The sequence below is a fragment of the Pristiophorus japonicus genome, chromosome 7 (genome assembly GCF_044704955.1).
Source record: "Pristiophorus japonicus isolate sPriJap1 chromosome 7, sPriJap1.hap1, whole genome shotgun sequence".
NCBI classification, from domain to species: domain Eukaryota; kingdom Metazoa; phylum Chordata; class Chondrichthyes; family Pristiophoridae; genus Pristiophorus; species Pristiophorus japonicus.
The window spans coordinates 232,918,959-232,991,047 of NC_091983.1; the positions used below are offsets into that span (position 1 = coordinate 232,918,959).

The 72,089-nt window shown below is 49.6% G+C and overlaps 1 protein-coding gene across 1 annotated transcript; it reads right to left on the reverse strand.

Annotated features, from left to right (window-relative positions):
* Positions 1–6,788: 6,788 nt before the first annotated feature.
* Positions 6,789–37,765, reverse strand: LOC139266695 (netrin-G1-like). The gene is made up of 8 exons (XM_070884285.1): positions 37,523–37,765; positions 22,643–23,286; positions 19,587–19,759; positions 18,140–18,166; positions 15,406–15,471; positions 14,294–14,461; positions 9,318–9,450; positions 6,789–7,020 (listed from the first exon to the last, which is right to left on the reverse strand). The coding sequence occupies exons 1-8, from the start codon at positions 37,763–37,765 to the stop codon at positions 6,789–6,791; spliced, it is 1,686 nt and encodes a 561-aa protein (XP_070740386.1).
* Between the last annotated feature and the right edge of the window lie 34,324 nt (positions 37,766–72,089).

Consider the following 72,089-nt stretch of genomic DNA (forward strand, 5'->3'; position numbering starts at 1 on the left):
CCTGAGCTCTGCTCCCTGCAGTTACAGAAATCAATATGACCATTTTCTAATGACGGGAGATTGGTGGAAGGAGGTCACAAGCTGCAAAACTCAAGGAGTAAAGTAAGAAAGTGTGGGAGCCGCTGTGATGTGAGGTGGATATGGGGGAAAGGTCACTGGGTTTGAATGCTGGAGCTGTCTGATCTCAGGCACATCATTAGTTTAGTGAGGGGAGAAATCTTTCTTTGACAAATACCAGGAGAAATGAAACAGAAACCACATTGCAGCATCTGAGCCCAGACAGGAGACAGAAGGAGCAAAGATTGGGGCCTTCGAGACTGAACCTATTACTAAGATTTCATATTTGTGGAAAGAGGATCAGGTTTTTATAATGGTGATATCAGAAAGGATTAGATATTGGAGGGGGATTGGATCAGTCATTTTCATAAGGAATTAGGTTAATAAATATTTATCATTTCCTGCAAATTAAGAGTGAACAAGATTTAATTATTTCAGGATTAATATTCTCAGCCTATGTCCCTTGTATTGTACAGACAGACAGATTGCCCTTTCATAAATCCATGTTGACTCTGCCCAATCTTATTATTATTTTCTATGTGCCCTTAATAATAGATTCGAGAATTCTCTCTGCAACTGATGCCAGGCTAACTGGACTGTAGTTCCCAGTTTTCTCTCTCCCTCCTTTCTTAAATAGTGGGGTTACATTTGCTATCTTCCAATCCACAGGAACCATCCTATAATCTATAGAATTTTGGAAGATGACAACCAATGCATCCACTATTTCTATAGCCACCTCTTTCAAAACCCTAGGATGTAGGCCAACAGGTCCAGGGGATTTATAGGCTTTCAGTGCCATAAATTTCTCCAGTACCATTTTTTAACTAATATTAATTTCTTTCAGTTCCTCATTCTCTCCAAACACTTGGTTCTCCACTATTTCCACTAAGTTGGTTGCGTCTTCTTCGGTGAATACAGATGCAAAATATTTGTTTCATTTCTCTGCTATTTCGTTATTCCTCATTATAATTTCTCCTGTCTCAGCCTGAAAGGGACCCACATTTGCTTTCGCTAATCTTTTCCTTTTTTATATATCTATACCTTTTTACATACCTATAGAAGCTTTTAGTCTGTTTGTATGTCTCTCGCTAGTTTACTCTCATATGCTATTTTCCCTTTCTTTATCAATTTCTTGGTCCTCCTTTGCTGAATTCTAAAATCCTCCCAATCCCCTGGCTTGCTACTTATTATGGCAACATTATAAGCCTCTTCCTTTGATCTAATACTATTTTTAACTTCCCTTGTTAGCCATGGTTGAACCACTTTTCCTGTGGGGTTTTGGTACCTTAAAGGAATTTTTGTTATAAATTATGTATTCTTTAAATGCTATCCATTGCCTGTCCACCATCATATCTTTTAATGTAGTTTCCAGTCTACCTTAGCCAACTCACCCCACATACCTACATAGTTTGCTTTGTTTTGATTTAAGACCCGGATTTAACTAAATCACTTTCAAACTTATGTAAAATTCTATCATATTATGGTCACTCTTCCCTAAAGGCCCCTTTACTACAGCTTATTAATTAACCGTTCCTCATTGCACAATCATAGATCTAAAATAGTCTGTTCCCCAGTTGGTTCCTCAACATTTTGATCTAGAAAACTATCTTGCATACATTTCATGAATTCAACCTCTGCAGTATTACTGACAATTTGGTTTGCCCAGTCTATATGTAGATTAAAGTTCCCCATGATTATGCGTTTCCAAATTCTCATGATTTATACTCTGCCCTACATTACAACTTCTTTTCGGGGGCCTATAAACAACTTCCACCAAAGTTTTCAGCTCCTTGCTATTTCTTAGCTCCAACCAAACTGATTCTATTTCTGGATTTTCGGAGCTAAGGTCCTTTCTCTCTACTGTCTTTATCCCATCCTTTATTACCAGAGCTACCGCTCCTCCTTTTCCATGTTGCCTATCTCTTCTAAAAGGTAAGTATCCTGTAATATTTAGTTCCCAACCTTAGCCACTTTGCAACCACGTCTCCGTAATGGCTATTAAATCAAAACTATTAATTTCTATCAGCGCTATTAATTCATCTATTTTGTTGTGAATACTTTGTGCATTCAGATATAGTGCTTTTACCTGTGACTTATTTATCTTCTTCCCTGATGTCACCTTAGTCACTGATGCCTTATTAACTTTGTTACTTTCTCCATCTCTTCCTGACCCAATCTGCTTATTTTTACCCAAAACTTTACTCTGCTCCAGTGTCTTGACATTTCTCTTGCTGCTTTTAAATTTACTCTTTCCTGAAACCTCCCATCCACCCTCCATTAGTTTAAATCCCAGTTCAAAAAATAATGGAAGTTCGAGAAATATTCCTATATTCAAGGACTTTCTATCTCCTGAGCACCATTTATATCAAGGCAAGGTCTTTCTTTAAAGGATGTTGTTGTTTGAGTCTAAGGTCCTTCCCCAGATGTTGCAGCAGCTGTGTCAGAGGCTTGGGAGGGAGTTACAAGCCCACCCTCCCATTCAGTCAATGTTGGGCAGTGAGAGGGAGGGAAAGGGAAGATGGAATGGTTGTAACAACGAAGGAGGAAGAAGGGAGAAGTTTACAAATAAACATCGACACTGATAAAAACTCACTGGAAAGTGAACACACAGAAACCCAAATACTTTCCACAGACTCTCCCTGTCCCATGTATCCGGGCCTGAGATTTATATTTCAGCTGACTTCAGTCAGAAATAAGAAACACATCTTTGAATTATTGATCTTTCCGACCTGTTTATTTCAACTTCTTTTAACTCTCATTCGACATCCTGTCAACAGAGGCAATAAATATTTCATTGAGGAAGTCTGTTGGTATCATTGTTTGCTCAGATTTTGGTCTGATAGTCGATGACAAACAGGTTTGGAGAAATTTCAAAGAGTTTTTTTTAAAGGAAAGTTGATCTTTAGACATGAGCTGTGGTTCAGTGGGCAGCATTTTGGCTCTGAGTCAGAAGGTCATGGGTTCAAGTTGCCCCCTAGAGATTTGAGCCCATAATCCAGGCAGATACTCCCAGTGCAGTACCGAGAGAGTGATGTCAGCTCATCTATGCACTGTCAGAGGGGGCAGTATTGAGGGAGTGCTGCACGGTCAGAAAGGCAGTACTGAGGGAGTGCTGCAATGTCAGAGGGGCAGTAATGAGGGAGCGTTGCACTGTCAGATGGGGCAGTACTGAGGGAGTGATGTCATCTCATCTATGCACTGTCAGAGGGGCAGTACTGAGGGAGTGCTGCAATGTCAGAGGGGCAGTACTGAGGGAGTGCTGCAATGTCAGAGGGGCAGTACTGAGGGAGCGCTGCACAGTCAGAGGGGCAGTACTGAGGGAGCGCTGCACTGTCAGAGGGGCAGTACTGAAGGAGCGCTGCACTGTCAGAGGGGCAGTACTGAGGGAGCGCTGCACTGTCAGAGGGGCAGTACTGAGGGAGCGCTGCACTGTCAGAGGGGCAGTACTGAGGGAGCGCTGCACTATTAGAGTGGCAGTACGTCAGTTGTGACTTTGATGAGAGTTATTTCGATACTGTGGCAGGGAAGGAAACCTGGTGCTTCACAGGAGCGTAAATTATTTGACACCGATCCGTGTAAGGACATATTCGGACAGGTGAGGTTTTAAGGAGCATCTTCGAGGAGGGAGAGGCAGAGAGGTTTAGGGAGGGAATTCCAGAGTTTGGGGCCCAGTCGGCTGAATGCATGGCCGTCAATGTTGGGGTGATTAAAATCGGTGATGTACAAAAGTGCAGGGATCTCGGAGGGTGGTAGGGCTGGAGGAGGTTATAAAGATAGGGAGTGGTGTAGGGCTGGAGGAGGTTACAGAGATAGGGAGGGGTGCAGGGCTGGAGGAAGTTACAGGGATAGGGAGGGGGTGTATGGCTGTAGTGGGGTTACAGAGATAGGGAGGGGTGTAGGGCTGGAGGGGGGTTACAGAGATAGGGAGGGGGTGTATGGCTGGAGGAGGTTACAGAGATAGGGAGGGGTGCAGGGCTGGAGGAGGTTACAGAGATAGGGAGTGGTGTAGGGCTGGAGGAGGTTACAGAGATAGGGAGGGGTGCAGGGCTGGAGGAAGTTACAGAGATAGGGAGGGGTGTAGGGCTGGAGGAGGTTACAGAGATAGGGAGGGGTGCAGGGCTGGAGGAAGTTACAGAGATAGGGAGGGGTGTAGGGCTGGAGGAGGTTACAGAGATAGGGAGGGGTGTAGGGCTGGAGGCAGTTACAGAGATAGGGAGGGGGTGTATGGCTGGAGAGGGGTTACAGAGATAGGGAGGGGCGAGGCCATGGATGGATTTGAACACAAGGGTGAGAATTTAAAATCGAGGTGTGGCCGGACTGGGAACAATGCCGGTCAGTGAACGGCGGGGTGGTGGGTGAACGGGACTTGGTGCGAGTTAGGACACAAAGGGGCTGAAATTCCCCTCCGACCAAAACGGGACACACTCACCGTTTCCTTTGCTGATTTACCGCCCCAATCGTTGTGTCTGGATCGATTTTGGACCTTTGTTAAATGTTTCCCTGGCGGGACGGTGAAGCCGGGCTGCGGCGGGGCGGAAGTCGGTGGGGAGCGGGGCGGAAGGTGGGCGGATTCAGGGGCGTCGCTCTGACGTGTCACAACGTCCCTCCCCTTCAGTTAAAGGGGAGGGCCGCTGCCAGCTCTGCATCAACTTTAGTGGTGCCCACTGGGCCACCAGGGAGGGTTTCGGCCGGGCCAGCGACCGACAATTAAAATAAAATGGCCTTTAATGGCGGACGCCCCACCCAGCCACAAGCAGCTTCCTGCCGGGGAAAGCTGTCAGTGGCACCGACTGCCGGCCGATCTGCTCTTACGGGGTAATTTCCTATGGAGAAATTTCCCTCGCGGGGCGGAAAGGGGGTCAACGCCGGTCGGTAAGGGGTCGGCGTGCGCCCGATGGGGTGGGAACACAGGCGGGGTGGTAGCTTACACCGACACAAAAATGCACCAGGGCAATTTCTAAAATGGCGTCACCTCCGCCCCGACTGAGCGGTAGCTGCTTACCGACCGTTGGTAACTGCTCTTAAATAAAGGGTCAATTTCAGCCCCAAAACCATTTGATGCAAAGCCACACAACAGAGACAGCTCTTCAAAGCCATAAACTAAAGGGAAATAATTTGCCCAAACACTGGGCTCCAGTTCCAGTCCGTGTGCAATGGCTCGAATCTAAAGAGCAAATCATTGTTTGTCATCAGCAACAAGCAAATTTTAAATCTGCCGATAAATCTTCACACAACCTGTTGAGCAAGTGCGGAGCGTTAAACTGAGATGAAAGGGCCCAGTGGAGCCATTCTGACCCTGGCGATTGAATTTTCAACATTTAATATCTGAAACGTCAGATAAATGGGCTTTGACGATAATTCCTGAAAACCAGGAAATATTCTAAAGAGTTCCCGAGACAGGTCAGGAAAAGATTCTGTGGAACCAGAAGTAAATGATGATTAATGTCCTTGTCTAGAGCACCAGCGATTGAAATATTTTCTTGACACAATCTCTCGTCTATTTTATTGTAAAAGCTTTGAATTCTCTGTGTAAAATAAACTCAAAGCAAAGTGGACCATTTCTCAGCCGTGGTCAGTCAAGGTCTCAGGTCAGAGTTCATCTGCACTGTCGGAGGGGCAGTACTGAAGGAGTGCTGCACTGACGGAGGCACAATACTGAGGGAGCACTGCACTGTCGGTGGGGCAGTACTGAGGGAGTGCTGCACTGTCAAATGGAGTGAGAGAGGGAGGGAGAGAGGGAGGGAGTGGATGGACTCAGAGTGATGGAGTGTAACTGTTATATATGCAGACTATAGATATACTCTCTGTGTAGTCACTGTATAGTTACAGAAGATGGATACTTGTTACCTGCTGTACGATCAATAAGGTTTACACTGCATATATATTATGCTGGCACCACTAGAGGGTGCAACTGTTGGAGACCAGGGTTTCCTGCCCCTGTGGCAGAGGCTTTCAACCAGAGGGCACTGTGGTGGGAGACCTGAGGGTCACCTGCATAGGTGTGCAGGGCCCAGTATAAAAGGCTGCCCACCAAGCTTGTGCCTGACTCTGGAATTACGAATAAAGGACCAAGGTCACTACAGTTTGACTACAGCACATTGCCCCGTGGAGTCATTCATAAGTGCATTACAGACATAACAGTAACAAGTGTGAATGAATGAGTGCTGCACTATCGGAGGTACCATCTTTCAGATGCGACATTAAACCGAGTCTGCCCTCTCAGGTGGCTGTAAAAGATCCCATTTCACTATTTGGAAGAAGAGCGGGGGAGTTATCCCCAGTGTCCTGGCCAATATTTATCCCTTGACCAACATCACTAAAACAGGTTGTCTGGTCATTATCACATTGCTGTTTGTTGAGAAAGTCCTTCATTGTCTGTGAGGTGCTTTGGGCCATCCTGAGGGGCGAAAGGCGATGTAGAAATGCAAGTCCTTTCTTTCTTTCTTTGTCCCAAAGCTGGACATGGGCCGAGCGGCTGGCAATTACAGAATGAATATTAGCAGCTGCCTGGGCCCCGCGGGGAGTCCGAGAGTCCAGTCCCCACTGACTGCCCATTCCTTCCGGCCTCTCACATCCAGTCGGGCTGGGTGGGCTCCGGCCTCGGTTCCACTTTGCCTTTCCCAGGGGTGGGAGTGGGGGAGGGGAGCATGTTTTACCGGCGACGCAGTAAACGCTGGATCCTCCTGCGCTCTTCGCACCTTCCCGTGAGCGGCCATGGCGCTGGAAGCCGGTCAGAGCGGCGGGCGGCCGTTAGCGGTGGTTAGCAGCGCAGTCAGCGACAGCAGCACCCGGTGTAAGGTGGGGTCCCGCGGGGATTGGGAGACACACCCTCCCACTTCCTCCCCACACTGGCCTTTCTCACACAGGAGCCCGGTGTAGGGAGCGGGGCACACACACCTCCCATTGTCCTCACACACTCCTCCGTTCTCACACCACGTCAGAAAGTTATCGCACACGCCCGCTGCAAGAGGTCAGAGAAAAGAAAGGTCAGGTCATAGAAACTCTCCCACGTTACAGATTGTTCCAACTCACACTCACTTTTACAACAACTTGCATTTATATAGCGTCTTAATCGTAATAAAACGTCCCAAGGTGCTTCACAGGTTATCAGACAAAATTTAACACCGAGACACAAAAAGAGATATTAGGACAGGGGACCAAAAGCTTGGCCCAAGAAGTAGGGTTTAAGGATTGTCTTATAGGAGGAGCGAGAGGTGGAGAGGTTTATGGAGTGAACTCCAGAGCTTCGGGCCCAGGCAGCTGAAGGCACGGCCCCCAATGGTTGAGCGATTAGAGTCGGGGATATGCAAGAGGACAGAACTGGAGGAGCACAGAGATCGTGGAGGGTTATGCAGCTGGAGGGGTTACAGAGATAGGGAGGGGTGTAGGGCTGGAGGGGGTTACAGAGATAAGGAGGGGCGTAGGGCTGGAGGTGGTTACAGAGATAGGGAGGGATGTAGGGCTGGAGGGGGTTACAGAGATAGGGAGGGATGTAGGGCTGGAGGGGGTTACAGAGATAGGGAGGGGTATAGGGCTGGAGGGGATTACAGAGATAGGGAGGGGCGTAGGGCTGGAGGTGGTTACAGAGATAGGGAGGGGTGTAGGTCTGCAGGAGGTTACCGAGATAGGGAGGGGTGTAGGGCTGGAGGAGATTACAGAGATAGGGAGGGGTGTAAGGTTAGAGGAGGTTACTGAGATTGGGAGGGGGATAGGGCTGGAGGGGGTTACAGAGATAGGGAGGGGTGTAGGGCTGGAGGAGATTACAGAGATAGGGAGGGGTGTGGGGCGGGAGGAGGTTACAGAGATAGGGAGGGGTGTAGGGCTGGAGGGGGTTACAGAGTTAGGGAGGAGTGTAGGGCTGGAGGCGGTTACAGAGATAGGGAGGAGTGTAGGGCAGGAGGGGGTTACCGAGATAGGGAGGGGTGTTGGGCTGGAGGAGGTTACAGAAATAGGGAGGGCTGGTGGAGGTTACAGAGATAGGGAGGGGTGTAGGGCTGGAGGGGTTTACAGATATAGGGACGGGTGTAGGGCTGGAGAAGGTTACAGAGATAGGGAGGGGTGTAAGGCTGGTGGAGGTTACAGAGATAGGGAGGGGTGTAGGGCTGGAGGGGGTTACAGATATAGGGAGGGGTGTAGGGCTGGAGAAGGTTACAGAGATAGGGAGGGTTGTAGGATGGAGGAGGTTACAGAGATAGGGAGGGTTGTAGGATGGAGGAAGTTACAGAGATAGGGAGGGTTGTAGGTTGGAGGGGGTTACAGAGATAGGGAGAGGTGTCGGGCTGGAGGGGGTCACAGAGATAGGGAGGGTTGTAGGATGGAGGAGGTTACAGAGATATTGGGGTATGTGGCCATGGAGGGATTTGAACACAAACATGAGAATTTTAAATTCGAGGCATTGCCAGACTGGGAGCCAATGAGGATCAGCGAGCACAGGTGAGATAGGTGAACGGGACTTGGTGCAAATTAGGATGGGATTAAATATTGAGGCTGAGACTGAGGATTAAATTCTGTGTCCAATTATTCTGTCTAATTCTGGGCGCATTAGGAAGGATGTCAAGGCCTTGGAGAGGGAGCAGAGAAGATTTACAGGAATGATACTGGGGATGTGGGACTTCAGTTATGTGGGGAGACTGGAAAAGCTGGGATTCTTCTCCTTCGAGCAGAGAAGGTTAAAGGGAGATTTAATCGTGGTGTTCACAATTATGAAAGGTTTTTGATCGAGTAAATAAGTAGAAGATGTTTCCAGGGGCAGGAGGGTCAGGGACCAGAGGTCACAGGTTGAAGGTAATTGGCAAAGGACCAGAGGGGAGATGGGGCGAATTTATTTACGCAGCGAGTTGTTGTGATCTGGAATGCGCTGCCTGGAAGGGCGGTGAGAGCAGATTCAATCGTAACTTTCAAAAGGGAATTGGATAAATATTTGAAAAGGAAAGATGTGCAGGTCTATTGGGAAAGAGCAGGGAGTGGAACTAAATGGATTGCTCTTTCAAAGAGCCAGCACAGACCCGATGGGCCGAATGGCCTCCTTCTGTGCTGTCTGATTCTATGACCCGCCCTCACTGAACTCCAGACCTCCCTTTGCGAGGAGCTGTGCCACTAATTGTGTGGCAGGTGATGGGAGAGTCCAGGGGGATTCACTCACTAAAAGCCTCTGTGTTTCCCCCCACGGTACCTCTGCTATCGGATACTCTGCTGACCCTGACACCCAGAAGCCGGGGCGGAGTGAGGGGAGGGGCTGGTGCTGGAACGGTTACTTTCCTCGACAGCCCCTGTGCCAGTAGTATCCGGGCAGGCACCTGTCACACTTGGGCCCTGTCGCCCCCTCCTTACAGTCACAATATCCCGTGTCATTACAGCGATGGTGGAGCGAGCCATCAGGGTGACACTCACAGTCTGCAGAAACAAGACAACACACACACTGCACACGGCTGTTCCCAATAAACACAGCGACACAACCTCAGCGACAGGAATGAGTGCGAGCCGGGACAAGGGAGGCTCAGACTGTGGGGGTGAAACAAGTCTCCAACACTTTACAAACAGCTTCAATCCTCCACACACTGACTGCACACGGCCCGTGTTCCACTCCCTGGGGCGACTGCACAGAATTAACGCAGGTTAACAAGGCCAGAAAAAACAAACCAGGTTCATCAATAGAGGATAGAATGCACAAGCACAGAAGTGATGTTAAACTTGTATCGAACTTGGAGCACTGGGCGCAGTTCTGGTCTCCGTATTATAAAAAGGACATAGAGGCACTGGAGAAGGTACAAAGTAGATTTACAAGGATGATACCAGAACTGAGACGTTGTACCTATCAGGAAAGGCTGACCAGGCTGGGGCTCATTGCTGGTAAAGAGAAGACTGAGGGGTGACCTGATCAAGGTCTTTAAAATTGTGAAGCGGTTTGATAGGGTGGACGTAGAGAAGATGATTCCACTTGTGGGGAGTCAAAAACTAGGGTCATAAATATAAGATAGTCACTAATAAATCCAATAGGGAATGGAGGAGAAACTTCTTTATCCAGAGAATGGAACTTGCTCCCACAGGGAGTGATTGAGGCGAATAGTATCGATGCATTTAAGGGGAAGCGAGATAAACACATGAGGGCGAAAGGAATAGAAGGATATGCTGATTGGGTGAGATGAAGAGGGGTGGGAGGAGGCTCGTGTGGAGCATAAACACCGGCATGGAGCGGTTGAGCCGAATGGCCTGTTTCAGTGCTGCACATTCTGTGTAATTGTGTGTGTGGAGAATGGGAGGAGATGAGGAAATGGAGAGAGAGGATTGTTGGTGGACACTGGGGGGGAGGGGTAACATTGAGCAGAGGGAAGCGATGCTGCTACGATGCAGGATGGTCGTTTACCGAGAGTATAAACAACAGAGCCATGACCCACAAAGATTCGGAGAACAGGTTGCCACTCTGGATTTTCCCGGGGGACGGTCCCGCACTACTGGGGAGGAGTTGGCTTGCTGTCATGAACTGGAAATGGGCGATGTCAATGCAATTTGTTCTGTGGAGCGAGTATCATTCTCACAGCTCCTGCACATATTTGACTCATTATTTCAACCCGGCATCGGCACTTTCATGGGGACCAAGGTAGTGATTCACATAAACCCGGATGCCAGCCCAGTATACCACAAGGCCAGTGCGGTGCCGTACGTGATGCGGGAAAAGATAGAATGCAAATTGGACTGCCTGCTGAGGGAAGGCATCATCTCGCCAGTTGAATTCAGTGACTGGGCGAGCCCGCTCGTGCCGGTGCTCACGGCGGATGGGTCGGTCAGGATATGTGGCGATTACAAGGCCACCATCAATCGGGTATCACTCCAAGATCAGTACCCGCTACCGAGAGTGGAGGACCTCTTTGCGACGCTATCCGGTGGCAAACCTTTTTCAAAATTGGACCTGACCTCAGCTTACATGACCCCGGAGCTGGCAAGTGAGTCAAAGAAGCTGACCACCATCACGACACACAATGGGTTGTTTGAGTATAACAGATGTCCGTTCGGGATTCATTCGGCCGCGGCGATCTTTCAGCGAAATATGGAAAGCCTTCTCAAGTCGATTCCAAGGACAGTGGTCTTTCAAGACGACATCCGCATCACGGGTCGCGATATTGAACAACACCTCCATAACCTGGAGGAGGTGCTACGCAGACTGGACCGGGTAGGGCTGCGACTGAAAAAGGCGAAGTGCGTCTTCTTTGCTCCAGAGGTAGAATTCCTGGGGAGGAAGGTAGCAGCAGACTGGATCAGACCTACTGCGTCCAAAACGGAATCGATCCAGAGAGCCGTAACACGACGGAGCTGCGTTCGTTCCTGGGGCTCCTGAACTATTTTGGTAACTTTCTTCCCAAATTGAGCACGCTGTTAGAGCCGCTACATGTGCTCCTATGCAAAGGTCGTGATTGGGTCTGGGGGGACAGCCAGGAAAGGGCTTTTGATAGAGCACGCAATTTGTTGTGCTCTAACAAACTGTTAACGTTATATGACCCGTGTAAGAAACTAGTTTTAACGTGTGATGCGTCGTCCTATGGGGTCGGGTATGTGTTGCAGCATGTGAATGCCAATGGTCAGTTACAGCCTGCAGCTTATGCCTCCAGAAGTCTGTCCCAGATAGAAAGGGGCTACGGGATGGTAGAAAAGGAAGTGCTAGCATGTGTATATGCAGTAAAAAAAAATGCATCAGTACCTGTTTGGCAGGAAATTTGAGCTGGAGACAGATCACAAGCCCCTAATGTCCCTTTTGGCCGACAACAAGGCCATAAATGCGAATGCATTGGCCCGCATACAGAGGTGGGCACTCACGTTAGCCGCCCATGACTACACAATTCGACACAGACCGGGCACTGAAAACTGCGCCGATGAACTCAGCAGGCTCCCACTAGCCACCACTGAGGGGGCAGCTGAGCATGATTCTGAGATGGTCATGGCTGTTGAAGCTTTCGAAAGCAAAGGCTCACCTGTGATAGCCCGTCAGATTAATGTCTGGACAAATAATGACCCGCTACTGTCTTTAGTTAAGAAATGTGTCCTGAATGGGGACTGGGCAGCCACGTACGGGGCAGGCCCTGAGGAGTTTAAACCTTTTCATAGGCGCAAGAATGAACTCTCGATTCAGGCCGATTGCCTACTGTGGGGAAACCGAGTAGTCATGCCCCAGAAGGGCAGAGAGGTGTTTATCAGAGAACTTCACAATGAGCACCCGGGCATTGTCATGATGAAGGCAATTGCCAGGTCATACGTTTGGTGGCCAGGGATAGACCTGGAACTTTGTGTTGGCAGATGCAACACGTATGCTCAGCTGGGCAACGCAGCCAGGGAAGCCCCCCATAGACCTGGTCCTGGCCCGCCAAGCTATGGTCACCCATCCATGTGGACTACGCAGGTCTTTTCATGGGAAAAATGCTTTTGTTTGTAGTAGACGCTTACTACAACCATTATTAGTGTGCCATTTTAAATTGAAGCACATCCTCTGCCACGGTAGAAAGTCTACGGGCAATATTTGCCGCCCATGGTCTACCAAACGTCTTGGTCAGTGACAATGGCCCGTGCTTCACAAGCACTGAATTCCAGGACTTCATGGCAGGCAATGGAATCAACCATGTCAGAACAGCACCGTTCAAGCCAGCCTCAAACGGCCAGGTGGAACGAGCAGTGCAGATAATCAAACAGGGGATGCTCAGAATCCAAGGGGGTTCCCTACAAAGCTGCTTATCACGTCTCCTGTTGGCCAATAGATCCTGACCATACTCGCTCACAGAGGTTCCACCCGCAGAGCTGCTATTGAAAAGGATGCTCAAAACCAGGTTATCCTTATACACCCTACAATGAAAGAAATTGTTGAGAGCAGGCGTCAGTCGCAATGTGACTACCATGACAGGAATGCGAGGGCACGATGTATTGATATCAATGACCCTGTTTCTGTCCTTAATTACGCTGCAGGGCCCAAATGGCTTGCAGGCACTGTGATTGCCAAAGAGGGGAATCGGGTTTTGGTAGTTAAACTTACCAATGGACAAATCTGCCGCAAACACGTGGATCAAACTAAAAGGAGGTTCAGCAACCTCATAGAAGAAGCAGAGGAAGAACACGGCGTAGAGTTTATTCCACCACAGGTGACCGAACACCGGAACTAAGTGGAGGAGAGCCCAGTCACTGTGGGCAGTCCGGACAGTCCTGAGGCACCGCAAACAGCAAACACTCAGGCCAGCCCCAACCGGAGCCCCAACCGGAGCCCCAACTCAGGCGCTCTACAAGGGAGTGTAAACCACCAGAGAGACTTAACCTGTGATCCCAATAAGACTTTGGGGGGGAGGTGATGTCATGTATTCAACTGTCATTGTGACCCATGAATAAGCTGACCTAAGTTGTACACCTTGAGAACACTGACCACAGGGCGCGAACTTGTGGGAGACACACCTAACCTGGACTTTCCGGTAGAAAAGGGGAAGCTCCACCCACCGTCTGTCTCTTGAGGTCTTGGTAATAAAGGTAACTGGTCACAGAGTGACCTTCTCTCAAGTATGGGCCTCGTGTGCATTTATACTGTACAGTAAGGACATATTACAAACAACATACAAATTCCTGAAAAACAATGCAGACAGGGAGGCAATGATGATATCGTCAAAGCACAGAGCTTTTAATTTACCTCAACACAGCCTGGGCCAGGCCTCATCGCGAGGGAAAGCCTGGGCCAGGCCTCATCGCTAGGGAAAGTTTGAGTCGGTGCCTAGTCGCTGGGGAAAGGTTGGGTCGGGGGTCTAGTCACTGGGGAAAGGTTGGGTCGGGGTCTAGTCACTGGGGAAAGGTTGGGTCGGGGTCTAGTCACTGGGGAAAGGTTGGGTCGGGGTCTAGTCACTGGGGAAAGGTTGGGTCGGGGTCTAGTCACTGGGGAAAGGTTGGGTCGGGGTCTCGTCACTGGGGAAAGGTTGGGTTGGGGTCTAGTCACTGGGGAAAGGTTGGGTCGGGGTCTAGTCACTGGGGAAAGGTTGGGTCGGGGTCGAGTCACTGGGGAAAGGTTGGGTCGGGGTCTAGTCACTGGGGGAAGGTTGGGTCGGGGCCTAGTCACTGGGGAAAGGTTGGATTGAGGCTGGTCACTGGGGAAAGAGGGGCTGATTTCCGACGTGCTTTGCTCAGCCCTATTGAAGGTATTTTCTTTGTTTCTTTATCTTGTTTTGGGCTGAAAGCAGAAGGGTGAAAGAAGGTGAGAGCAGAGATTGTAACAGGAACTGACCTCGGCAAACGTTGTGGTGGTCCAGCTGTGCTGAAGGGTTTCGGTGGTAGCCCAGCCGACATAACTGGCAGTGTCGGCCTCTAGTGTTGTGCTTACAGCTCACGCAAATGGCGGTGGTGAGCAGCTCGAGGTAACTGCACCGGTTCGAATGGCCGAAGCATTCGCAGGCTTGCAGGGAAAAGACAGAGAGTGTAGACGGGACACAGGCAGTTTGCAGACTGTGAGAGGGTCACATGCTGCAGGAATGAGAGGTGGGGAGGAAATGGCAGGAATGGGAGGGAGGGAGGGAACACTGAGGCTTTTAGCAGTGAGGGGAAAACATCAGACTCCTGGCTAGTTACGGTTTGCATTGAATCAGGCAGATGGCAATGGATGGTCCCAATCCCAGGTTATAGATTCTGTGCCGGGTTTTACACAGCACTGCCAAGTTAGGGGCCTTTCAACTGTGGCTCAGTGGGCAGCACGTTCGCCTCGGAGTCAGAAGGTCATCGGTTCAAGTCCCATTCCAGAGACTTGAGCCCATAATCCAGACTGACGCTCCCAGTGCAGTACTGAGGGAGCGCTGCAGTTTCAGCGGGCAGTACTGAGGGAGTGCTGCACTGTGTGAGGGGGAGTACTGAGGGAGTGCTGCACTGTGTGAGGGGGAGTACTAAGGGAGTGCTGCATTGTGTGAGGGGGAGTACTGAGGGAGTGCTGCACTGTGTGAGGGGGAGTACTGAGGGAGTGCTGCACTGTAAGACGGGGAGTACTGAGGGAGTGCTGCACTGTGTGAGGGGGAGTGCTGCACTGTGTGAGGTGGAGTACTGAGGGAGTGCTTCACTGACAGAGGGGCAGTACTGAGGGAGTGCTGCACTGTGTGAGGGGCATTACTGAGGGATTGCTGCACTGCTGGAGTGGTAGTACTGAAAGACTGCTGCACTGCCAGAGGGACAGTACTAAGGGAGTGCTGCACTGTCGGAGGGAAAGTACTGAGGAAACACTGCACTGTTTGAGGGGCAGTACTGAGGGATTGCTGCCCTGCCGGAGGGGCAGTCCTGAAGGAACACTATATAAATGCAAATCCTTGCTTTCTCCTGTGCTCTGAGCCAGTCGCGGTGTTTGAGAGCTCCTACCTTGCTCTGGGATCGTGACCTCTCGTGATGAGATTCTTGGCCATTTGCGACCGAGCTTTGGGTCAGCTGCATGTGTCAGGAGAAATCAGCAATTATTAATCCCAGCTGGAGAACAACGCGCGTTCTGAACAGAACATCTGTACTGTGCGCACACACATCGAGTGGAGACTGTCCGGGATTGCAGGAGTATCCGAGAGACAAGCAAACAGACATTTCCATCTCCGCTACACCGCCAATCAGACAGAAACTCACACCGAGACTCGGGAGGAGATATTAGGACAGGTGACCAAAAGCTCGGTCAAAGTGGAAGGTTTTAAGGAGATTCTTAAAGGAGAAGAGAGAGGTGGTGTGGAGAGGTTTAGGGAGGGAATTCCAAAGCTTCGGACCCAGGCAGCTGGAGGCTTGGGAAGGCGTTAGGGATGGAGGAGGTTACAGAGATAGGGAGGGTTGTAGGGTGGGAGGGGGATATAGAGATAGGGAGGGGTGTAGAGCTGGAGGAGGTTACAGCGATAGGGAGGGGTGTAGGGTTGGAGGAGGTTGATGGAGATAGGGAGGGGTGTAGGGTGGGAGGGTTTATTGAGATAGGGAGGGGTGTAAGTTGGGAGGATTTACTGAGATAGGGAGGGCGTAGGTAGGAGGGTTTACTGAGATAGGGAGGGTGTAGGGTGGGAGAGTTTACTGAGATCGGGAGAGTGTAGGTAGGAGGGTTTACTAAGATAGGGAGAGTGTAGGGTGGGAGGAGGTTGATGGAGATTGGAAGGAGGTTTACTGAGATCGGGAGGAGAGTCGGGTGGGAGGACTTACTGAGATAGAGAGTGGTGGGGCCATGGAGGGATTTGAATGCGAGGATGAGAATTATAAATTGGAGGCGATGTTGGACTGGGAGCCAATGTCGGCTCAATCAATCACTTCCCCGGGGCTACTCACTGCCCGGGCTGTCGCTCGAAGCGGATCGATGGATAATTAGTGGAATCTGGTCCGTGGAGCGATGATTAAATGGGGTGAGGCCGTGACAGGCTGTTATTGTGGGATTTCGGTACATTCGAGTGGGTTGAGGGTTTGAAAGGCAAACTGTGTAATGCTGGATGTGACAGAGTCTCCCTGTTATTATTCAGTGTGACTGAATACAGCAACATCTCACTCAGTAATTCAGCACAAAATGGAGATTCATCGCCAGACATTAGAACTAGTTTGTCTTTAGTTCAGTTTGTGTCGGTGATGAAGGTTTTGAGTGTCGGTTCTAGCTGTACCTGGGCAGGAAAGGGGCAGGTTTGGGGTCAAAGTGTAACATTTCATCGAAGCTCCAGGTGCCTCAGACCCCCAGACCCGGTCAGTGTGGTGGGTTATGGTCACTCTCGGTCAGTTTGGAGAGTTATGGTCATTCCAATCAGTGTGGGGAGTTATGGTCACTCCTGGTCAGTGTGGAGAGTTATGGTCACTCCTGATCAGTGTGGGGAGTTATGGTCACTCCCGGTCAGTGTGCGGAGTTATGGTCACTCCCGATCAGTGTGGGGAGTTATGGTCACTCCCAGTCAGTGTGGTGAGTTATGGTCACTCCCAATCAGTATGGGGAGTTATGGTCACTCCTGGTCAGTGTGGAGAGTTATGGTCACTCCCGATCAGTGTGGGGAGTTATGGTCACTCCTGGTCAGTGTTGAGAGTTATGGTCACTCCCGATCAGTGTGGGGAGTTATGGTCACTCCCGGTCAGTGTGGGGAGTTATGGTCACTCCTGGTCAGTGTGGGGAGTTATGGTCACTCCCGGTCAATGTGGGGAGTTATGGTCACTCCCGATCAGTGTGGGGAGTTATGGTCACTCCCAGTCTGTGTGGGGGGTTATGTTCACTCCCAGTCAGTATGGGGAGTTATGGTCACTCCTGGTCAGTGTGGAGAGTTATGGTCACTCCCGATCAGTGTGGGGAGTTATGGTCACTCCTGGTCAGTGTTGAGAGTTATGGTCACTCCCGATCAGTGTGGGGAGTTATGGTCACTCCCGGTCAGTGTGGGGAGTTATGGTCACTCCCGATCAGTGTGGGGAGTTATGGTCACTCCCGGTCTGTGTGGGGTGTTATGTTCACTCCCAGTCAGTATGGGGAGTTATGGTCACTCTGCTCCCGGTCAGTCTGGGTGTTGGTTCGGGGTTGCGATATGGCGGATGGTTTGGAATGACATTGACAGCATGCGAAGGGTTAAATAAATGGGAACAAGTTGACAGGAACAAAGGGGAACAGATTGAGGCCGAGACACTCACCCAGTTCCTATTCCTGCATCTGGGATTACGGGATTACAACAGGTCACCATTGATCTCGGCCTCAGCCACCACGTGGCTTTCTACAAATCTTCCCTCCACTTCCCACTGAACATTCTCACTGAGACAGTGTTAAGAAGCATTTTCGTCTCAGCTAAGATGTGGGTCATATATATTACATCTTCCCTGCTTCATATCTGCTGCACCACTCGAGAAGATTATACTTTACTCCATAGATACACGGACAAGCAGACTCCTGATCCCAGCCCTGCTCACACCTACACTGCCTCACACCTTCACCTGTTCACACCTTCACCCGCTCACACTCTACCCCTGCTCACACTCGGCCCCCGCTCACACCTACACCTGTTCCTCGCTCACTGAGAGATGAGGGAGGTTTGAGGGAAGCGGATTATTCCCGATGCAGAAATGGGCTCTGGGTCAGCAGGTCACAGGTCACAGGTCAGAGAGTATAGGTCCAACTCACGGCCATTCGCCACGGGGTCAGGGAAGCCTGGAGAGGGAAAGAGAAACAAACAGAGTTAGAGAGACGTCTGATTAACAATCTTTATCGATAAACACATTAACACAACCCATTACACGGAGTGTTCATCAGATCGATGTCACTCAAACTCAGAACAAGGAACTGATGGGGGATTGGCGTGCTGCATCCTCTGAGCGATCACACCAGCCCTGTGTGAGACCAGGTAGAGTTGCTAAAGTGCTCCCGTAAGGTGTGTGTGAGAGTAGTACGTGGGGACGCTCCCACTACGTGCGATTAGTGTGTAAGTACGCAGGGTTAATACGTAAGGGCATCAGTGGTCACACACACCCCTCCCCCACTGCCCAGTCAGCTCACTATCCGGATATTGATCTCGGGACATTCCATACACAGCAATGGCCACAGATGTCCCTCACAACCTTCACTTCCTGATCTGCTTCAGATATTGATTACATAGAGGCTTATTCTCCTCTCACCCTCCCCAGCTGTTCCCCAGATGTTCATCCAGCTGTGAACATTCCATTCTCACATTAGTCTGCACCTCACTGCTGGCTCTGTATCTGTGGGTGTCCGGAGTAAGGTTTCAGCAAATTCAACACCTGCGGCTATTACAACCTCACCCTCTACATAATGCCAGCGATCCCCCTCGCTCACTGACCCCGACATTACATTGATAGAGGGCTTCAAAATGAGGAAGGGTTTTGATGGAGTGAATAAGGAGAAACTGTTTGCAAGGGCAGGAGGGTGGGTAACCCAAGGACACAGATTGAAGGTGATTGGCCAAAGACCCAGAGGGAGATGAGGATTATTTTTACGCAGCAAGTTGTTGTGATCTGGAATGCGCTGCCTGAAAGGGCGATGGGAGCAGATTCAATCATAACTTTCAAAAGGGAGTTGGATAAATACTTGAAAAGGCAACATTTGCAGGTCCATGGGGAAAGAGCGGGGAGTGGGACTAATTGGATAATTTTCCTTTCATTCTTTTTTTTCTTCGCTATATCTCTAATTCTTTCTCTCACTTTCCTTTTGTCTCTCTTACTTTCTGTCTCTCATTCTAACTTAATTTCTCTGCTTCTCTCTCTCCCTCTTTATCACTTTCTCTATTTCTCTGTTTCCCACTTTCTCTTTCTTTTTGTTTGTTCTCTCTTTCATTCTTTGCTTCTCTCTTTCTCCATCTCTGTCTCTTTCTCTCTCCGCCCCCCCACCCCCCCACCCTTTCCCTCAGTGTGGAGCTGTGGGCACGGACCCTATCTCTGTCCCTGGCTCTGTCCAATCTCCCGCTGTGAGTCTCTGTTCCCACATGAACACAATGACAAAGATGGGTGGGTTGTATTTTGGAGTCGGTACATTGCCGGGAGTTGGGCTGAGAATGAAATGTGAAGGGAATCTGGTGCCGGCACTGGGCCGGGCCGGAGCAGCTCTGGTTACTCACAGACATTGGCCGTCCCTTTGGGGATTGGGAGGTACGAGCCCGCTCTCCACGCTCGGCCTTGAAAGCCTTTCTTGCATCTCTCGCAGTCCGGCCCCGTCGTGTTGTGCTCGCACTCGCAACTCAGCTTCCTCTTCTCCCAGATACAGTTGTTGGCGTGAAGATTGCACTTACACCTGGCAAAAAACAACAGCAAGCTGGTTTCAAATAAGCTGAGCAGCCGGGTTAGACTGGGGACTGGCCGCTCCGCGAGTCCGCTCTCCCTTTCCCAGCTTCGCTCTGCAAACAGCAACATTTTTCTCCCACTTACTGCCTTTCAACCCAGGCGGCGGGTCAGTTTCTGGGTGTGTTTCCGCTGATTGACGATCAGATTCTGGGCAGCAATAACAACACGTTAGGAGAGAGTTTCTGATCAGCTCCGGCCTTCCAGGCCCCTCAAAGGAAGAGCTTGCATTTATAGAGCGCCTCGCACAAGTTATTGCTTTTCAACAACAATAACACCTGCAACAACAACTTGCATTTATATAATGCATTTCGTCCCAAGGTGCTTCACAGGAGCGTAAATCAGATAAACTGACACCGAGCCACTTAAGGTGATATTAGGACAGGTGACCAAAAGCTTAGTCGAAGAGGTCAGTTTTAAGGAGCGTCTTAAGAGAGAGAGAGGTAGAGAGGGAGATGTTTAGGGAGGGAATTCCAGAGCTCAGGGCCCAGGCAGATGAAGGCACGGCCACCAATGGTGGAGCGAAGGGAGTGGGGGATGGGCAAGAGGCCTGTGGTGGAGGAGAGCAGAGATCTCGGAGGGCTGTTCCTGGTGTTGGAGGAGAGCAGAGATCTCGGAGGGCTGTAGGGTGAGAGGAGGTTGCACAGATAGGGAGGAGGAGAGGCCAAGGAGCTGTTTAACTCACTGCGAGGGTGAAGCTTCATAATCCGCAGATTGTACGTTGCACATTCAGCAAATTGTCAGTTCTGGGCACTGTTTGCTGAACTAAGCAGATACCCAGGCAGTTCCTTGGAGTCACATTAACGGCAGCGTAAACATTTTACTGCTCCTGTTCTCTAATTAGTATCTGAAGATTGTCCTTGGCTAAAAGTTGGAGCGAGCCTCCCAGAAGCTGAGTGTGGAATAATGAGGGAATGGCTCCAAGCCCTGGAGATTGTGTGATGGGAGAATGGGAACTCACTGACACAGACTGAATATAGATCCAACACGAAGGAAGCCTTCAGTCACAATCATTCCTCAAATCAGGAAGGGCTTGGATCAAGTAAATGGGAGCAACTGTTTCCAGTGGCAGGAGGGTCGGGGAACAGAGGTCACAGGTTGAAGGTAATTGGTAAAAGACGCAGAGGGGAGATGAGGAGAGTTTATTTATGCAGCGAGTTGTGATCTGGAATGCGCTGCCTGAAAGGGCGGTGGGAGCAGATTCAATTGTAACTTTCAGAAGGGAATTGGATAAAATACTTCAAGGGAAAGATTTGCAGGGCTATGGGGAAAGAGCGGGGAGTGGGACTAATTGGATATCTCTTTCAAAGACCGGCACAGGCCCGATGGTCTGAATGGCCTCCCCCTGTGTTGTGTGATCCTCTCACTCTCTGAATCCTGATCAGACTGGAGCTCGGCAGTGCTGAGAGTAAAGGGACAGACTCTGCTCGCTCCGTGCTACTCGATTGGCTGAACACTGAGCAGGAACTCGCTGACTCATCGCCAGCCAGCCAGCAGGACTGTGAAAGCTCGCTAACGGGCCCATCACCAGCGGCAGGGAGAGCTTGCACAGTGCTGGTCTGTGCCCACTGTCGCAGGGCCATTCAGGGAAGCTCAAACACCCGACACAGGGGCAGCTGACGGTGCCCAGTGGGCCGGGGGAGGGATCCCCATCTATCGCTGACAAATCTCCCCAGTTACCCAGCGTTCACATCGGAACAGGAGGAGGCCATTCAGCCCCTCGAGCCTGCTCCGCCATTCAATGGGATGATAGCTGATCTGTGACCTAACTCCATTCACCCGCCTTTGCCCCATATCCCTGAATACCATTGGCTGATAAAATCTATTAATCTCAGATTTAAAATTAACAATTGATCTTGCATCAACTGCTGTTTGTGGAAGAGAGTTCCAAACTTCTACCACCCTTTGTGTGTAGAAGTGTTTCCTAATTTGACTCCTGAAAGGTCTGGCTCTAATTTTTAGATTTTCTCCCTACTCCTAGAATCCCGAACCAGGGGAATAGTTTCTCTCTATCTACCCTTTCAGTTTCCCTTCATAACTTGAAAACTTCATTCAATTCACCTTCTAAATTCGAGGAACACAACCCTAGTTTGTGTAATCTCTCCTCGTAATTAGATGTTGGCCCTGATAGACTGCCCTTCAGATGTTCATTGAGATTGTGTGCCAGATGTTAACTCCGATATAGTGCCCTCCAGATGATAACTGCTAGAGTGCCATGCCAGATGTTATCCCTGATAAAGTATCCCAGATGTTAGCTCTGATAGAGAACACCAGCTATTTGCTCTGATGGAGTATCACCAAGTTCATAGACTGAGAGTATCCCCCAGATGTTGGCCCTGATAGAGTTCCCCAGATGTTGCCTTGATAGAGTGCCCCAGATGTTCTCCTTGATAGTGCCCCCAGATGTTGGCCTTGTGAGTGCTCCCAGATGCTGGTCCTGATAGAGTGCCCTGAAATGTTGAAACTGAGTGCCCCCAGATTTTGACCCTGAGCTCCCCCAGATATTGACCCTGTGAGTGCCCTCTCAGATGTTGGCCACGTGAGTTACCCCAGATGGTGACCCTATGAGTGCCCCAGATGTTGACCCTGTGAGTGCTCCCCAGATCTTGCCCCTGTGAGTTAACCCCAGATGGTGTCCCTGTGAGTTAACCCCAGATGTTGACCCTGTGAGTGCCCCCAGATGTTGACCCTGAGCGCCCCCCCCCCCGATGTTGGTCCTGTGAGTGCCCCCAGATGTTGTTCCTGTGAGTGCCCCAGATGTTGGCCTGACAGGGCACCCCCCGGGTGTGAAATGTGGGATCTGCGACTCTGGCCAGAAGGAGCGAGGAGCTCTCACCGGCCATGAATGTCCAGGTTGGAGATGGCGTAAAAGTATTTGGAGAGGTTGTGCTGGTCAACACTGGTGGCCCCAGTGGCCGGCTGGAGCAGCCTGACCCGCAGGTCGGTCAGGGTGAAGAAGTCCCTCAGGTCCTTGGTGGTGTCCAGCTGGCCGTACAGCGAGGCCATGTCCTGGAGACGGGGCCCCCCGAACAGGGCAAAACGCTCCTGGATCTCGAAGCGGACCATCTTGTCCACCTTCCACACGTAGCCCCTGGAGTACTCCTCCGTGCAGATGATATCCAGCACCGAGGCCGGGCTCAGATCCCGGGCACTTCTCGGCTCCATCCCGAAGGAGGTGAGGCAGTCGGCCGCGTAGAACTGGTAGGGTTGCCACGTCCGGCCGTGGTCCAGAGACTTCTCCAGGACCATCTGCTCCGGCCGGCCCGACTCGAAGGTGATGACTATGTCCTCGGTCAGCTCGATGGTCTTGCCCCAGGACAGAGTGATGTTGATCAGGAGGGGCTCGGGGAAACTCCTCCAGGAGACACTTTGCCAAAAGGTGTTGGGAATCCGCCCCTCATCATCCAGCATCAGCTCAAGCGGGTGTGCGAGCTCGGGCGTGTGAGCATCACACTCGTTGTTGCACATGTACGGGTTCTCCTGGAAACAGAGACGGAACAACACGGGTTAGATACAGAGTGAAGCTCCCTCTACACTGTCCCATCAAACACTCCCAGGGCAGGTACAGCACGGGTTAGATACAGAGTAAAGCTCCCTCTACACTGTCCCATCAAACACTCCCAGGGCAGATACAGCACGGGTTAGATACAGAGTAAAGCTCCCTCTACGCTGTCCCATCAAACACTCCCAGGGCAGGTACAACACGGGTTAGAGACAGAGTAAAGCTCTGCACTGTCCCATCAAACACTCCCAGGGCAGGTACAGCATGGGTTAGATACAGAGTAAAGCTCCCTCTACACTGTCCCATCAAACACTCCCAGGACAGGTACAGCACGGGTTAAATAAAACCCCAGGTCTGGACGGAACACTTCTGTGCTTTTTAAATGAATCTGGGGAAGAAATAGCAGGGGCACATATTTATTAATTAGTTTGAAAAAGGTGTCATACCCGAGGACTGGAAGATAGCTAACATAATACTTATATTTAAGAAGGGAGATAGAACATGTTCAGGGAACTGTAAACCCGTCAACTTAATATCGGTGGTTGGAGAAATAATGGAATCCTTACTAAAGGAGAATATAGAATAACATTTAGAGAGCAAAAGTATAATAATGAATAGTCAGCATGGAGTTCAAAAGGGAAAGTCTTGCTTGACCAACCTCATTGCATTCTCTGAAGAGGTAACAGAGAGAGCAGACAAGGGTAATGTAGTAGATATAATTTATCCAGATTTCCAAAAGAACTTCGATAAGGGACCACATAATAGACTAATGAATAAGGTCAGAGAATGCAGTCAGGGAGCCAGTAGCAGAATGGATAGCTCGCTGGCTTCAGGACATAAAGCAGAGAGTAGGGGTAAAGGGCAGCTATTCAGAGTGTCAGAAGGTAGAAAGTGGGGTCTCCTCATCTCCCCTCTGGTACTTTCACCAATCACCTTCAATCTGTGTCCTCTGGTTACCGACCCTCCTGCCACTGGAAACAGTGTCTCCTTATTTACTCAATCAAAATCCCTTCATGATTTTGAACACCTGTATTAAATCTCCCCTTAACCTTCTCTGCTCTGAGGAGAAAATCCCAGCTTCTCCAGAATCTCCACATAACTGAAGTCCCTCATCCCTGGGACCATTCCAGTAAATCTCGTCTGCACCCTCTCCAAGGCCCTATCATCCTTCCTAAAGTGTGGTGCCCAGAATTTGGACACAATTCTCCCGCTGGGCTCTGCCTCCACCACCCTTTCAGGCAGTGCATTCCAGATCCTAACCTCTCACTGCGCAAAAACAATTTTCCTCAAGTCGCCTTTGGTTCTTTGTCAATCACCTTAAATATGTGTCCTCTGGTTCTCGAGCCTTCCGTCAATGGGAACAGTTTCTCTCTATCTACTCTGTCTAAACCCCTCATGACCATGAACACCTGTATTAAATCTCCCCTTAACCTTCTCTGCTGTAAGGAAAACAATCCCAGCTTCTCCAGTCTCTCCCTGTAACTGAAGTCCTCCATCCCTGGGACCAGGAACGAGCCCCAGCCTATTCAGCCTTTCCCCATAGTTAGATCCTCTCAGTTCCCCAATCATCCTTGGGAATCGTTTTGAGCAAAATAAAATGGACTGTAAAGAGACCAGGGATCTGACATTTGGATAGATTTCTGACATGACGACATTTTGGAAGTTTTCTTTGTTTAGATTTTCCAAAGTTCATGTTCAGTGAAAGAATCTCCGACCTCCGACCTTCAGAGATGGGAAAATGAGTCTCACTGCAGCTGTCTGTTTGGGTTAGAGAGAGAGAGAAAGGGCGAGAGTTTTGTGGGCAGAATGATTAATGGGATCTTGTCTTTTTATCGTCTATTGTTAAAACAATCCCTTATTTGTGCTCAGGCCATACCCCTGGGCTCTGTGTGTCGGACCCTCGCCCAGCCTGTGGGCCTAATGATGCTTTCCCTCAGGCTGGTTTGTGAGGGAGCAGTTGGAGGTGGCAGGGCTCCCTCGGGGTCACTTCAGGTCATTGACCTTCCGCGGTGAAGCAGCGATGGACACAGCGGCAGCTCCACATGTTGTGATCTGGAATGCACTGCCTGAAAGGGCGATGGCAGCAGATTCAATCGGGAATTGGAGAAATACTTGAAGGGGAAAGATTTACAGGGCTGTGGTGAAAGAGCAGGGAGTGGGGTGAATTGGGTAACACTTTCAAAGAGCCAGCACAGGCATGATGGGCCGAATGGACTCCTTCTGTGCTGCATCATTCTATGATGCTGTGATTTTAAGTCGGGACACTGTGTGACTCGAGGGGAACTTGGAGGTGATGGTGTTCCCAGGCACCTGCTGCCCTCGTCCTTCTAGGTGGTAGAGGTGGCGGGTTTGGGAGGTGCTGCTTAAGAAGCCTTGGCGAGTTGCTGCAGTGCATCCTGTGGATCGGACACACTGGGACTCTGCCTGACATCGGCAAAACAGAATCAGCCTGACATCCTTTTCCAAATGATCAGACAGCTCGCCTGTTACACCCTCATCCCCAGCAAGTGGCTGTTGCAGCAATCAATAAAACTAATGTGTGTGATAAAGATGGAGAGCGCGGCAATATACAGAGATCATAGAGATTAATGAATCTACAATTGTCACAGCATCGACTAAAGGCAGTGACTAAAGCCGCATATTGGATTGGTTATTTTTAATACTCGATGCAGAAGGAATGGAGTAACATTAGTACCACAATCCTAAAGCTGTGTAAAGTATGAATGAATAATGGAACGGTGCAGATGTGACGTGCTCCTGAATTGCCGTGTCCTCGGGACATAATTAACAGCACCATGCCCCAGCGCTACAACTGACCTCCGACTGCTCCATCACTGTGTGTCCCAGGCCGTGGTCTTTGTTGGTGAAGGCACCATAAAGGTTCAGGCTCAGGTCACCAGCCATGCCCGGCCCATCCAAACCTCACTCACCTTCTGGTTCCCGACTCAGCCTCACCCCTCCTCACACTACCCTTTCACAAGACTTCAGCCTCATCCCTAATCTGAGGCCCTTCTCACCTCATCCCACCGTTCACACATGCACTGTGAGCAGCCACGCAGATTCAAATGCACGTTTGCACACATCAACACAGCAGCAACTATTCAACTATGGAAGGCACATGTGGCACACGATGAGCTGCACACTCACTCACACCTTCTTGTGCTTCTTACTGCAGGTGAAACTAGCTCACAACAGGAGAGAGCAGCAGTGCACCGGTGGAGGGGAGCCTGACATACAAGCCCTCAGTGACGTGGAGGAGCGAGTGTCCATCCCCATGGGCACACCAGTTGGTGCGGTAGTGGCCGGAGAAGCAGCGCCCCCTGTGGACCGTGACGGTATGTGAATGCCCTTTGGCATTTCTGTGAGATCCTTGAACCTTGACAGCAAACGCCGTCCACTTCAACTGACGGGGAAGATGAAGAGGAAGGTGAGGAAAGTGTGGTGCCTGTGTGGGACCCTCCATCAGTTGCTCCGTGTGGGGACACCACCTTGGTGGAAGAGCCAACATTCCTGGGCTTTGAAGAGCCTGAGGCTCCTGACTCCAGTGGCATACAGCAGCGCCCAGAGCGAGGGGAAGTTCGGGGGCCATCTCCCCGGACAGTGAGTCGGCCTATCAGTCCTGCTCAGAGACAGTCAGACGTGGACCTGGACTTGGAGGCTATGTCCAGAGAATCCATGCAAATGCACCGCGAGCCAATGGGTGCATTGGAGAAGGTCCCGCAGAGCATGAATACACTTGCACTGAGGTTGGGGGAGACCGCCTCAAGCATTGTCCCTGCCTCTCAGCAGTTCAATGAACCCATCCTTGCCCATTTACAGAGGGAGATGGACTCAACCAGCGACAGTGGAGTCGCAGAGGGGAGAGCGCGTGCCATGGTTGACGTGGCAGCAGCTATCGCATCACAGACCCAAGCCACGCAAGGCCTTTGTGATGTGATACTGTCAATGATTGTGGCAACAACTCTCAGAACGCTGCGTTTGAGACTCAGGCTGTCCTGAGTCAGTCACAGAGTGATGCCATGCAAACACTGACTGCTGCCATCCTCTCTGTTCCCCACAGTCCAACGGGGAGGTAACGGTGCCGAAGGAGGCCAGTAATCCGCGCTCCCGCATATTGCTCCAGATGTTGAGGCTCCGCCCTGGGGGAGGTGGCAGTGGGCCGTGGGAAATGGAACTTGTTGTCTTTGCTCAAGATGACAGCATTCTGGCTCCCACCACTGCCACTCTGCCTTTGCACCTGCTGCGGTCTACACACCAGCCAACCTAGACTGCTGCCGCCGATGCTGAGGTGGTGCAGTCTGCAGCCGGGCCTTCTAGGCCCAGAGCTGGTCCAAAATATCCTACTAGGCCATCTGTAGTGTCTGTGTTAAACACACAGCAGCCCTCAAGCAGCCTTGCTGCAGGCACTGAGGCAACATTGAGGAGGAGCAGGAGATGTGGGAGGGGGTTAAGGTAAGGGGTAGCAAATGCCAGAGCTAGTCTCAATAAAAACTTTGGCCACAATGGAGAGATGGCCTCATCCTGTAAATATGTTTGTCATGATCTGGTTGCAGTTTTTGAGGCCTGCTATTGTTGTAAGTGTATGTGCCTAATACGGCACATGGGTACTGTTGAGGAATGACAAATGGCAGGGGCCTGTGTACAGATATTGTTGAGGTTAATTGTGTGTTATGGTGTTTCAAGGGGCCGTTGTTAAATGTTTATTAGTTGCTGGTCAGGGGTTGTGTTGTGTTGTTGGAGAACCGATGTATGATGAGCCACTGACATGTGGCCCTTGTATCGGGAGCAGTGCCACGGTGTCTCCTCCGTGGCTGCTGCACCTCCTCCTCTGGCTGGCCAGTCGGGGCCTCGCCAGGCTACTGTTCCTCTTTCTCCTCCTCCTGAGTTGGGGCTGCACTTCCCGCTGGTAAGGTCTGGGCCCTCATGATGGCCAAGTTGTGCAACATGCAGCACACCACAATGAATAGCGACACCTGTTGAGGGAAGTATTGAAGGCTGCCTCCAGAGCGGTCCAGGCTTCGGAAACGCTGCTTGAGCACCCCTATTGTCTGCTCGATGTTGTTGTGAGTGGCCGCATCTTGGATCTTTGGATCCAGACCGCTCAAAATGGAGGAGAAGCATCCGAGAAGGCGACGAACATATCGAGTCTCTTTGCCGGGAGAATGCGGAAGCCAAGTACAAACAGCAGAAGGTGCGTACGACAACCCAAGCACCCCACCCACCCGTCCCTCTAACCACCATCTACCCCACCTGTGACAGAGACTGTGGATCCCACATTGGTCTCATCAGTCACCTGACAACTCATTTCAATGTGGAAGCAAGTCATCCTCGACTCCGGGGGACTGCCTAGGAAGAAGAGAAGAATTAAACATCACCATACAGCCCAGGGAGAGAGAGACACAACAGGCTCCTGCTGTGTGTGGCTGCATCAACGCGGGAAGGGAAGATATTTCAATATAAGGATCATGTATTACAGAAACTGCTCCTGCAACACTGGAGCATAAACGGAGCATCTTATGAATCATTGTTCTTTCTACAAATCCACTCATCCCTTGACATTTATTTCGGGGGTTTAAGTGTTGCTGTCTCGCATTTACACTGTGTGGTGTGACGAAGAGCCTGTCGTTATCACTAACTAAACCACTCGCTATCAGCACGGTTCACTCCCCTGGTTAATGATATTAATTAGTGTATTATTGAGTACAGAAGTTAGTGGCTCCATAAAGTACAATCCCACAGATTGATGTCACTTCCCATCACCCAGTAATCAGGCCCTTTGTTGGAGTTAATGTTCGAGCAGAGTTGCTCAGTTAGCAGCATTTAGTGGGCCAGTACTGAGCTGAAAGATTACATAGGATTACTTATAGGATTACATATAGGATTACATAAGATACACGGCACAGAAACAGGCCATTCGGCCCCACCAGTCCATGCCGGTGTTTATGCTCCACTCGAGCCTCCTCCAGTCTTTCCTCATCTAAATCTATCCACAACCCTCTATTCCCGTCTCCCTCATACGCTTGTCTAGCCCCCCTTAATGCATCTACACTATTCGTTTTAACCACTCCCTGTGGTAGCAAGTTGCACATTCTCACCACTCTTTGGGTACAGACGTTTCTTCTGATTGGATTTCTTGGTTCTGTCTGTATCCACTCTATCAAACCCTTTCAAAATTTCAAAGACCTCTATTAGATCATCCCTCAGCATTCTCTTTTCAAGAGAAAAGTGACCCAGCCTGTTCATCCTTTCCTGATATGTATACCCTCTCATTTCTGGTATTATCCATCTCCCCACGGCCCACAGTGGGTCAGGGAGAGGGTCCTCTCCCCACGGCCCACAGTGGGTCAGGGAGAGGATCCATCTCCCCACGGCCCACAGCTCAGGGAGAGGGTCCTCTCCCCACGGCCCACAATGGGTCAGGGAGAGGCTCCATCTCCCCACGGCCCACAGTGAGTCAGGGAGAGGGTCCTCTCCCCACGGCCCGCAGTGGGTCACGGAGAGGATCCATCTCCCCACGGCCCACAGTGGGTCAGGGAGAGGCTCCATCTCCCCACGGCCCACAACTCAGGGAGAGAGTCCTCTCCCCACGGCCCACAGTGGGTCAGGGAGAGGGTCCTCTCCCCACGGCCCACAGTGGGTCAGGGAGAGAGTCCATCTCCCCACGGCCCACAGTGGGTCAGGGAGAGGTTCCTCTCCCCACGGCCCACAGTGGGTCAGGGAGAGGGTCCATCTCCCCACGGCCCACAGTGGGTCAGGGAGAGGGTCCTCTCCCCACGGCCCACAGTGGGTCAGGGAGAGGATCCATCTCCCCACGGCCCACAGCTCAGGGAGAGGGTCCTCTCCCCACGGCCCACAGTGGGTCAGGGAGAGGGTCCTCTCCCCACGGCCCACAGTGGGTCAGGGAGAGACTCCTCTCCCCACGGCCCACAGTGGGTCAGGGAGAGAGTCCTCTCCCCACGGCCCACAGTGGGTCAGGGAGAGAGTCCTCTCCCCACGGCCCACAGTGGGTCAGGGAGAGGGTCCATCTCCCCACGGCCCACAGTGGGTCAGGGAGAGGGTCCTCTCCCCATGGCCCACAGTGGGTCAGGGAGAGAGTCCTCTCCCCACGGCCCACAGTGGGTCAGGGAGAGAGTCCATCTCCCCACGGCCTACAGTTGGTCAGGGAGAGAGTCCTCTCCCCACGGCCCACAGTGGGTCAGGGAGAGAGTCCATCTCCCCACGGCCCACAGTGGGTCAGGGAGAGGCTCCATCTCCCCACGCCCCACAGTGGATCAGGGAGAGGGTCCATCTCCCCACGGCCCACAGCTCAGGGAGATTGCCGTGAAGCCCAACTGGTTCAGTAATGTCCTTTAGGGAAGGAAACCTGCCTCTGTAACCTGCCCGGGCCTATATGTGACTCCAGGCCCACACCAACGTGGTTGACTAGTAATGACCCTCTGAAGTGGCCGAGCGAGACACTCAGTTTGTATCAAACTCGCTCCCAGCGGATCAAGAAGGCGGCCCACCCCCACCTTCTCAGGACACCTGGGGATGGGCAATAAATGCCGGCCATGTCAGCATCCCAAGAATTAATTTAATAAAGGAACGGCGGTTTTAAGTCAACATCTTGCCAGGGAGCTCGATGGGATTCTACACTTTGGAATTTAATTATAAAGAACGTGAGCCGGCAGAAATGAATGTTTGTTCAAGTTAATGAAACCCAGAACTCTGCACCTGGTGTTTGTGTCTAAACATTTCAGCAATGAGAAGACCAGAGGGAGGTTTCAGAGAAAGAAACCAGACTGGGGAAAGATTGAGAATCTGCAGCAAATCTTCAACCAGCTGTGGTGTAATCCCACATTATTGACCGGCCTGTGTCGATCGGCCCTTATAGACCACAGCCATCGTTCATTAAACACCCAGCTTCCAATTTTAAACCGTCCGTCCCCAATGGGTGACCTCCTTCTAATGAAAGGTCCCCAATAAAGGGCCTTCTCCCCAAACTAATGTCCCCAGTGCCCCAGCCTCACGGAGACTCAGGGCTGTGAGCAGGTGTTCAGGGAACCCACCGACTGTCTGTCAAACCAGATTTAAACAAACACTTTAATCCCAGGCTCATTTCAGCTCCGTCAGTCAGCAGGTTCCTGGGGGTGGGAAATAAAACAGGAGCTCGCAGACATATACCGCCGTCCGCCCCGCTCCCCACGCACTTCCACCCCGCCACAAACTGACTGCACCGCCCGCAACAAAAACAATCTACAAAGAGCTGAATTTTGCTCAACTCTCCACTCCATGGATTGGGGCGGGGAAAATCGGCTCGCTCAGTGAGTGCGCCCCCTTTCGTCGGAGGGCAAATTCGGCAACAGGGTGTTTCTGGTGAATGAGCCCATGTAATGTGGGAGGGGAGGAGGGAGTAAGAGAGAGAAAGAGAGTGGAGAGAAAGAGAGAGCAAAGACTGAATTCTAAAGCGCCATTCACTATCTCAGGATGAGAGCAGTGCAGCGCTCCCTCAGTACTGCCCCTCCGACACTGCAGCACTCCCTCAGTACTGCCCCTCCGACAGTGCAGCGCTCCCTCAGCACTGCCCCTCTAACAGTGTAGCACTCCCTCAGTACTGCACCTCCGACAGTGCAGCGCTCCTTCAGTACTGCCCCTCCGACAGTGCAGTGCTCCCTCAGTACTGCCCCTCCGACAGTGCAGTGCTCCTTCAGTACTGCCCCTCCGACAGTCCAGTGCTCACTTAGTACTGATGCTCCGACAGTGCAGCGCACCCTCAGAACTGCCCCTCCGACAGTGCAGCACTCCCTCCGTACTGCCCCTCCGACAGTGCAGTGCTCACTCAGTACTGATGCTCCGACAGTGTAGCGCTCCCTCAGTACTGCCCCTCCGACAGTGCAGCACTCCCTCAGTATTGCCTCTCCGACAGTGGAGCATTCCCTCAGTATTGCCCCTCCGACAGTGCAGCACTCCCTCAGTACTGCTCCTCCGACAGTGGAGCTTTCCGTCAGCACTGCCCCTATGACAGTGCAGCACTCCCTCAGTACTGCCCCTCCGACAGTGGAGCACTCCCTCAGTACTGCCCCTACGACAGTGCAGTACTCCCTCAGTACTGCCCCTCCGACAGTGCAGTGCTCACTCAGTACTGATGCTCTGACAGTGTAGCGCTCCCTCAGTACTGCCCCTCCGACAGTGCAGCACTCCCTCAGTATTGCCTCTCCGACAGTGGAGCATTCCCTCAGTATTGCCCCTCCGACAGTGCAGCACTCCCTCAGTACTGCTCCTCCGACAGTGGAGCTCTCCGTCAGCACTGCCCCTACGACAGTGCAGCACTCCCTCAGTACTGCCCCTACGACAGTGCAGTACTCCCTCAGTACTGCACTGGGAGTCTCGACCTCGGTTTTGTGCTCAAGTCTCTGGAGTGGGACTTGAACCCTCGACTTTGCCTGTCTGCCTCTATCTGTGTTTATAATGAAATTTGCGTGTGGCCAATACAGAGAATGGGAAACAGAGAATAACAGGAGATGGAACCGAGACTCCTCATCATTCAAACTGCTCGATAGAAAAATCCATCCACTGGTGACAGGGTCAGGGGTCAGTCAGTCAGTGCCACAACAACAGTAAATCGTTCTTCAAACATTCTCCTGTCTGAGCTGCTAAAGTGAGCGAAACATTGTCAGAGAGCAGCACAGTGAGGGAGCTCTGATCCAGGAATCAAGAGACTGGGAAAGTTTAATGTGCAGCCGGTTTACTGGGGACAGTGGGCAGTGAGTGAGATATTGGGCAGGGGGAGGATTCATGGGGATAAAGTCTATGGTCTCAGGTTTAATCCACTTCCTGTAGGCCTCTCCCAAACCCTCGATTTCCCATCTGAGTATTAAAGGTTTAGTCCCAGACCCAATAGAACGGACTGCAATATTACAAAGAGAATGTTTGGCTCGTTCAGACTGAAATCCCATCTGCTGCTCGCATCTGCTGAAAATAAACTCCCTTAAAACAGGGGAAATATCACAGAATCTCACAGCACAGAAGGCCATTCGGCCCATCGTGCCTGTGTTCGCTCTTTGAAGAGCTGTTTGAACCTGCTTCAACTAAACTCCCTTAAAACAGGGAAAAATATACTTGATAAATTTGGGAAAAAGGATAAATTTGCAAGGCTATGGGGAAAGAGCAGGGAGTGGGACTAATTGGATCGCTCTCTCAAAGAGCCGGCACAGGCACGATGGGCCGAATGGCCTCCTGCTGTGCTGTGAGATTGTGTGAACAGTTGGCGGGGGAACGGATACAGATGTTAACAATCCCGAGAGGATCAGACACAATCTGCAGGCACCAGTTTACAATCAGTTCAAACTCAGCTTACAGAAATTACCCAGAAACTCCACGTTAACATTCACCAGCTGTCACCACTCGCTGGGATTTCCAGAATTGGTGATCGGATTCAGAAATAATTGGCTGTCAGACTTTTACCCGAGCAAGGCACAGACTGTGTTTCTACAGAAGTGGTGACAATTCTCCCTTTAATTCGACTGTTCGAGCTAACCTCATAACACAGTCCCTCACCCCCTCACCCCTGGTCACACTGTGTCACTGTGTCCCGTGTCCCATCTCTTTCTCCCCTCACCCCCTTACCTCCGGTCACACTGTGTCCCTGTGCCCCATGTCCCATCTCGCCCCTACAATGAGGAGCCCACTCTGCCCGCAGTATTCCAGATGTGCCTCTCCCTCGGTGTGTGCTCAGATACTGTGAGTTTTGCTTTGCAGCACGCGAAACACTCAAATCAATGAACAAATCGGCACTGAAGTGGAATTGGAGGCGAATACTTTGAGCTGGTGCCAGAGATTAATCAAATTGGGGATTACAGACCAGCGGGAGATTCTATTTCCAACACTGAGATCGATGAGCATTAACTGGTGCCTTTTGGTCGAGAAGAACTAAAACAAACAATCATATCCGCTCGATCACCAAGGCCACCTATTTCCACCTCGGTAACATCGCCCGTCTCCGCCCCTGCCTCAGCACATCTGCTGCTGAAACCCTCATCAATACTTTGTTCCCTCCAGGCTCGACCATTCCAATGTTCTCCTGGCCGGACTCCCATCTTCCACTCTCCGTAAATTTCAGCTCATCCAAACCTGTGCTGCCCGTGTCCTAACACACACAAGTCCTGTTCCCCCATCGCCCCTGTGCTCACTCACCGACGTTGTTTCCCAGTCCAGCAACACCGAAGTGGCAAGTAACATTTGTGGTCCACACCTGGAAGGCAATGATCATCTCCAACAAGCCAGAGTCCAACTACCTCTCCATGACATTCAACGGCGTTACCATTGTCGGATCCCCCACTATCAGCATCCTGGGGATCACCATTGACCAGAAACTTAACTGGACCAGCCACATAAATACTGTGGTACAAGAGCAGGTCAGAGGTGAGTATTCTGCGGCGACTGTCTCACCTCCTGACTCCCCAAAGCCTTTCCACCACCTACAAGACACAAGTCAGGCGGGTGATGGAATACTCTCCACTTGCCTGGATGACTGCAGCTCCAACAATACGCAAGAAGCTTCACACCATCCCGGACAAAGCAGCCCATCCACCACCTTAAACATTCTCTCCCTCCACCACCGGTGTACCATGGCTGCAGTGTTTACCATCTACAAGATGCACTGCAGCAACTCACCAAGACTTCTTCGGCAGCACCTCACAAACCCATGGCCTCCATGGGAACACCACCATCTCCACGTTCCCCTCCAAGTTACACTGCATCCTGATTGGGAAATATATTCAATGTTCCTTCATTGTCACTGGGTCAAAATCCTGAACTCCCTTCCTAACAGCACTGTGGGAGTAACTTCACCACACGGATTGCAGCGGTTCAAGAAGGTGGCTCATCACCACCTTCACAAGGGCAATTAGGGATGGGCAATAAATGCCGGCCTTGCCAGCGACGCCCACATCCCAGGAACAAATAAAAAACTGAAGGATGTGCCTGGGACTGAGTCTCCCAGCAGGACCGGCAGTATCTCCCTCTGCCCAGTCTCAAAGCCCATGGAGGGATTGGAAGTGCAGTTCTGTGGATTACTGGTCCAATCACAGAAGCCCTGCACCACCGTGCCCCGGTGCATTCGATCACAGCAGTTTGTGACCAGGAATTCGTGTCTTTGCACCAAGGTTACAGCCACAGTCTGAATACATTCTCACCCTGGAGTCTTTCCGTCTCACTCACCCACTCACAGTCAACACACAATCAGGGAACACAAGTTCAGGAGTCGGGACACATCGGGAAAGAAGGAGCGAGTACACCTGTCAAAAACTGTTACATATTAAAAAATGCAAACGATGAGATAACGGCCGATAAATTCAGCCGCGTTTTTATCGGTGAAAGAAAAATGATTGCGATTTCAAAAAGTCCTTCATTGTCTGTGAAGCACTTTGGGACGTCCTGAGGTGTGAAACTGAGACAGTAACATCTATTGTGGTCTCACTGAGTCCGGGCCCTGTTTCACACACAGCTCCCACAGTGGGATATGGGACAGATGGAAGATTTACCTCAAGACTCGTAGTATTTTTACAACAGATTACTAATTGAGCTGGAGAATAATTCCCTCTGAGGAACTGCATGTTCTGCAATAAATTATACATTTTCAATTATTGCTGAAACATACGGCTGATTATTAAACCAGGCGTTTCCCCTCGAACAATGATGTAGGAACCAATTATCCTGAGGAGATGATTCACTCAACAAGAGCATCATTAATATTTAGAAACAGGCTTGAATTTACATCTCAAGGACATATTCCCCATTGGGGATATTGGGCAGGGCTCAGGCACAATGGAATATATTCCACACTGGAGATATTGGGCAGGGCTCAGACACAATGGGACATATTCCTCACTGGGGATATTGGGCAGGGCTCAGACACAATGGGACATATTCCTCACTGGGGATATTGGGCAGGGCTCAGGCACAATGGGACATATTCCACACTGGAGATATTGGGCAGGGCTCAGACACAATGGGACATATTCCACACTGGGGATATTGGGCAGGGCTCAGACACAATGGGACATATTCCCCACTGAAGATAATGGGCAGGGCTCAGACACAATGGGACATATTCCACACTGGGGATATTGGGCAGGGCTCAGACACAATGGGACATATTCCACACTGGAGATATTGGGCAGGGCTCAGACACAATGGGACATATTCCCCACTGGGGATATTGGGCAGGGCTCAGACACAATGGGACATATTCCCCACTGGGGATATTGGGAAGGGGTCAGACACAGGGATCAGGAGCTCCAGGGAGTGTTTATAAACATTCGAACTCCCTCCTCACATCTATTACCATGTCTAATTTTACAAACACTGCCACCCCTTATGGTGAGTCACTGTGAAGCAGCGAGTTTTGTGGTTTTCGTGTCCTGACCTTTCCTGTTCAGCCCAGCAGTTTTACATCTCCTCACAGTTCCACGAAATGCAACTTATCAGACTGTTATTCCATCCCCATATCTCCTCCTTCACCAAGCCCGCCTCCTTTCACCTCCATGATATCGTCTGTCTCTGCCACTGGCTCAGAGCTGTCTAGTTAGTCCCACTCTCCTACTCTTTCCCCATAGCCCTGTACATTTCTCCTTTCCCAGTATTTATCCAATTCCCTTTTGAATGTTATTCTTGAATCTCCTTCCACCTCCTTTTCAGGCAGCACATTCCAGATCATAAAAACTCGCTGCATTAAAACATTCTCCTCATCTCCCCCCTTGGCTTTTTTGCCAATTATCTGAAATCTGTGTCCTCTGGTTACTGGCCCTCCTGCCACATGAAACAGTGTCTCCTTATTTACTCTTTCAAAACCCTTCATGATTTTAAACACCTCATCAAATCTCCCCTTAACCTTCTCTGCTCTGAGGAGAACAATCCCAGCTTCTCCAGTCTCTTCACATAACTGAAGTCCCTCATCCCTGGAAACATTCCAGTAAATCTCCTCTGCACCCTCTCCAAGGCCTTGTCATCCTTCCTAAAGTGTGGTGCACAGAATTGGACACAATACTCCAGTTGGGGCCGAACCAATGATGTATGAAGGTTCACCATGACTCCCTTGCTTTTGCACTCAATGCCTCTGTTAATGAAGCAAATGTAGGAGTTTGGATGGAATTCACTTTGATAAAGGCCGTTCAGTGAGCGTCCATTCACAGTGTGACACACAACAGAGGCTGTCTCAGAAAGGCTTATACTCACCAGCGTGCAGTACATCTCGGGGGTCTCTCCACACGTACTGTCGGAGGGATCTAAGCTGACCTTCAGTGACCTGGTGAGCAGGGTGGCCTCGGGCTGGCAAGCCATGTAATCCCAACTCATGGCCTGGTCCCAGTGAAGCTGGGCCTTACACAGGTCGTAGTGACCCCAGGACGGGAAGTGCTGCGCGGCGAGAGACAGGGCCACCCAAAGGGCCTGAAGGGGCAACAAACCGTACAGACGCATCGCTCCAACTGGACCCGCTCAGAGAGGGGCCATCTCGGTCCGTCTGGGGGTGATTCAGGGGGTCACTGCTCCGACTGGACCCTCTCAGAGAGGGGCGATCTCGGTCCGTCTGGGGATGATTCAGGGGGTCCCTGATCTGACTGGACCTGCTCACAGAGGGGCGATCTCGGTGCTTGCAAATGTTCCAGGTGTTGGGATTGCAGATGCTTTCCCAGTGTTGGTGCAAATGTTCCAGGTGTTGGGATTGCAGCTGTTTTCCCAGTGTTGGTGCAGGTGTTCCAGGTGTCGGGATTCCAGCTGTTTTCCCAGTGTTGGTGAAGATCTTTTAGGTGTTGAGCTTTCAGCTATTTTCCCAGTGTTTATGCAGATGTTCCGGGTGTCAGGATTCCAGCTGTTTCCCAGTGTTGGTACAGATGTTCCAGATGTTAGGATCCCAGCTGTTTCCCAGTGTTGGTACAGATGTTCTGGGTGTTGGGATTCCAGCTGTTTTCCCAGTGTTTGTACAGATGTTCCAGGTGTTGGGATCCCAACTGTTTTCCCCCCAGCTGCCCGCTGTATCAAACAGATGCTCTGATAGGCTGATCAGTCAGTATTGGGACCCAATGTGATGATTGTCTCCTGACCAGAGTCTGTTTCCCATCGATCATCTCTTCCTTCTGCCATCAGTTCCCTGTGAGGAGAGAAATAAAATCAATGCATTTTGGAACAGGTGCTGCTCCTGACCTTCGACCCCCACCCTCCAACACCGCCTCCCATTAGCTGCAGCGTTACACAGAAATAATCACCAGTTGGGAATCACCGCAGCCAATAGGAGGTGGCTAAATCACTTTTGTTAATATACCAAATGAGACAAATGAACAATTATCCTATTTTAGTGATGTTGGTTGAGGGACAAATATTGCTCAGGATACTGGGGAGAACTCCCCTGTTCTTCTTTGAAATAAAGCCAGGGGATCTTTGATGTGAAGCTGAGAGGGCAGACGGGGCCTCGATTTACCGCCTTGTTCGACAGTGCAGTGCTCCCTGAAGACTGCCCTCAGGAAGTGCAGCATTCCCTCAGTACTGCCCCTCCAAAAGTGCAACACTCCCTCAGTACTGCCCCTCCAAAGGTTCAGCACTCCCTCAGTACTACCTCTGTGACATTGCTGCAGTCCTTCAGTACTGCCCCTCCGACACTGCAGCACTCCCTCGGTACTGCCCCTCCAACAGTGGTGCACTCCCTTAGTACTGCCCCTCCGACAGTGCAGCACTCCCTCAGTACTGCCCCTCCGACAGTGCAGCGCGCTCTCAGTACTGCACTGGGAGTGTCAACCTAGATGCTGGGCTCGAGTCTCTGGAGTGGGATTGAGTCAGCTCCTTCAGCAAAATCTATTCTCCTTCCTCCATTATCGCACCTCAATCTCAGAGCTCTCACTGGAAAAGCAAAATTATTCTACTTCTTAGTGCAATCAAGCAGACGCAGCATGGATTCATGAAGGGGAAATCATGTTTAACTAATTTACCAGAATTCTTTGAGGATATAACGAGCATGGTGGATAGAGGTGCACCAATGGATGTGGTGTATTTAGATTTTCAAAAGGCATTCGATAAGGTGCCACACAAAAGATTACTGCAGAAGATAAAGGTACGCGGAGTCAGAGGAAATGTATCAGCATGGATAGAGAATTGGCTGGCTAACAGAAAGCAGAGAGTCGGGATAAATGGGTCCTTTTCGGGTTGGAAATCAGTGGTTAGTGGTGTGCCACAGGGATCAGTGCTGGGACCACAACTGTTTAAAATATACATAGATGACCTGGAAGAGGGGACAGAGTGTAGTGTAACAAAATTTGCAGATGACACAAAGATTAGTGGGAAAGTGGGTTGTGTAGAGGACACAGAGAGGCTGCAAAGAGATTTAGATAGGTTAAGCAAATAGACTAAGGTTTGGCAGATGGAATACAATGTCGGAAAGTGTGAGGTCATCCACCTTGGGAAAAAAAACAGTATAAGGGAATATTATTTGAATGGGGAGAAATTACAACATGCTGCGGTGCAGAGGGACCTGGGGGTCCTTGTGCATGAATCCCAAAAAGTTAGTTTGCCGGTGCAGCAGGTAATCAGGAAGGCAAATGGAATGTTGGCCTTCATTGCGAGAAGGATGGAGTACAAAAGCAGGGAGGTCCTTCTGCAACTGTATAGGGTATTGGTGAGGCCGCACCTGGAGTACTGCATGCAGTTTTGGTCACCTTAATTAAGGAAGGATATACTAGCTTTGGAGGGGGTACAGAGACAATTCACTAGGCTGATTCCGGAGATGAGGTTACCTTATGATGATAGATTGAGTAGACTGGGTCTTTACTTGTTGGAATTCAGAAGGATGAGGGGTGATCTTATAGAAACATTTAAAATAATGAAAGGGATAGACAAGCTAGAGGCAGAGAGGTTGTGTCCACTGTTCGGGGAGACTAGAACTAGGGGGCACAGCCTCAAAATACGGGGGAGCCAATTGAAAACCGAGTTGAGAAGGAATTTCTTCTCCCAGAGGGTTGTGAATCTGAGGAATTCTCTGCCCAAGGAAGCAGTTGAGGCTAGCTCATTGAATGTATTCAAGTCACAGATAGATAGATTTTTAACCAATAAGGGAATTAAGGGTTACGGGGAGCGGGCGGGTAAGTGGAGCTGAGTCCATGGCCAGATCAGCCATGATCTTGTTGAATGGCGGAGCAGGCTCGAGGGGCTAGATGGCCTACTCCTGTTCCTAATTCTTATGTAATGTTCTTACACTTTAAAAAGTTGCCCCTTTCAACACTGACAGATTCTGTGTTTGGTGACCCTCCCACTGCCTGTTTTATGACACAAGGTGTTACTCTGGGCTGTGACTGATATACAGACTAGTAACGGGGATATTTATAATCTTTTTTCTATAATGAATTCAATGAGCTTTTACAAACTGCTGCACCGCGAGCAGGAATAGTCTCTGAATGTCTCACTTCCTCGCCCGTAATGCTGTTCCACTTCAGCTCGAGCATCACAATCCACAGTCACCTTCTGGGCCTGACGTCACTCCTCCTGCTCAAACCCCAACACACGCTCACCATCTCCAGTCACACCCCCAACACACACTCACTGTCTCCAGTCACACCCCCAACACACACTCACCGTCTCCAGTCACACCCCCAACACACACTCACCATCTCCAGTCACACCCCACAACACACACTCACCATCTCCAGTCACACCCCCAACACACACTCACCGTCTCCAGTCACACCCCCAACACACACTCACCATCTCCAGTCACACCCCACAACACACACTCACCATCTCCAGTCACATCCCCAACACACACTCACCATCTCCAGTCACACCCCCAACACACACTCACCATTTCCAGTCACACCCCCAACACACACTCACCATCTCCAGTCACACCCCCAACACACACTCACCATCTCCAGTCACACCCCCAACACACACTTACCGTCTCCAGTCACACCCCCAACACACACTCACCGTCTCCAGTCACACTGATTTATGCTCCTGTGAAGCATCTTGGGATATTTTACTGGGTTGAGGCGCTATATAAATGCAAGTTGTTATACAATGCGTTCCTTCATTGTACAGATTGCTGCAGTGCTCCGATACAATGCACAGCTCTCCTGTACAATGCCTGCAATCCTCAGATACAATGCACTCTTATCCAATGGAAGATTGCTGCTCTAGAATGCACACAGAATCGTCCTCTCCAATTCTCCAGCCCTCCGATACAATCCACACAGGAACCAGTCTGATCCCCGCGCCAAGCCGTCAATCGCTGTTGGAAACAGCAAGGCGATCCCGGGAGATCCCGGGACAGAGTCTGACTCACTCTGGGGGAGATCAGCGAGCTCCGGGCGCGGCGAGGTCCCGGAGCCAGCTCCGCATTGCTCAGCAACAAGTCCAGGAGCCTCCTCAATGGACCGGAGGAGTTTAGCACAGAATCTGCCCTCAAGGGGAGGGAAAGAGAGAGAAGGGGAGAGGGAGAGGGAGGGGGAAACAGAGGGAGAGAGGGAGAGAGAGGGAGGGAAAGAGAGACGAGAGAGATTGATGGAGAGGGAGCGAGGAGGAAAGAGAGGGAGGTAGAGAGAGGGAGAGAGGGGGAAAGAGGGAGGGAGAGGGAGGGGGGAAAGAGGGAGGGAGAGGGAGAGTTCGGGAGAGGGAGAGAAAGGGAGAGGGATGGAAAGAGAGGGAGGGAGAGAGAGGGTGGGAGAGAAAGAGAGAGGAGAGATTGAGCGAGAGGGAGGGAGGGAGAGGGAGGGAGAGGGAGCGAGAGAGGGAAGGAAAGAGAGAGGAGAGATTGAGGGAGAGGGAGAGATTGAGAGAGAGAGAGGGAGGGAAAGAGAGAGAGAGGAGAGATTGAGCGAGAGGGAGGGAGGGAGAGGGAGAGAGCGGGAGGGAAAGGGAGCGAGAGAGGGAGGGAAAGAGAGAGGAGAGATTGAGGGAGAGGGAGAGATTGAGAGAGAGAGAGGGAGGGAAAGAGAGAGAGAGGAGAGATTGAGCGAGAGGGAGGGAGAGGGAGAGAGCGGAAGGAAGAGGGAGCGAGAGAGGGAGGGAAAGAGAGAGGAGAGATTGAGGGAGAGGGAGAGACTGAGGGAGAGAGAAAGGGAGAGAGGGAGGGAAAGAGAGACGAGAGAGATTGATGGAGAGGGAGCGAGAGGTTGAGGGAGAGGGGAGAGGGAGAGAGAGGGAAAGGGAGAGGGGAGGAAAAGAGGATGAGGGAGAAAGAGAGTGAGAAAGGGAGAGAGAGTAGAGAGATTGAGGGAGAGGGATATTGAAGGAGCGAGAGATGGAGAAAGAGAGGGAGGGGGGAGAGAGGGATGGGAACAAAAGAGAAAGACACAGAAGTGAGGAAAGGGAGTGAGAAATCAAAAGAGAAAATTTGACTGAGAGAGAGAGAAACAGAGAAAGAGAAAAGGGGAAGAAAACGAGAGAGAGAGAGAAATCGCGATCCCGAGACTCACAGAGAGAGAAAACTGAAATCTCAATCCAGGGGCTCGGACTGGGAACGTCGCCCCAGCTCAGCATTCCGCGCGGTCCTAAAGCCAGCCAAGTTCCACTGTCCAATTACTTGGCTGCCCCAATCAAAACGAATCGGATATTCAGCTCGGTTGTGAGCTGGGAAAAGTGTTCTGCTGTTATTTAAATATAAAAATCCACATGAAATGCGGTAATGAGAGATTTAATAATATGGGGGAGGGGAGCTGACAGTCAGGGTGGAGGTCAGATGTCTGCACTGCTTCAGAGATCTGTCCTGTTGCTGTTTACAATCTTCCCGGGAGAGCTGACTAATATCCCATCTATACAGGGCTCTGGGGAAAGAGCAGGGAGTGGGACTGATTGGATCGCTCTTTCAAAGAGCCGGTACAGACCCGATGGGCCGAATGGCCCCCTCCTGTGCTGTCTGATTGTATGGAAGGATTAAACACATAAACCTTGGGGTGGGGGGTTTATGGACCCATCGGCCTGCAGCATTTAACTCGAGAAATGAAGGCAAGTCCGGCAGCTTTAAGAGAGATGCAGAGGGAGGCCGTTCAGCCCAACCAGCCTCACATTTTTTTAAAAACTGCAAATCCCCCGCCCCGCCTGTCACAGCCTCCCACTGACCCTTGGGAATGGCCCCAGAGGTTTCAATCCCACTCCCTGCCCTGGGCCCATTTCACGTATTGGTCACTCTGGGTGTGAAGTGTCTCCTTATACCAGGCCCGAACCTGCCTTTTTCCAGTCTGTACCTGTGTCTCCTTGTCCTGCAGTCACCGCTTAACTTCAAATAGTGACTGGGGACTAACCCTTTCCAATCCACTTAGTATCATCTACAATTTTGTAAAATCCCATCTCATTCAACCCAGAGAGAGAGTGAGAAGGAAGGAAAGAGAAAGGGAGAGATGTAGACAGACAGCGACAGTCAGAGACAGATACAGAGAGACTGAGAAACAGAGACAGAGACAGACAAGGAGAGAGCGAGAAAAGAGACAGAGATACAGAGAGACCGAAGAGACATAGGGAGAGAGAAACAGAGATCCATTTTCCAAGTCTCTCTCCATATTTGGATTCCCTCACACCAGGCAGCACCCGAGTGAATCTGTGCTGTTCCCCCTCAACAGCCTCACTCTCCTCTCTATAGTGTGGAGCCCAATACTGCACACAATGCTTGAACTGCCCCTATCCAGCCCATTCCTCATCCCATAATATCCCCCTGTCCCTGTCCAGCCCATTCCCCATCCCATATCTCTCTGCCCCTGTCCAGCCCATTCCCCATCCCATAATATACCCTGTCCAGCCCATTCCCCATCCCATAATATCCCCTGCCGCTGTTCAGCCCATTCCCCATCCCATAATATCTCACTGCTCCTGTTCGGCCCATTCCCCATCCCATAATATCCCTCTGTCCCTGTCCAGACCATTCCCCATCCCATAATATATCTCTGCCCCTGTCCAACCCATTCCCCATCCCATAATATCCCCCTGCCCCTGTCCGGCTCATTCCCCATCCCATAATATCCCTCTGTCCCTGTCCTGTCCATTCCCCATCCCATAATATACCTCTGCCCCTGTCCAGCCCACTCCCCATCCCATAATATCCCCCTGCCCCTGTCCGGCCCATTCCCCATCCCATAATATCCCTGTGCCGGGCCCTTGGACCTTCTGAACCATTACCCACCCCTCCTGATCTGGGACATCCGCAGATTTCCCGCTCCGAAGCCTCAGTGACCAACACGCCCAGTGCCCCGATCGCAGAGACTCGCCGAATAAACTTCTGTCCTTCAGGCATCTCAATTGTTGCAGCAGCAACTCCTCAGCCCGTCAATCCGGATCAGAGCGTCGCCACACACCCAGGTCGAGCTGCTTCGGATCGCTGGCTGGACCATCGACTCGATCAAACCCTCGGCCGTGCGGTTAGATACGGTGAAAGGAATTCTCTCCCAAACTCTGCTCCACACTGTTCCCCCAAGGAACAATGTACAACAATCAACGTGTCCGTTTGATAAACCCCAGAACAACACAAGCAATAACTCGCGATTTATTGGTATTTAGAGACTTCTGTAAACTGATCCTTAGATTAGATTTAAAAGATATTTGAGGACAAAGAAATCGATCCAAATATAAACAGAGCTTCAAAATTCCACACTCTGCTGTCACTGAAATAAAACTGGGATCTCTGCAACGCCTCGATTTTAAAATTCTCATCCTTCCAGGGCCACGCCCCTCCCAATCTCTGTAACCCTCTCCAGCCCTACACCCCTCCCTATCTCGGTAACCACTCCCATCATACACCACTCCCTATCTCTGGAACCCCATCCAGCCCTACACCCCTCCCTATCTCTGTAACCTCCTCCATGTTACCTGTGAAAAAAATTCCGGGCCGCGCGACCTTTTCAAAATACCGTGCATGTGCAGCCGTGCACCTTCCAGGGGAATGTGGGACTGTGCTGGGATACTGGGCTGTGTCCCACAGGGGAATGGGGGACTGTGCTGAGATACTGGGCTGTGACCCACAGAGGAATGGTGGACTTGCTGGGATACTGGGCTGTGACCCACAGGGGAATGGGAGGCTGTGCTGGGATACTGGGCTGCGTCCCACAGAGAAATGGGGGACTGTGCTAGGATACTGCGCTGTGTCACACAGAGGAATGGAAGGCTGTGCTGAGATACTGGGCTGTGTCCCACAGGGGAATGGGGGACTGTGCTGGGATACTGGGCTGTATCCCACAGGGAAATGGGGGACTGTGCTGGGATACTGGGCTGTGTCCCACAGGGGAATGGGGAATATGCTGCGATACTGGGCTGTGTCCCACAGGGGATGAGGAGACTGTGCTGGGATACTGGGCTGTGTCCCACAGGGGAATGGGGGACTGTGCTGGGATACTGGGCTGTGTCCCACAGAGGAATGGGAGACTGTGCTGGGATACTGGGCTGTGTCCCACAGGGGAATGGGGGACTGTGCTGGGATACTGGGCTGTGTCCCACAGGAGAATGCAGTGTGAGAGGATTAAACACTTACAGTGACAGTTCCATTCTCCATCTGCAGTCAGTGATCGAGAGTAACCAGGTTACCATCAATCTGCAGTCAGCGATCGAGAGTAACCAGGTTACCATCAATCTGCGGAGCTCCAGTCACAAGCCAAGCTCTCAAGCAATGAATATTTGCTGATAAAGGAATGAATTATTTATGGTCTGGGACTGAATAAAGTCACATTGCATTTTTATCACATGAGAATCTGGAGTTTTTTTCATTCATTTTATGTTCCTGAAGGTTGAAGGATGTTGGTGCTGGGACAGAAACATATCCCCATTTCATTACCCAGTGTCGGCATCAAACATTCCCAGGGCAGGTACAGCACGGGTTAGATACAGAGTAAAGTTCCCTCCACACTGTCCCATTAATTACTCCCAGGGCAGGTACAGCACGGGTTAGATACAGAGTAAAGTTCCCTCTACACTGTCCCATTAAACACTCACAGGGCAGGTACAGCACGGGTTAGATACAGAATAAAGCTCATTCAACACTGTCCCATCAAACACTCCCAGGAAAGTACAGTACGAATAGATACAGAGTAAAACTCTCTCTACACTGTCCCATCAAACATTCCCAGGGAAAGTACAGTACAGATAGATACAGAGTAAAACTTCCTCTACACTGTCCCATCAAACACTCCCAGGGCAGGTACAGCACGGGTTACATGGAGAGTATGGTGAACAGGCTCGAGGGGCTGAGTGGCCTCCTCCTGTTGCTATGTAACTAGGGATGGGCAGTAATGCCAGCCTGGCCAGCGACATCCAAATTCTGAGAATGAATTAACGATGATTGTCTGTTGATTTCCCACTACACACACCGTGATTTCCCTGAATCACACCATGTGATATTAGTCCCAATCCCCCAACTCCCAGCTCTGCTCATTTCACATGATTTACAGCACTACACTAAGAACATAAGAACAAAAGAAATAGGAACAGGAATAGGCCATTTGGCCCCTCGATCCTGCTCCGCCATTTAATAAGATCATGACTGAATTGATCATGGACTCAGCTCACTTCCCTGCCCACTCCCCATAACCCTTTATTCCCTTATCGTCAAAAGTCTGTCTATCTCCACCTTAAATATATTCAATGATTCAGCCTCTACTGCTCTCTGGGGCAGAGAATTCCATAGATTTACAACCCTCTGAGAGAAGAAATTTCTCTTCATCTCAGTTTTAAATGGGCGGCCCCTTATTCTGAAAATATGTCTCCTAGTTTTAGTTTCCCTATGAGTGGAAACATCCTCTCTGCATCCACCTTGTCGAGCCCCCTCATTATCTTATATGTTTCGCTAAGATCACCTCTCATTCTTCTGAACTCCAATGAGCATAGCCCTGACCTACTCAACCTATCTTCATAAATGAACCCCCTCATCTCTGGAATCAACCTAGTGAACCTTCTCTGAACTGCCTCCAATGCAAGTATATCCTTCCTTAAATACGGAGACCAAAACTGTACGCAGTACTCCAGGTGTGACCTCACCAATACCCTGTATAGTTGTAGCAGGATATCTCTGCTTTTATACTCCATCCCCCTTGCAATAAAGGCCAATCTGTAAACAGGGCGAGATAAATGAGCAAAGCTCGATGGAATTCAATCCTCGATGGACAGCCCGATCTATCAAAATAAAAAGTAGGAGAATTGAGAAACGCGACGGGAAACATCAGCTGAGGCCGAGACTCGGGGGCAGAGCGGAATCTGAAATCTGCCGTCATTTATTGTCTGTCCCCAGGGAACAAAGGCAGTCGTTTCACTCTGAACGAGAACCAGGTCTGAAACCCCCCAGCTCTGGGCCGCAGACAGTAAAGAAAGAAAGGACTTGCATTTCTATAGCGCCTTTCACCACCTCAGGACGTCCAAAAGTGCCTCACAGACAATGAAGTATTTTTGAAGTGTAGTCACTGTTGTAATCTAGGAAACGTGGCAGCCAATCTGCACACGTTAAGATCTTCATCAAGAATGCAGTGGGATCTTATACATTTAACTGAAAAGACAGATGGGACCTCGGTTTAACATCTCATCTCAATGATGGCACCTCTCAGTATTCTCTCAAAACTGCCCCTCCAACAGTGCAGCGTTCCCTCAGTACTGCCCCTCCAACAGTACAATGCTCCCTAAGTACTGCCCCTCCAACAGTGCAGCTCTCCCTCAGTACTGCTTCTCTGACAGTGCAGCTCTCCCTCAGTACTGCCCCTCTGACAGTGCAGTGCTCCCGCAGTGCTGCCCTGCTGAATCTAGCACTCCCTCAGTACTGCCCCTCCAACAGTGCAGCGCTCCCTTAATACTGCCCTTCTGAATCCAGCACTCCCTCAGTACTGACCCTCCTATAGTGCAGCTGGGAGTATTGCACTGGGAGTGTCAGCATTAATTATGGGATCTGGAGTGGGACTTTAACCCACGACCTTCTGACTCAGAGGCGAGGGTGCAGCCCACTGAGCCATGGCTGATATCTAATTAGTGCCAAACTCACTATTTCCACCACCGGCGTACCATGGTTCCAGAGTGTACCATCTACAAATGCACTGCAGCAACTCGCCAAGACTTTTTCCCTTCAAACACTCCCTCCCTCACAGAGCTGTGAGAGAACCTTCACCACACGGACCGCAGTGGTTTAAGAAGGTTCACCACCACCTTCTCAAGGGCGACTTGGGATGGGCAATAAATGCCGGCCTTGCCAGCGACGCCCACATGCAGAGAATGAATTAAATGATTCTCCCTCCTGCCTGCCCTCTGTCTGTCCTGCTTTGGGTGTCAGGAGCAAACCATCGATTTTCTCCACAATTGCAGAGAATGTCAAAGAATGAAATGACTGCCCTGATCTCAGCATCCCAGCAACATCAGTCACTGCTCCTACAGTGCAGTTTACATTGAATTAAAAGGCTGGTGTTTAATTATAATTTTTATTTTTTTTATTTTATTTATTTATTTATTTATATAGAAAATTTTTTTATTTTTTTTAATTAAATTTTTCGTAGCCAATCTTTCCAATTCTTTGTCAGATCACAAACGCCAGAGGTCACCTTGCACACATCAAGGATCACCCTGCGCTAATGCTCTTAGCCAAAAGGCCTAGAGCCCAAGCACCGTTCCTGGAAGTACTGCAACACCAGGTTCGTGCCATGGAGGTGGATGGGTCAGCAAACACACACACCTCCGTGGAGGTGGATGGGTCAATCCACCCCACCCACCTCCTATTTCCAAAAAGCATAGGAGAACCACTTTCCTGATCCAGGGAGAACCACGTTGGGGTCATGGTTAACCCCCTGTCAGGTCAGTTACGCATGATCTTAGCCAATATAAATATGTCAGTAACACATGAGTAGAGAAATAGCAGGATAGAGCAGATGAATGCATGGCTTGGTGCAGGAGGGAGGGCTTCAGATCCCTGGGACACTGGGATCGGTTCTGGGGGAGGTGGGACCTGGACGGGTTACATCTCACACCTCAACAGAGCTGGGACTAATTTCCTTGTTGGGGCCGGGGGACGGCAGGGGGCAGGTTGCTAGCACTGTTGGGGAGGGTTTCAACTAATTAGGCTGGGGATGGGCAACAGGATGTATCATTAGTCATGGAGGCAGGGTCATTGAATATATTAAAGGTGGAGAGAGACAGATTTTGAGCGACAAGGGAGTGAAGGGTTATGGGGAGTGTGCAGGGAAGTGGAGCTAAGTCCAAGATCAGATCAGCCATGATCTTATTAAATGGCGGAGCAGGCAAGAGGGGCCAGAGGCCTACTCCTGCTCCTATTTCTTATATTAGAAAGGAGAAACAAGGTGCACGAAGGATTGGGGCGACAGATAGCACTAGAGTAAGAAATAGTACGATATTCGGTAGGGTCAGACTAAGAAAGAACACAAGAAGGTGTAAGAGTGGTTTACAGTGCATGTGTGTGAATGCATGAAGTTTGGTAAATGAGGTTGGTAAGCTCCAAGCACAAATAGACAGATGGGATTATGATGTTGTGGCGATAACAGAGACCTGGCTCAATAAAGGGCTGGATTGGGTATTAAATATTCCTGGATATAAGGTGTTCAGGAAAGATAGGGAAGGAAAGAAAGGAGGTGGGGTGGCAGTATTGATTAAGGAGATTATTACAGTGCTGGAAAGAGAGGATATCCTGAAGGGGTCAAGGACTGAATCTATTTGGTTAGAGTTGAGAAACAATCGAGGTGCCATTAAACTACTAGGTGTATTCTATAGGTCACCAACTAGTGGGAAGGATATAGAGCAGCAAATCTGCAGGGAAATTACAGAGAGGTGGAAGAACTATAAAGTACTGATAGTAGGGGACTTCAACTATCCTAATATAGGTGGGATAGTAATAGTGTAAAGGGCAGAGAGGGCGAAGAATTTCTGAAGTGTGTTCAGGAGAACTTTCTTGAACAGTACGTTTCTGGCCCAATGAGGAAGGAGACATTGCTGGATCTGGTTCTTGGAATTAGGTGGGTCAAGTAGAGCAAGTGGCAGTCGGGGAGGATATAGGGAACAGTGATCATAGTATCATAAGGTTTTGACAGGGAGCAATCTAGAGTAATGTGATTGAGAATGGATCTTGTTATGTCCAGAATAGAGTAATGTGATTGAGTACTGTAGACGTGAGTAAGTGTGACCATAGTCTCTTTATTCTAGCTTCAGAGTGTTGGAACAGCATGGGAGGCCTGCTTATATACAGTGCTCCCAAGGGATGCTGGGATCCCTTGGGACTCCAACAGACATGCCCTCTGGTGGCAGTAGAATGCTGGTTACATAGGGTTGCATATATAACATCACTCCCTTCCAAAGTCAATAGTATACTTATTTACAGGGTGAGACGATCTGGGGCTTTTCGTTCCCTCGTTAATCACCTCGGTACAAATGCAGGTGCAGGTGAGTTGGTTGGTTCTTCACTGGGCTGCTGCGCAGCTGGTCTTGCTGGGCTGCAGAGGGTGATGAGTTCAGCTTCATGGTCAACCGTGATGTCGGTTGCCACTTGTGTGTGCGTCGGAGGGTCGAAATTGGTGGTGTCCTCTTCAGGATGCTCATGGCTTTCTGTGAATCGCAGTTTGGTTTAGTCCAAGTGCTTTCTGTAAGTTAGTCCATTTGCGACTTTGACCTGAAACACCCGACTCCTTCTTTGGCCACAAGAGTGCCAGCAAGCGATTTTGGACCATGTCCATAGTTGAGCACAAATACAGGGTCATTGACTTCAATATGACATGACAAACTTGCACGATCATGGTACATGCTTCGTTGATGCCGCCTGCCCTCGACATGATCATGGAGATCAGGGTGGACTAGAGAGAGCCTTGTGTTGAGTGCCCTTTTCATGAGCAGTTCGGCAGGGGGAACCCCGGTGAGAGAGTGGCGTCTGGTAGCTGAGCAGGACTCGGGACAGGCGGGTCTGCAGGAAGCCTTCCGACACGTGTTTCAAGCTTTGCTTGATGGTTTGGACTGCCTGTTCTGGCTGGTGATTGGATGCGGGCTTGAACGGGGCAGATGTGACAAGCTTGATCCCATTGCAGGTCATGAAATCCTTGAATTCAGCGCTGGTGAAGCACGGCCCATTGTTGCTGACAAGGACATCAGGCAGGCCGTGTGTGGAAAACATGGCTCGTAGGTTTTCGATGGTGGCAGTGGACGTGCTTTCAGATATTATTGCACACTCAATCCACTTTGAATAAGGATCCACAACAACCAGGAACATTTTGCCTAGAAACGGGCCAGCGAAGTCAACGTGGATCCTAGACCACGGTTTGGAGGGCCGTGATCACAAACTTAGCGGTGCCTCCCTGGGTGCATTGCTCAATTGAGAGCAAGTGTTGCATTGGCGCACGCAACACTCCAAATCTGAGTCAATGCCAGGCCACCACACATGGGATCTGGCTATTGTTTTCATCATTACTATGGGTACTGTGTAGGTCGCGTATAAATGTTTCCCTGCCTTTCTTGGGCTAAACCACGCGATTACCCCACAAAAGACAGTCCGCCTGTCTGGACATTTCGTCTTTACTCCGCTGGAACGGCTTGAGCTCTTCATGCATCTCCACTGGGACGCTGGACTAGCTCCCATGGACAAGGGACAGGAAAGGATCCTGGCTGGTCCAGGTCCTGATCTGGTGGGCCGTAATGGGTGACTTTTCATTTTCAAATGCATCGATCACCAAGAGCAAGTCTGCAGGCTGTGCCATTTCCACACCGGTGATGGGCAATGGTAGCCGACTGAGGGCGTCAGCGCAGTTCTCTGTGCCTGGCCTGTGGCGAATTATATAGCTATATGCAGACAGCTTGAGTGCCCATCTTTGGATGCTAGCAGAGGCATTGGCATTGATACCTTTGCTCTCTGAGAATAGCGATATGAGCAGCTTAGGGTCAGTTTTTAACTCAAATTTATGCCCAGATACTGATGCATTTTTTTTCCCCCATAAACGCATGCTAGAGCTTCTTTTTCAATCATGCTACAGGCCGTTTCGGCCTTGGACAAGCTCCTGGATGCATAAGCGACCGATTGCAATGTTCCCAATTCGTTTGCTTGTAACACACACCCGACCCTGTACGAAGACACATCTCAAGCTAGCATTAACGTTTACAAGGATCATGCAGGACAAGCAGTTTGTTCGAACATAACAGATTTCAGGCTTTCTCAAAGGCTGTCTCTTGTGATTTCCCCCATACCCAGCCATGTCCCTTGCGTAGCAACATGTGTCGAGGTTCGAGCAAGATGCTTAACCTGGTTAGGAAATTACCCAAATAATTGAGGAGTCCCAGGAACGACTGCAACTCCGTCACATTCTTTGTTCTCGGCGTGTTCTTGATGGCCTCCATCTTGGCGTTAGTGGGTATGATGCCATCTACCGCAATTCTTCTCCCTAAGAACTCGACCTCTGTCGCCAGGAAAACATACTTCGAGCGTTTAAACCTGAGTCGCACACGATCTAGCCGAATTAGAACCTCTTCCAGGTTCTGCAAGTGCTCGATGGTGTCCCAACCTGTGATCAGTATGTTGTCCTGAAAAACCACGGTGAGCAGAACTGACTTTAGCAGATTCTCCATGTTCCTTTGAAAAATAGCCGCTGCCAATCGAATTTCAAACAGGCATCTATTGCCGATGAACAGACCTTTGTGCGTGTTGATGCAGGTGAGGCCTTTCAAAGATTCCGCCAGTTCCTGCGTCATGTAGGCCGAGGTCAGGTCCAACTTGGTGAACACCTTTCCTCCTGCCAGCGTCGCAAATAGGTCATCTGCCTTGGGTAGTGGGTACTGGTCCTGCGGCGAAAAACAGTTAATCGTTTATTTATAGTCCCCGCAAATTCTGACCGTGCCATCGCCCTTGAGAACCGGAACAATCGGACTGACCAACTCGTTGAACTCCACCGGCGCGATGATGCTCTCTCGTTGCAGCCTGTCTTGCTCGATCTCCACTTTCTCTCGCATCACAGATGGCACTGCCCGTGCCTTGTGGTGGATGGGTCATGTACCGGGAATCAAGTGGATCTGCACCTGTGACCCGAGAAACTTCCGATTCCTGGCTCAAACAATGACAGAAACTTGCTCAGAACCTGGGCACATGAGGCGTCGTCGATGGACGAAAGCGCTCGGATGTCGTTCCAGTTCCAGCGGATTTTTCCCAGCCAGCTTCTGCCGAATAGTGTGGGGCCAGCTCCTGGTACTATCCAGAGTGGTAGTTCGTGCACTGCTCCATCATAGGAGACTTTTACTGCTGTACTGCCAATTACAGGGATCAGCTCTTTCGTGTAAGTTCTCAGCTTGGTGTGAATGGGACTCAGCTTGGGCCTGTGTGCCTTGTTGCACCACAGCCTGTCGAAGGCCTTTTTGCTCATTGTGGACTGACGAGCACCCATGTCCATTTCCACGGATACTGGAATTCCATTTAGTTCAACTTTTAACATGATCGGTGGACATTTCGTGGTGAAGGTATGTACCCCATACACTTCTGCCTCCTCGGTTTGAGTCTCTAGTTCAGTTTGATCTGCCATGGATCGGTCTTCCTCTGCAACGTGGTGGCTTGCAGAGTTTGCAGCTCGGCTGCACATTCGCTGAAGGTGTCCCATTGTTCCACAGCCTTTGCACGCATCGTGTTTGAAGCAGCATTGATGGGTTCGATGATCACCTCCGCAGCGCCAACAAGGTGTTAACTGACGCGCATTAACGCTTGATAGTTGTGTCTGAGACATCTGAGGTCGTGCAGCTGCAGGCGTGTACATTCTGCCATATGCATTCCTGCCTGAAAACGACGTTACTTTGTGTACAGTACTTGCCGAAACATCTTTATGTTGCAAAATTTGTTTGGTGTTCTGTCTGGTGGACATAAATGCCTGGGCTATTGTTATGGCTTTGCTCAGGTTCGGTGTTTGAACAGTCAATAGTTTGCGAAGGATAACCACATGGCCAATGCCAAGCACAAAAAAGTCTCTTAGCATTTGCTCCAAGAATCCATCAAATTTGCAATGTCCCACAAGGCGCCTTAGTTCGGCAACGTAGCTCACCACTTCCTGGCCTTCAGACAGTTGACAAATCGATACCTTGCCATCAGAATGCTCTCCTTCGGATTTACATACTCCCGGACCAGCGTGCACAGTTCTTCATACAATTTGGTTGTTGGTTTCACCACAGCAAGAAGATTCTTCATGAGGCCATAGATTGTTGCCCCGCAGACGGTGAGGAGTATCGCCCTTCGTTTGGCAGCATTCTCATTCCCTTCCAGCTCATTGGCCACGAAGTATTGGTCGAATCACTCCACGAAGGTCTCCCAATCGTCCTCTTCTGAGAATTTCTCCAGTATACCAAAAGTTCTCCGCATTTTCGCATGATGGTGCGTTATCTCGTCGCCAGTTGTTATGTCCAGAATAGAGTAATGTGATTGAGTACTGTAGACATGAGTAAGTGTGACCTTAATCTCTTTATTCTAATTCCAGAATGTTGGTACAGCATGGGAGGCCTGCTTGTATACAGTGCTCCCAAGGGATGCTGGGATCCCTTAGGACTCCAACAGATATGCCCTCTGGTGGCGGTAGAATGCTGGTTACATAGGGTTGCATTCATAATAGATATGGTCCGTGTAAATTGCAATGTGTGGACACATGGCTGATGACATTTAATGCATAAAAGTGTGGAGTGATACATTTTGGCAGGAAGAACGATGAGAGGCAATATAAACTATAGGGTACAATTTTAAATGGGAGAGACCTGGGGGTATATGTCGACAAACCATTGAAGGTGGCAGGGCAGGTTGAGAAAGCCGTTGAAAAAGCATAAGAGATCCTGGGCTTCATCAATAGATGCATAGAATACAAAACCAAGGAAGTGATGATGGATGTTCCAGGATACTTAAATTGGGAACTAAATATTCCAGGATACTTAATTTTTAGAAGAGATAGGGAAAATGGAAAAGAAGGATGGAGAGCCCTGATAATAAATGGAAAAATACATTGAATCATACATAGAAAATAGAAAATACTTTTGAGAGCAAGGGGTCACCCATCATTTCTCGCCAGATCAGGACCTGGACCAGCCAGGATCCTGTATCACTTACAAAAAGTTGTGTCCTCAATGGGAGCTGGTCGGCCGTTCGCGGGGAAATGCAAAATGAAATTAAGCCATTTCACCGACGCAAAGATGAAAGGTCCATCCATCGGATTGTCTCTTATGGGGTAATCGCGTGGTTTTGCCAAAAAAAAGGCAGGGAAACGTTTATATGTGACCTACACAATACACCCAGGCATAGTCATGATGAAGGCTATAGCCAGGTTACATGTTTGGTGGCCCGGCATTGTCTCGGAATTAGAGTCATGCATACACCAGTGCAACGCATGCTCACAATTGAGCAATGCACCGAGGGAGACTCCATTGAGTCTGTGGTCATGGTCCTCCAAACCGTGGTCCAGGATCAACGTAGATTTTGCTGACCCCTTTCTCGGCAAGATATTTTTAGTTGTAGTGGATGCTTACTCGAAATAGATTGAATGCGTAATCATATCATCCAGCACATCCACTGCCAGCACTGAAAGCCTCCGGGCTATGTTCGCCACCCATGGCTTGCCCGACGTACTTGTCAGTGACAATGGACCGTGTTTCACCAGCTCAGAATTCAACGAGTTTATGACCCGCAATGGCATCAAGCATGTCAGGTCTGCCCCATTTAAGCCCGCATCCAAAGCTCAAGCGGAACGGGCAGTCCAAACTATCAAGCAGAGCTTGAAATGTGTGACGGAAGGCTCCTTGCAGACCCGCTTATCTCGGGTTCTGCTCAGCTACCGATGCGGTCCCACTCGCTCACTGGGGTTCCCCCTGCAGAATTGTTAATGAAGATAGCACTCAAAACCAGGCTCTCCCTAGTCCACCCGGATCTAAATGATCGTGTAGAAACCCGGCGTCACCAGCAAAACATGTACCACGATCGCGCGGCTGTATCGCGTGACATTGATGTTAATGACCCTGTGTTTGTCCTTAATTACGGTCATGGTCCTAAATGGGTCGCTGGCACTGCCTTGGCCAAGGACGGAAATAGAGTGTTTATAGTCAAACTAATGAATAGACAAACGTGCAGAAAGCATTTGGATCAGACCAAACTGCGGTTCACCGAATACCAGGAACAACCTGAAGAGGACATCACCATCATCGATCCACAAACACACAAACGACCTCGCTGTCAATCAAGAGGATGAACCACCACTCCCAACATTCCTGTCAGACCAGCTGCATCGCAGTGCAGAAATTATCCGACCAACTCACCCATGCCAGAGTTTGAAATCAGACGGATCAACCAGGGACCGTAGGGCCCCGAATCATCTCAACTAGTAAATCATTTGTATCAAAGACTTTGGAGGGAGTGATGTTATGTATGTAAACATTGTAACTCTGTAAGACTTGTCACCAGAGGGCGCAACTGTTGGAGGCCTAAGGGTCACCTGCATACCTCGTGCAATGGAATATAAAAGGTTGTCTGCCATGCTGCTCAGGCACTCTGGAGTTGTATTAAAGAGACTAAGGTGACATCAGTTTTAGCTCACAGTACTCAGTCTTGTGGAGTTCTTCCATACTTAACAGCTGAGGCCTCAACTATTTACAATTTATATTATTGAGTTGGATGAAGGAACCGAGTGTAATGTAGCCAACTTTGCTGATGATACAAAGATGGGTGGGAAAGCAAGTTGTGAGGAGGACACAAAAAATCTTCAAAGGATGTAGACAGGCTAAGTGAGTGAGCAAAAATTTGGCAGATGGAGTATAATGTTGGAACGTGTGTGATTATCCACTTTGGTAGGAAAAATAAAAAAGCAAATTATTATTTAGAGGGAGATAAATTACAAAATGCTGCAGTACAGAGGGACCTGGGGGCCCTTGTGCATGAAACACAAAAAGTTAGTGTGCAGATAATCAGGAAGGCAAATGGAATGTTGGCGTTTATTGCAAATGGGATGGAGTTCCAAAGCAGAGAAGCCCTGCTACAACTGTATAGGGTATTGGTGAGGCCACACCTAGAGTACTGCATACAGTTTTGGTCTCCTTATTTAAGGAGGGATATACTTGCATGGAGGCAGTTTAGAGAAGGTTCACTAGGTTGATTCCTGAGATGAAGGAGTTGACTTATGAGGAAAGGTTGAGTAGGTTCGGCCTATACTCAGTGGAGTTGAGAAGAATGAGAAGTAATCTTATGAAACATATAAGATACTGAGGGGGCTCGACAAGGTAGATGCAGAGAGGATGTTTCCCCTCGTGGGGGAATCTAGAACTAGTGGGCATAGTTTCAGAATAAGGGATCGCCCATTTAAAACTAGATGAGGAGGAATTTTTTCTCTCAGAGGGTTGTAAATCTATGGAATTCTCTGCCCCAGACAGCTGTGGAGGCTGGGTCATTGAATATATTTAAGGCGGAGATCGACAGATTTTTGAGCGATAAGGGAATAAAGGGTTATGGGGAGCGGGCAGGGAAGTGGAGCTGAGTCCATGATCAGATCAGCCGTGATATTATTGAATACGGAACAGGCTCGAGGGGCCAAATGGCCTACTCCTGCTCCTATTTCTTATGTTTTTATGTGATTATATTCTTAGTTCCCAATGGTTGTGATTTAACGAGCCTGGCTGAGATGTGGATCTGGTTATCGGGCAGTGTTCTCCGAGACTTCAATAGTCTTTTGTGTGTCATCCATGGCTCAGTACTCGAGTCCCTTTCACTACATCAGGACGTCCCAAAACGCTTTACACCCAATGAAGTTACTGAATTAACCAGGAACAATTTGCAGGGCTATGGGGAAAAAGAAAGCGAGTGGGACTAATTAGACAGCTCTTTCAAAGAGCCAACACAGGCACGATGGGCTGAGTGGCCTCCTTCTGGGCTATAAGATTATATGTGTTTTATCAAGACATTTAAAGACGTGCATCAGATCATCTCTCCGTCTGATCCTTTCCAGTGAAATGAAATTCTTCCCAATTTAAAATATCACCTCTCAGTATTTTTCACTCATCAATCAATTTTATGATACACAAAAGAATAAAATATGGGCAAATCTTACTGGGTGTCACCTTTAAAGAGCAGGAATGTATTATGTATGTAAACATTACCAATGTGGAAGACTTGCCACCAGAGGGCACACCTATGGGAGACCCAAGGGTTACCTGCACACCCTGGGCAAGCAGGTATAAAAGGTAGTCTACCATGCTACCTCCTCACACTGGAGTTACAATAAAGAGACCAAGCTCACAACAGTTTGAGCTGAAGATATACAGTCTTGTGGAGTTATTTTAAACGTAACAATTAGCGACGAGTAACAGATCACGAATTTTCACGAGGTTATGGCTGCCGTTGGTATTCTTGAGAGATTTGTTGAGGGCGATGATTGGGAAGCCTTCGTTAAGTGTCTTGACCAGTACTTCGTGGCCAACGAGCTGGAAAAGGCAGAAACCGCGATCAAGCGCAGTGTGATTCTCCTCACTGTTTTGCGGGTCCACGATATATGGCCTCATCAAAAATCTGCTAGCACCGACGAAACCAACAGACAAGACATATGAAGAGTTGTACACGCTGGTTCGGGAACACCTCAAGCTGAAAGAGAGCATCTTGATGGTCAGGTATCGCTTTTATCCGCACCACCGCTCCGAGGCCCAGGACACGGCGAGCTACGTCGCCGACCTAAGACTCCTTGCGGGACTGTGCATATTTGCTAGATTTTTGGGGGAAGTGTTGCGGGATTTTTTTCGTGCTTGGAATCGGTCACGAGGTCAATTCTTCACAAACTGCTGTCTGCCGAATCCCTAGATCTGAGCAAGGCCATCAGGATAGCTCGGCTTTCATGTCCACGAACAATAACACTAAACAGATATCATTGCAGCATCGGAACTCACCGGCAAGTACTGTGCGTAAAATAATGCCTCAGCAGGCAGAACTGTACATGGCAGGGCCTACATGCCCACAGAGGCCAGATCGAGGATGACTCAGATTCCGCCGTGGGGTGTGAATGTGAATCCACTGGCACCGTGTTGGCGCTGCGGGGGTAATCACCGAGCCCATCAATGTCGATTCAAGCAGTACGTGTGCAAGGACTGTGGAACAATGGGGCACCTCCAGCGAATGTGCAGATGTGCTGTGAATCACCATGTGGCAGAGTCGGCAGGAGATGACCGATCCGGCGCTCAACGAGTAAGAGAGGCAACTCAACCCGAGGCTGAAGAGGAAGTGTACGGGGTACACACCTTCACCACCAAAAGCCCTCCGATAATGTTAAAAGTCAAATTAAATAGCATTCCAGTTTCCATGGAATTGGACACTGGGGCGAGTCGGTCAATTATGAGCCAGAAGGCTTTTGAGAAACTGTGGGGCAACAAGGCACAAAGGCCAAAACTAAGTCTGATCCACACCAAGCTGCGCACTTACACCAAAGAGCTCATGGCAATAATTGGCAGTGCAGCAGTGAAGGTATCGTACGATGGAGCTGTGCATCATTTACCACTATGGATTGCATCAGGCGATGGCCCAACGCTGGCTAGGAAAGATCCGATGGAACTGGGATGATATTAAAGCACTGTCTTTGGAGGATGACGCCTCGTGCGCCCAAGTTCTAAACAAATTCCCATCGTTATTCGAGCCAGGCATCGGCAACTTCACAGGCGCCAAAGTGCAGATCCATCTAGTCCCTGAGGCACAACCCATTCATCACAAGGCCCGAGCGGTTCCATACATGATGCGAGAGAAAGTCGAGATCGAGCTGGACAGACTTCAATGAGAGGGGATCATATCGGCAGTCGAATTTAACGAGTGGGCCAGTCCAATTGTTCCGGTGTAGAAGAGCGATGGGACGGTCAGAATCTGCGGGGACTACAAGGTAATGATCAACTGAGTCTTGTTACAAGACCAGTACCCACTACCCAAAGCGGATGACCTGTTTGCAACGCTTGCAGGTTGGAAGTCGTTCACCAAGCTGGATCTAACTTCTGCTTACATGATATAGGAGCCGGCTGAACCTTTGAAAATATTGACGTACATCAACACACATAGAGGACTGTTCATATACCAAAGATGCCCCTTTGGGATTCATTCGGCGGAGGCCACCTTCCAGAGGAACACGGAGAGTCTGCTGAAATCGGTTCCATGCACTGTGGTGTTCCAAGATGACATCTTGATCACTGGCCGCAACACCACCGAACACTTGCAGGAACTGGAAGAGGTTCTCAAGTGACTGGACAGAGTGGGACTCAGGTTGAAATGCTCCAAGTGTGTTTTCCTGGTGCCAGAGATTGAATTTCTGGGGAAAAAAGATTGCGGCGGACGGCATCAGACCCACGGACTCCAAGACGGAGGCCATCAAGAATGCACCCAGACCACAGAATGTAATGGAGCTGCGTTCGTTCCTAGGACTCCTCAACTATTTTGGTAACTTTCTACCGGGGTTGAGCACTTTGCTGGAACCATTGCATTTATTGCTACGCAAGGGTGATGACTAGGTTTGGGGTAAAGCTCAAGGGCCAGCCTTTAACAAGGCCAGAAACCTGCTATGTTCCAACAAGTTACTTGTATTGTATGACCCGTGTAAACGTTTAGTACTAGCTTGTGACGCATCTTCGTATGGGTTTGGTTGTGTGTTACAGCAAGCCAATGGGTCAGGCAAACTGCAACCGGTTGCATATGCATCCAGAGGCTTATCTAAGGCTGAAAAAGCCTATAGTATGATTGAAAAAGAAGCATTAGTATGCGTATACGGGGTTAAGAAAATGCACCAATACCTATTTGGGCTCCGGTTCGAGCTCGAAACCGACCACAAGCCGCTCATTTTGTTTTTCTCAGAAAGCAAAGCTATTAACACCAATGCTTCATCCCGCATCCAAAGATGGACACTAACGTTATCTGCGTATGATTATGTAATCCACCACAGACCTGGCACGGAGAACTGTGCGGATGCCCTCAGTTGGCTACCATTGCCCGCCACCGGGGTGGAAATGGCGCAGCCCGCAGACTTGCTCCTTGCAATGGATGCTTTTGAGAGTGAGGGGTCATCCGTCACGGCTCATCAAATCAGGACCTGGACTAGCCCGGACCCGGTGCTATCACTAGTAAAAAGCTGTGTCCTCAATGGGAGCTGGTCGGCGGTCACAGGGGAAATGCAAGACGAAATTAAGCCGTTCCACCGACGCAAGGACGAAATGTCCATCCATTCGAACTGCCACCTATGGGGGAATTGTGTAAGTACTGGTGAGGACAATAGCTCCTCTGGGGAGTACAGCCTGAGCCAAGTCCATGGCACCACGGGTGGCTCAGCTACACAGAGGGGAGGAAGAAGAGTGGAAGAGCAATAGTGATAGGGGATTCGATAGTTAGGGGAGCAGACAGGTGTTTCTGCAGCCACAGACGTGACTCCAGGATGGTATGTTACCTCCCTGGTGCAGGGTCAAGGATGTCACCCAGAGGCTGCAGGGCATTCTGGGAGGTGAGGTCTTGGTCCATATTGGGACCAATGACAAAGGTAGAAAGAAGGATAAGGTCCTGCAGGCAGAGTTTAGGGATCTAGGAGGGAGAATACAAAACAGGACCACAAAGATAGTAATCTCCGGATTACTCCTGATGCCACGTGCTAGTGAGTACAGAACTAGGACGATAGAGAAGACGAATGCATGGCTAGAGAGATGGTGCAGGTGGGAGGGCTTTAGATTCGTGAGGCATTGGGACCGTTTCTGTGGGAGGAGGAACCTGTACAAGCCGGACGGATTGAACGTCAAGAACTGGGACCAATATCCTCGCCGGGGGTTTGCAAGTGCTGTTGGTGTGGGTGACATTAGCTTCAGGGGGATGGGAACCTGAGAATAGATCCAGAAGGGAGAGAAGCAAAGCTAAAATTGGAAAGCAAAAATGTAGAAAGTGAATTTGGAAGACAGAGGAAACAAGGGCTAGCAAATAGACAACAAGGGAGCTTAGCAGTGCTAAATGGTGTATACTTCAAAGCAAGGAGTCTAGGGAATAAGATAGATGTGCTGAGAGCACAGATAGACACTTGGGAGTATGATATTGTAGCTACTACTGAGATATGGCTGAAAGAAGGGCAGGTATGGCAGCTCAACATTCCTGGTTACAAGGTTTTCAGACGGGACAAAAAGGAGGGTAAAAAATGAGTGGGGGTCACAGTATTGATTAAAGAAACAATTACAACTATGAGGAGAGATAATATATTGGAAGGATCATCAAATGAGGCCATATGGTTTGAATTGAACAAATGGGCGATCACACTGCTAGGAGTGTACAATAGACACCCAAACAGTAAGAGGGAGATAGAAGAGTAAATATAGAAACATAGAAACTTAGCAAATAGGTAGAGGGTTAGGCCATTCGGCCCTTCGAACCTGCACCACCATTCAATATGACCATGGCTGATCATGCAACTTCAGTACCCCATTCCTGCTTTCTCTCCGTACCCTTTGATCCATTTAGCCATAAAGGTCACATCTAATTCCCTTTTGAATATATCTAATGAACTGGCCTCAACAACTTTCTGCGGTAGAGACTTCCACAGGTTCACAATTCTCTGAATGAAGAAGTTTCTCCTCATCTCGGTCTTAACTGGCTTACTCCTAGACTGTGATCCCTGGTTCTGGGCTTCCTCAACATCGGGGACATTCTTCCTGCATCTAACCTGTTCAATCCCATCAGAATTTCATAAGTTTCTGTGAGATCCCCTCTCATTCTTCTAAATTCCAATGAATATAAGCTTAGTCGATCCAATCTATCTTCATATGTCAATCCTACCATCCCAGGAATCAGTCTGGTGAACCTTCGCTGCACTCGCTCAATAACAAGAACGTCCTTCCTCAGATTAGGAGACCAAAACTGTACACAATATGTCGGCAAATTTCTGAGAAATGCAAAAACTATAGGGCAGTAATAGTAGGGGATTTCAACTACCCTAATATTTACTGGGATAAAATTAGTCTAAATGGTATAGAGGGTGCAGAATTCCTAAAATGCATTCAGGAGAACTTTTTTAGCCAGTATTTAACAAGAGCAACAAGGGAGGGGGCGGTTCTGGACTTAGTTTTAGGGAATGAAGCTGGACAGGTGGAAGGGGTATCAGTGGGAGAGCATTTTGGTGCTAGTGATCATAACTCAGTTAGATTTAAGGTGGTTATGGAAATGGAAAAAGATAGACCATGAATAAAAGTTGTCAATTGGGGAAAAGCCAATTTTGCTAAGCGGAGATGGAATTTAGCCAAAGTGGACTATAAACGGCTACTTGAAGATAAATCACTTTCAGGCAGTGGGAGGCTTTCAAGGAGAAGATCCTGAAGGTTCAGAGCAAGTATGTTCCCTTAAAGAAAAATGATGGGACTAACAAATCTAGAGCGGCCTGCATGTCAAGTAATATACAGGGTAGGATAAAAATAAAAAGGGAGACTTATGACATTTACCGAGGGCTCAATACTGCAGAAATTCTAGAGGAGTATAGAAAGTGCAGGGGTGCAATTAAAAAGGAACTTAGGAAAGCAAAGATAAAGCATGGAAATACTTTGGCAAGTTAAATCAAGGAAAACCCAAAGATGTTTTAAAAATACATTAAGAGCAAGAGGATAACTAGAGAAAGAGTCAGGCCTGGAGGCGGCATGGTTCATAATGAATATTTGTGTCTGTTTTCACGAAAGAGAAGGGCAATGCATACGTTGCAATAAGGGAGGAGGAGTGTGAAATATTAGACAAAATAAACATAGTGAGGGAGGAAGTATTCAGGGACATAGCAGCTTTGAAAGTGGCTAACTCCCCAGGCCCAGATGAAATGTATCCCAGGCTGTTAAGAGAAGCAAAAGGTGAAATAGCAGAGGCTCTGACCATCATTTTCAAATCCACTCTGGCTACAGATGTGGTGCCGAAGGACTACTATTGTTGTACCTTTGTTTAAAAGGGGAGAATGGGATAGACTAAGTAAGTACAGACCAGTCAGCCTAACCTTGGTGGTGGGAAAATTATTGGAAAAAATTCTGAGGAACAGGATAAATCTACATTTAGAAAGACACAGATTAATCAAAGACAGTCAGCACGGATTTGTTAAGTGAAGGTGGTGTCTGATGAACTTAATTTAATTTTTTGAGGAGGTAACAAGGAGCGTCGCTGATGATACTGGATTTGATGCATGTATATGGATTTTAGCAAAGTTTTTGATATGGTTCCACATGGCAGACTGGTCATGAAAGTAAAAGCCCATAGGAGCCAGAGTAAAGTGGCAAGTTGTATCCAAAATTGGCTCAGAGGCAGGAAGCAAAGGGTAATGGTTGGTGGGAGTTTTTGTGACTGGAAGAATCTTTCCAGTGGGATCAGTACTAGGTCCCTTGCCTTTTGTGGTATATATCAATGATTTAGACAGTTGGGAGTAGTTAGGCCACAGCTAGAGTATTGTGTGCAGTTGTGGTCACCACATTACAGGAAAGGTACAAGGGATATTTACAAGGATGTACTGGAGAATTTTAGTTATAAGGAAATATTGGATAGGCTGGGTTTGCTTTGTTTGGAACAGATGAGGCTGAGGGGAGACCTTATTGAGGTGTATACAATTATGAGGGGCCTAGGTAGAGTGGATAGGAAGGATCTATTTCCCTCAGCAGAGGGGTCAACAACCAGGCGGCATAGATTTAAAGTAATTGGTAGGAGGTTTAGAGGAGATCTGAGGGGAAATGCCTTCACCCAGAGGGTGGTGGGGGTTTGGAACTCACTGACTGAAAGGGTGGTAGAGGCAGAAACCCTCACCACATTTAAGAAATGCTTGGATGTGCACCTGAAGTGACATAATCCACAGGGTTACGGATCAAGAGCTGGAAAGTGAGATTAAGCTGGATAGCTCTTTGTCGGCCGGCACGGACACGATGGCCTGAAATGGCCTCCTTCTGTGTTGTAAATTTCTATGATTCAATGTTTCTCTGATTGAACCGAGGTTTCTTCTCAGTTGAACATAAAAAAATCCCATGGCACTGTTTCAAGGAAGAGCGGGATTGCTCTCCTGGTAAATATTTATCCCTCAAGCAGCAGTGATAAGCCATGTTTTCTGGCAATTATCATATTGCTGTTTGTCTGATCTTGTGCTCAAATTGGCTGCCATGTGTCCACATTGTACTAAAGACAACACTTCAATTGTACTTCATTTTCTGTAATGTACTTTGGGATGTCCTGAGGGAGTGAAAGGCGCTGTAAAATTGCAAATGTTTTATTCTAATTTGAGTGGAATTAATTCCTTGTAACTGGGAGGAGAATATTTAATTAACAGGCTCATTAAAGCAACACTGACCTCACTAGATTGGAGCTGAGTCAACACACACTGTGCACAGCAGACAAACTCCCCATAACCCATTCTCTGTGAAGCTCAGAAACCGGTGAAATGCAGAACAATCTCAAATCAAATCAAGTCTTCACTTCAGGGCAATGGCTGGAAATCAGACATCTCACTGGAGAAAATCTCTGCTGGTTCAACAGAGGCGACGGGTCTAATTATACATCGAGCGGGGAATAAGAGTGTTGGCAGATTGTGAGCTCCTTCTGTTCCTCTGAGTACTTGAGGGATAATTAGTGGGACAGGCTCCAATCAGGGAGATTATAAGGATGTCACTGGCATCACAATCTGAGCTAAACAGTGTGACCGCAACAAAAAATTACTGGAGAATCAGCATCTGTATCAAACTTGACTGGACCCAGACTATTCACACCCAGTGCATGGACATCCCATAATCCCCAGGTTCAACATGACTGTAATGAATGAACCATTTATCCCGACTCTCTGTTCATTGTTAGTTAACCAAACCTCTATCCATGCTAATTTATTACCCCCAACCCTGAGAACTTTTATCTTGTGCAGTAACCTTTTATGTGGCAACTTGTCAATTGCCTTCTGGAAGTCCAAATAAACCACATCCATTGGTTCCCCTTTATCCACCCTGTTCATTACATCCTCAAAGAATTCCAGCAAATTTGTCAAACATGACTTCCCCTTCTTAAATCCATGCTGACTCTGGCTGACCGAATTTTGCTTTCCAAATGTCCTGCTACTGCTTCCTTAATAATGGACTCCAATATTTTCCCAACCACAGATGTTAGGCTAACTGGTTTATAGTTCCCGCCTTTTTGTCTGCCTCCTTTTTTAAATAGGGGCAATACATTTGCAATTTTCCAATCTGCTGGGACTGCCCTAGAATCCAGGGAATTTTGGTAAATTACAACCAATGCATCCACAATCCCTGCCGATACTTCTCTTAAGACCCTAGGATGCAAGCCATCAGGTCCAGGGGATTTATCTGCCTTTAGTCCCATTATCTTACTGAGCGGCACCTCCTTAGTGATTGTGATTGTGTTAAGTTCCTCCGCCGCATAGCCCCAAGACTATCCACTGTTGGAATATTGTTAGTGTCCTCTACCGTAAAGACTGATACAAAATATTGTTCAGAATTTCTGCCATCTCCATGTTCCCATTACTAATTCCCCGGTCTCGTCCTCTAAGGAACCAACATTTACTTTAGCCACTCTTTTTCTTTTTATATACCTATAGAAACTCTTACTATCTGTTTGTATAATTTGGGCCAGTTTACTTTCATAGTCTATCTTCCCTTTCTTAATCATTTTTTTAGTCGTTCTTTGCTGGCTTTTAAAAGCTTCCAGTCTTCTGTCCTCCCACTAGTTTTGGCCACTTTGTATGCCCTTGTTTTTAATTGGATACCATCCTTTATTTCTTTAGTTAGCCACGGATAGCTTTCTTTTCTCACACTTTTTCCTCCTCACTGGAATATATTTTTCTTGAGAGTTGTGAAATATCTCCTTAAATGTATACCACTGTTCATCAACCGCCCTGCACTTTAGTCTATTTTCCCAGTCCACTTTACCCAACTCTGCCCTCATACCTTCATAATCTCCCTTATTTAAGCTTAATACGCTGGTAAGAGATCCAACTTTCTCACCCTCCATCTGAATTTGAAATTCAATCATGCTATGATCACTCAGTCTGAGGGGATCCATTACTCGGGAATTGTCTCATTACACAGGACCAGATCGAAGATAGCCTGCCCCCTGGTTGGTTCCGTTACGTACTGCTCAAGGAACCCATCCCTTGATGTATAACATCACCATACTCCAGTTCTTACTGGTGCAATGCTGTAGCGCTCCCTCAGTACTGCCCCTTCGACAGTGCAACACTCATTCAGTACTGCCACTCCGACAGTGCAGCACTCCCTCAGTACTGCCCCTCCGACAGTGCAGCACTCCCTCAGTACTGTCCCTCCGACAGTGCAGCACTCCCTTAGTACTGCCCCTCCGACGTGTAGCACTCTCTCAGTACTGCCCCTCCAACAGTGCAGCACTCCCTCAGTATTGCGTTGAGAGTGTCAGCCTGGATGTTGTGTCAAGTCTCTGGAGTGGCTCTTGAACTCTCAACCTTCTGACTCAGAGGGGAGAGTGCTGCCCACTGAGCCACAGCTGACACACAATGCACTGAAACTAGACACAGCCCATAATATAGAGTGCGATGTGGTTTATGGTGCCCACTCTCAGGGATGAGTATGTGTGAGTGAATGATTCACACAATGAATGATGTGTTTATGAAGGGTCGGGTTTGGAGTTTTCATCAAGCCGGGTGATTCGGGATGAGTCGCTGAGCTGAGTTTGTGAATTGCTTGCTGATCGAGGCAGGCGAGTGAGAGGAGTGGAAGAAAATCTACTTGACATCTGTGTGTTGTTGGGTGTAACGTGCAAGCCCATCAGTAACGGGGTGTGAGTCACCAGGGAGCTGCTGTCAGAGTGAGGTTGGAACACTGATGACCTGATATTGATGTTTCTGTCTGCTGGGCAGGTAATGAAGGAAGGGAAATATTCTTCCTGCTCTTTTCACTCTTCGATAGTACGCGGCCCACTAATTACTGGGAGGCTCGCCAACCCAATGTGACGGGATTTGCATTTTGGAAATGTGAAGCCTGTCATCCTGCCCGTGCCCTTTGAACTACGAACTCTTGGGACAGTTTCCGACCTGCCCTGATTGCAGCTGGATCGAAAAAATATCAACCCATTTCCTGCCTCCATCCTGATCACTGGGCCCTCCCTATATCTCATAGAGTCATAGAATCAGACAGCACAGAAGGAGGCCATTCGGCCCATCGTGCCTGTGCTGGCTCTTTGAAAGAGCGATCCAATTAGTCACACTCCCTACTCTTTCCCCACAGACCTGCAAACTTTTCCTTTTCAGGTATTTATCCAGATCACTTTTGAAAGTTACTATTGAATCTGCTTCCACTGCCGGAAAAGATTACAACTCTCTGTGTGAAAAAAACCTCCCCTTCGCCTTCTTTGCTCTAAGGAGAACAATCTCTCCACAGAACTGAATCCCACAGCTCTTCGCAGTTTATCGCCATGGTTTCCAATAGTTTCAGGAAGCAGTGACCATAACGATATAAAGTACCCGACCCGGGCTGTGTTATTGATTCTTTTTGTTTCAGTGATTCACAGTGCGGATTCCATCCACTACGCACTAGGAGGACAGACACACCAAGATTAGTGTCCTCGACCAGGCCAACATCCCCAGCATCGAAGCACTGACCACACTCGACCAGCTCCGTTGGGTGGGCCACATTGCTTGCATGCCTGAAACAAGCCTCCCAAAGCAAGCGCTCTACTCAGAACTCCGACACGGTAAGTGAGCCCCAAGTGGGCAGAGGAAACATTTCAATGACACCCTCAAAGCCACCTCGATAAAATGCAACATCCCCACTGACACCTGGGAGTCCCTGTCCAAAGACGGCCCTAAGTGGAGGAAGAGCATACGGGAGGCGCTGAGCACCTCGAGTCTCGTCGCTGACAGCATGCAGAAATCAAACGCAGGCAGCGGAAGGAACGTGCTGCAAACCAGACTCCCCAGCCACCCTTTCCTCCAACCACTGTCTGTCCCACCTGTGACAGAGACAGTGACTGTACAGTCACCGAAGATCTCACTTTTAGAGTGGAAGCAAATCTTCCTTGATTTCGAGGGACGGCCAATAATGATGATGGTTATTGATTCAATCTCGGGATGTGGGCATCACTGACAGGGTCTTCTTGGCTGTGAAGCATTTTGGGACATCCTGAGGTCTTGGAAGGCGCAAAAGAAATTAATGTTCTTTCGTTTCTGTAGATTCAGTGGGAATAAAACAGGATTTATTTTACCATTCAGAGCGCGAGTTGATTTGTGAGATGTTATCAGTGTTTGACACTGTGTGTAATGTTTCTGTCTGTCTTGTCTTTGACCTCACTGAACGGTTATTACTCTGCACAGATCTCAGCTCTAATTGGAACCTCCATTAGCTGCAGTGACAGCACAGTCCCAGACTGTCTGGGGGTGTCACTGATCTCCGTGTCTGTCTCGCGCCCAACACCAGGGCACCCTGAGATCACCCAGCACCCCACCCCTCTCCCCCCATCACCCAGCTCCCTGCCCTTCTTCCCCCATCACCCAGCTCCCCACCCCTCAACCCCATCACCCTGCTCCCCACCCTTTTCCCCCCATCACCCAGCTCCCCGCACCTCTCCCCTCATCACCCAGCTCCCTGCCCCTCTTCCCCCATCACCCAGCTCCCCACCCCTCACCCCCATCACCCAGCTCCCCACCCCTCACCCCCATCACCCAGCTCCCCACCCCTCTCCCCCCATCACCCAGCTCCCCACCCCTCACCCCCCATCACCCAGCTCCCCACCCCTCACCCCCCATCACCCAGCTCCCCACCCCTCACCCCCCATCACCCAGCTCCCCGCCCCTCTCCTCCATCACCCAGCTCCCCACCCCTCACCCCCCATCACCCAGCTATCCACTCCTCTCCCCCCATCACCCAGCTCCCTGTCCCGTTCCTCCCATCACCAGCTCCCCACCCCTCTCCCCCCATCACCCAGCTCCCCACCCCTCTCCCCCCATCACCTAGCTCCCCGCACCTCTCCCCCATCACCCAGCTCCCCACCCCTCTCCCCCCATCACCCAGCTCCCCACCCCTCTCCCCCCATCACCCAGCTCCCCGCCCCTCTCCCTCATCACCCAGCTCCCCACCCCTCTCCCTCCATCACCCTGCTCCCTGCCCCTCTCCCCGCTATCACCATCTCCGTGTCTGCCCCTCTCCCCCCCATCACAAGGTCCTTCCTCACTGATTTCCTGCAGACGCTGGCCACTCTTTAGTGAACCAGAGCTGGGCTTTCAACAATAAAACTGTGATCAACAACAACCACAACAACAACTTGCAATTATATAGCACCTTTAACAGAGTAAAATGTCCCAAGGTGCTTCACAGGAGCGTAAATCTGACACAATCTGACATCGAGCCACATAAGGCGGTATTAGGACAGGTGACCAAAGGCTTGGCCCAGGAATTAGGTTTCACGGAGCATCTTAAAGATGGAGAGAGAGGCGGAGAGGAAGAGCGGTTTCGGGGGGGAACTCCAGAGCTTAGGGCCCAGGCAGCTGAAAGCACGGCCGCCAATGGCGGGTGATGAAAGTAGTGGGATGAGCAGGAGGCCAGGCAGGTGCCGCTGATCACAGGTCAAGTCTAACTGAGCCGTTCACAACAGAACCTCCGGGAGAAATGGGTCTCTCGCTCAAAATTTACATTGTGGGGGGACCAATTTCAGGCCCAGATTCAGGAACATAGGAATTGTTAAACAGACCCAGGGTCCATCGAGTTCACCGTCTACCATCCTGGTAGTCACATGATCCAATGATAATGGAGTTATTGACCAATCACAGCGATGGACCTCGATCAATGAGTCTACAACTGACCCAGACATGAGGTGAAGGAAAACCCCGGGGTGGAGAGCTTTGGGAACCATAGGCCCAAAGTCACCTGTTCCCCCCGAGCTCGCTACACCCACCACAAAGCACGTCCCAAATTACTCAGATACTGGAGCACACAATGTGATTTTCTGGGGGAAGTCTATCTCATTTGCCTTTGAATGAATCAATACTAACTGCTCCCACTGTCTCCCTAGGGAGCCTGTTCCATAGACTGACCACACTCACTGAAATATTATTTCCCCAGATTAGTTTTGAATTTGCCCTTCAAGCGCAGTCTGTGTCCTCTGGGTCTACTGTTCTGGACAAGGTGAGACAGCTGGTCACGGTTGACATTATCCAGTCCCTTTAGAATGCTAAAAACAGCGAGTGTGAAAGTCACAACAGCCCAGACCTTGGAACACACACAAGACCCAGGATGTTCAGTGTGAGCAACACTGCGATCAGATCCAACCAAATCAAAGCTCCAGGATGAAACAAGCAAAGTGCCGTGGGAACAGGAGGGAAATTAGCGGAGTGAGAATCTGTGGAGCAGCGAGAGAGACATTTGGAAATGTTGGGTCCGTCCCGAGTACTGGGGCAGTAGGAAATGTCCCACTCTGCAAATTACTAAACAATCAGTCCAAGGATGAGCAAAGTGAAATGATTGGAAAGTCAAGTGGAAACAATTTCACTTTATTAACATTTAAACAGGCGACGTCAGGCCCAGATATAAATAATGAATAAAGTGTGTGCAATGCCGGGTATGTTTGACCTTCAGATCAGCACTGCACTCTCTGAGGATTTCTCTCAAACCTTTCACTAGAGCTTCCAATCGCCAATTTCTGGCCCTGCTCAGGACTCAGAGCCTGAAATCACAACAGGGAGAGTTTGGGAGAAATGACCAAAATGTTCAGCTGAGAAAAAAATACCTTGCATTTCTTTCGCGCCTTTCACCACCTCAGGACATCCCAAAGTGCTTCACAGCCAATGACGTATTTCTGGAGTGCAGCCACTGTTGTAATGTAGGAAATGCAGTTGCAAATTGTGCACAGCAAGCTCCCACAAACAGC

What these genes read in the sequence shown, in the direction of transcription:
- LOC139266695 (XM_070884285.1), bottom strand. Translation starts at nt 37,765, where the DNA reads ATGCGTCTGTACGGTTTGTTGCCCCTTCAGGCCCTTTGGGTGGCCCTG. An exon ending in GGTCACGATCCCAGAGCAAG is followed by an intron (nt 14,462 to 15,405) that starts GTAGGAGCTCTC and finishes TTTCCCTGCAAG; the next exon opens with CCTGCGAATGCTTCGGCCAT. An exon ending in CCACCACAACGTTTGCCGAG is followed by an intron (nt 9,451 to 14,293) that starts GTCAGTTCCTGT and finishes TTGTTTCTGCAG; the next exon opens with ACTGTGAGTGTCACCCTGAT.